The sequence below is a fragment of the Ascaphus truei genome, chromosome 5 (assembly GCF_040206685.1).
Source record: "Ascaphus truei isolate aAscTru1 chromosome 5, aAscTru1.hap1, whole genome shotgun sequence".
In the NCBI taxonomy this organism is placed as follows: domain Eukaryota; kingdom Metazoa; phylum Chordata; class Amphibia; order Anura; family Ascaphidae; genus Ascaphus; species Ascaphus truei.
Window position 1 is genome coordinate 129,238,943 of NC_134487.1, and position 72,089 is coordinate 129,311,031.

General features: G+C 46.5%; 1 protein-coding gene across 2 annotated transcripts; it reads right to left on the reverse strand.

Annotated features, from left to right (window-relative positions):
• Nucleotides 1-24,982: 24,982 nt before the first annotated feature.
• Nucleotides 24,983-54,816, reverse strand: N4BP3 (NEDD4 binding protein 3). Of its 2 annotated transcripts, none has more exons than XM_075600760.1 (5): nt 54,607-54,816; nt 31,381-31,712; nt 30,235-30,813; nt 28,975-29,232; nt 24,983-28,083 (listed from the first exon to the last, which is right to left on the reverse strand). In XM_075600760.1, the coding sequence occupies exons 2-5, from the start codon at nt 31,693-31,695 to the stop codon at nt 27,493-27,495; spliced, it is 1,743 nt and encodes a 580-aa protein (XP_075456875.1). In that variant the 5' UTR covers nt 31,696-31,712; nt 54,607-54,816; the 3' UTR covers nt 24,983-27,492. The 2 variants fall into 2 exon arrangements, with proteins under 2 accessions (XP_075456875.1, XP_075456874.1); XM_075600759.1 differs by having other exon boundaries at nt 31,381-31,817; nt 54,607-54,815.
• Nucleotides 54,817-72,089: the final 17,273 nt, after the last annotated feature.

The window sequence follows — 72,089 nt, forward strand, 5'->3', positions numbered from 1 at the left end:
CCCCCTTTGATCTGGGTGAGAGAGTGGGTAGGTAGGTATAGCCTGGCAACCACAGCGTTGCAGGGGATATGTAGCCCCTAGAAATACTGATACTGGAGATATAGGATTTGCTTATACTATCTTATTTGCTTATACTATCCCTGAGGATTTATCAATATCCCCTATATCTGTCTGACAGCCCAGCCATACATACCATATGTAGCCCCTGTAAGAAATAGTGGGCTACCAATCCTTCTCCTACTGGAGTAAGCCCTGGTAAGGGCAGGCGCCAGTAGTAATCATGGGTTTCCCCCCCCCCCAAGCCCTGCCTTGCTTGATAGAGGTAGGTCCTTGACTCTGTGGCAGGCCTGAGACAGAGGGGAGGTCCTGCTGACATCATAAAGGGCAGGGCTGTATCTATTTAGTGGGCTGCTCCAGTGTGTGTCTGGTTCAGTCTGTTGGAGTGTTCAGTCTGTGTGCAGTCAGTTGTTGGAGAGTCAGTAGCTGGAGTGTGGAGGTCGTGATTCTGATGAGAGAGGAGAATGTGACAGATAGTCCAGTCTGTCCTGGGAGCTGATGAGCGGAGTATGATAGCTGCACAGTTCAGAGAGAGAGAGAGCTGAGTGAATTTGGAGGAGACAGGAGAGAAGAACTCAGGCCCGTCTGAGTAGAGCTGATACAGCTATAGTGGACCAATGCCCCTCACCCTGCTGAGGGGGTGATGGGGCAGATCTAGCCTCACCCAGAGGGCTTACCCTCAGGTGGAGGTAGGGGTATTGAGGCCCCGTTACAGCCATCCTGCAGGGGTACAAATCCTAGAGGAAGAGGAGAGGAGGTCAGATACCTGTGTACTGCCGTGACTAATTCTGCCCATGAACTGCTGCTGTGTGCTGCATCACTGAGAAAAGACAATAAAGACATTGCTGTTTTATATAAGACTGTGTGAGATTGGAATCTCTCGCCCTGAGACCAGGGCTTTCTCTGGGAAGATTCCAACCTATCCCCTAAGTTTCACCAGAGAATGGAGGCGCTGCACCACAACCACTAAAGAAATGAGGCATATACCCCAGAAGCCTGGCCCTGACAGCCCCCACACCAACGCGGGAGACTCAGGCCCTCCTGTTCCAAGCAGGTATACACCACCCTAATACATGTAGCCAGCCCTCAATACACCCTAGAGCAGGCCTGCCCAACTCGTAAAGTGAGAAGGGCCGAACTGCTCCAAGGAAAAAAAATTTGGGCCGCACGGGTTAAATCATCATCATCATCATCATCATCATCATCATCATCATCATCATCATCATCATCATCTCTCCTCCAGCACCTCTCCATCATCATCATCCTCATCTATCTCTCATACCCCCATCTCTCCCCCTCACCCACACAATACCACCCTCCACATCAAAAACACAATACCCCCTCCACATCCCCCCAGCCCATTCCATGTCAGCAGCCCCCCCCAAGTCAGCATCCCCCCCATGTCTCTCTTCCCTCAATATAACACTCTCTCCCCCTCCCCTAAATCACACCCTCTCCCCCTCCTCTCAATGACACTCTCCCCCTCCCCTCAATATGACACACTCTCCCCCTCCCCTCAATATGACACTCTCTCCCCCTCCACTCAATATGACACTCTCTCCCCCTCCCCTCCATATGACACTCTCTCCCCCTCCCCTCAATATGACACTCTCCCCCTCCCCTCAATATGACACACTCTCCCCCTCCCCTAAATCACACCCTCTCCCCTCCCCTCAATATGACACACTCTCCCCCTCCCCTCAATATGACACTCTTCCCCTCCCCTCAATATGGCACTCTCTCCCCCTCCCCTCAATATGACACTCTCTCTCTCTCTCTCTCTCTCTCCCTCCCCTCAATATGACACTCTCTCCCTCCCCTCAATATGACACTCTCTCCCTCCCCTCAATGACACACTCCCCGTCCCCCCTCAATATGTCACACTCTCCCCCTCCCCTCAATATGACACTCTCCCCCTCCCCTCAATATGACACACTCCCCCTCCCCCCTCAATATGACACACTCTCCCCCTCCCCTCAATATAACACACTCTCCCCCTCCCCTCAATATAACACTCTATCCCCCTCCCCTCAATATGACACTCTCTCTCCTCAATATGACACTCTCTCTCTCCCTCTCTTCAATATGACACTCTCCCCCTCCCCTAAATGACACTCTCTCCCCCTCCTCTCAATGACACTCTTTCCCCCTCTCCTCAATATGACACTCTCTCCCCCCCTGCAACACACATCATACACCCCCTGCACCTCACATCACTTCCCCCCCTGCACCTCACATGTCAGCAGCCCCCCCTCACATGCCAGCAGCCCCCCCTCACATGCCAGCAGCCCACCCCTCACATGTCAGCAGCCCACCCCCCTCACATGTCAGCAGCCCACCCCCCTCACATGTCAGCAGCCCACCCCCCCTCACATGTCAGCAGCCCACTCCCCCTCACATGTCAGCAGCCCACCCCCCCTCACATGTCAGCAGCCCACCCCCCCTCACATGTCAGCAGCCCACTCCCCCTCACATGTCAGCACCCCCCCTCACATGTCAGCACCCCCCCCCCTCATGTCAGCAGCCCACCCCCCACCTCTGCACCAGCCCGTTTTTCACACCCACCCCCCACCAGCCCGTTTTTCTCTCACACACACACACGCACGCACGCACACACGCACGCACTAAGCCCCGCCCCCGGCATGCTCTGACCTCCCCGGCATCCTGCATCCTCCTCATGCTGCTTCTGCCCCCGCGCACTGCAAAACCCGGGGGCGGGGAGGGGGGGAGGAGGTGGAGGAGGGGGGGGCGGGGAAGGAGGGGGGGGCGGGGAAGGAGGGGGGGGCGGTGAAGGAGGGGAGGGGAGGGGGATAAATCGCCGCCATTTTTTTAAACTTTAAAAAAAAAATTTTTAATTTTTAAAAAAATGTATTTCATTAATTAACTCGCGCCCGGCCGGAGTCACCGCGTGACACACAGAGAGGCCAGGGGGGCCGCATGCGGCCCGCGGGCCGTATGTTGTGCAGCCCTGCCCTAGAGGCACGATCTGTGTCTGGGGGGGGGGGGGGACGACTGAATTTATATTGAGACTGAACTTCTTCTACATAGTGGTCCCACTACGGCCCCTTTCCTATATCTATAGGCAGCTATAAGTATAGCATTAGATCCCGAATATCTATCAGGGATCTCCTTATGTACTATCAACCTAACTACCTGTAACGTCATATCACCCCACCCAATCGTATATACCGCGTGAGTGCAGGGAACATGCAATGTTACCAAGGGTGTGCGAGGTGCAATACCTGTTGGCTCACAGAAGGCTGAGCTTCCGCTATAGGGAACCTGGGGCAATATACTACGAATACTAATGTACAATGATGCAGCGCCTCCACCTGCGATGGCTCCCACCAGAGGGGGAGTAGTTCCTCGCAGGACAATACACAATGACCACACAGACAGCTCTATATTACTATTGACTTTACTACATGCAACAACGTATTTCATCACATCTCAACACAACCTCCAGGCGCCACGGCGGATGCTACCACCTCTAGGCGTCACGGCAGACGCTACCACCTCTAGGCATCACGGCGGACGCTAACCTCCCACAGAGTGCCCCCACCCTGTGTCCAGTAACCCCCACCCAAATGTCTCGCACTCCCAAAGTCAAATACCAATGTCTGTATATATGTGTGACTGCGCAGCCACTATGTCTGGTGATTAGGCCTTGTTGGTGCACGTGAATGGTAGGTTACCTGCCCGGGGCTCAGCCACGGGTACCGCGATATCACTGGAGATCCGCCCTATCCGACGTTGTCCTCCACACCGCGTTGGGTGAATTCCAGCGCGGATAATATCACCTTAGTCCCAGGGTCGTTGGTGGTGTTCTGAGCCCAGAACCCACCTCGCAGGGCCGCACGGCTTCAGCACTGTGTCACTGACTAAGCAACCAATTAAAGGGGCAGTGTACCTATCTAGGGCCTGTCCCTAAGCTCCACAAACTACTAGGTGGCTCAGGACCTAACTGGGACCTTGGGGCTGCTGGCCTAATGCAGAGGGTCACTGACCCCTGCATCCACCTCTTACCCCTAGCTGGTCCGGATCCTGAATGACTGCGTGGCTGCAAAACCCTGCGAAATGTATCTATCTTCCTACAGGGCCATACTTCAGCCCTATTGGCTCCCTGGAGTCATGTGTCTCTGCCCCTATGCACCCTGGGGGCTGGCAGACTCGTCTCGCGCATGCGCGAGCTATCTGGGGCCTTCCCGCGCTGTCTGTATCACTGCGCATGCGCAACAGACCTAAGCATGGCGGCGCCCTGCTCCTTCAGCCGCCGGGCCGGTGGCAACGCGATCGCGGCCTTAGCGACGGCCCGATCGCGTCCCCGGCAACCGGCCCGCTCACCGCTCGCGTCCCTAGCTACCAGGGATTCTCTCTCCTCGCGCGCCGGCCCCCCCTCACTCCCTCGCACACAGCGTCTGGCAAAAAGGGAGGAGGGGGTCAGCCATGACAGGGGGGACCTGGCTACATACCTATAGTTACGTTACAAATGACACAGTCACGTGCTGTTTGATATATAAATTTTTATTTTTAACACCCTATTTTTTATTCATTGTTCATCAATAAAGTATTTTAATTAAATAACTATACATTCAGTTGTGATAGAGTGCTTACAACTAGGTTTCCTTTTCTCCTGCATACATGGGAGTAGAAGATACATGAGAAATATAAGGCCTCCTGTACATTGCAGGAACATAAAAGAAATGTTTGTTAGACAGTGAGAATTTTTCCTTAATAATACACATATTAAGATTACCAATGAAATCATATATAGAAACCAAGCCGGACTTTCACATTTTGCATGCGTCATGCATATCTCCAGACGGGAAATCTGGATTACCTCTGAAAAGTAAACATAATGAGTGGTTAAGACTTATTTTGAATCTTCTAAGCATCTTCCAAGCCCTGAGAGAGTTCAAGAATAAGATATTAAAAAAAAACAATATTATCACGTAAAGATAATGAAGATGAATAAGTCAAGTAAGCCAAAGAAACAGGGTATGTCCTAGCAGGGACTGTTTAAATAAACGTGTTTTGGTGGTGAAGCAGAAATGAAAAAAAATGTAAATAACTCATGTATAAGTTGTTACGATACATACGCCAGGTTCACCAAGCTGCGGTGTGGGGTATCGCCCCCTGATTTGCCGTTAACGGTTATTGACTTGAATGGTTCTGCGGCTTAGTGAGTCCCAGCCGTAGAATGAAGATTTATAAAAGTGTTTCACGTGCATATTTTCTGGCTGTAATTAGAATCTGTAACCTTGCCTGTGTATGAGGAAGACTCCCTATTATTTTGGCCAAGAATGTCCAACATTGTTTATTATCCAGATTCCTTAGCTACATGGGATGATGTGATAAATAAAACAAAGTTCCAATGAAACCGAAAAGAAAACACACTTTCTAAATAAAGCATGGAAGTAGAATGGACTCATGACTTCTACTCTTCATATCTACAGAGGCACCAACCATGGTAGCCAAGCACTGCCACCCACTGCTCTTACGCCTTCCTCTACTGTCTCTGTAAATCTGCCAAGATGCTACTTATATTGTAGGCTCTGCAGGGCAGGGATTCCTATTGACTAATTTGATGGTGGTTGCACTTATTGGATTACATTTCCTGTACACTATTGTTTATTTTGTAAAGCGCTGCATACATTGTTGGACTTGTATTAATAAAAACATGCATATCCTACTCCACAGTCACCCATCTTTATCTGATGTTGTCCTGCCACCCCTGCGCCCACGGACAGTGTAACACATCTAAAAAGCGGAGAGAGAAAAGAATATATATATTCTAGTGTAGTCATTTGTGACTAGGATCCCAGTGATGTGCAGAAAAGCCCGGGCGCTACCTTTCGACGATGAAGAAATAAAGTGGTACAGGAAGCACACAGGAGCCTTTTCTGACAACATCGCTAATCATCCGTGTGGAGAAGACCAGGAACACTCAACCACACAACAGAGGAGAAGAAAAGTATTAAGCGGAAAGAACACTGGAGAGAAGACATCTAAAGCAAAGACACCTTGATGTGAAAGCATTTACACAAGGCCGTGTAAGTGTTTACGTTATTGCACACCTTACTAAATATCAACTCACAGCTCTATACAGTGCAGTTTTCTAAACGTCTGTATAGTCCCTCAACCTGTGCTCCCCCATTTTTTGTTTGTTTCCCTTTGTGACTAGGATCCCAGCCTGAACTGCAATATGTGGTGTATATGTTAATGCATATGTATACAAGGATGGTCACCTGGTCTATCTAGACCTGGTCTTTACTAAAAACTGTTCCCTTTCAGATTTCACTATCTCCCTCTTTCCGCTCTCTGACCATCACCTCCTACCATTCACCCCAATTCATTCCTCTCACACTCTCTTACCTGTTCTACTCGCTACTCTTCAGACCTTCACGTCATTGACCTCTCTGCCCTGGCATCTACCCTGAACACTATCCTCTCTTCTCTCTCTCCTTCCTCTGAACATGACAATCTTGTCAACTTTTATAACTCTATCCTCTTCTCCTCGCTCGATCTACATGCCCCTTCTCGGCTCCGGCACACCCGTCTCTCTAACCCACGGCCTTGGCTAAATTCACAAACACACTTTCTTCGCACCTGCATTCGCTCCTCTGAATGCCTTTGGAGGAAATCTCACACTCAGGCTGATTTCCTGCACTATAAATGTCTTCTCCTGTTTTAACTCTACTCTCTCAAAGGCCAACCAACACTATTTTACCTTACTCATCAACACTACCAAATCGAATTCATGCCATCTTTTCTCTATATTCTCCTCCCACTTCCCAACCTTCCTTCACTTCTCCTCAAGCCTTTGCCGACCACTTTAAAGACATGGTGGATGCTATGCACAATGAGATTCCTACTGTCCCTTCCTCCTACCCTCTCTGCTTTGACCTAACCCTACTTCTTCCCCTCTTCTGGACTCCTTTTCTCCTGTTACAGTTGTAACTTTCTAAACTGATTTTCTCTTCTCTCTCTACCACAGGCCCCCTCAATCCTATCCCCTCACACCTTATCAAATCTCTTACTCCTGTCTTAGTCGTTGTGGGAATAGTGGGGCAAAATAATGCCCAAATACAGGTTTTATACATTTACCTATCAGACACAAACATGACCAGACAAACAGAAATCTAACACTATACAAAATACATAAAAATAGCTACTATATATCAAAAATAGGGGTATCCATCAGGATCAACACATACTAAATGTATCTAGCAGTAGAATGAATATGCTAATGCAGACCCAACATTGGGGTTGTGATAAGTGACACATAAAATAAACAAGTCAGTGTGTCAACATAACAAGTGAACCAAAAACAACAAGGGACGTGATATTTATGGAAAAAGCATGTAAAACGAGTGAGAAACACTCTGTGTGAAAACTTAAAGATATAATGTTTCGTAAAGACAGTTATGGTAACTAAAAAGATGGCCGCCAAATTAGAGTGAATGCTCCAAAAAACATATGAAGGAAAAGGGGTCATTCTTTCCTCCCCTCGATATCTCCTGTCTTAGTCCCCACACTCAGCCACGTCTTCAATTCCTCCCTGTCCTCTGGCATTTTCCCTTTCTCCTCTAAGCACATGGTGGTCACACCTATTCTCATAAACACCTGAGACCCTACATGCCTTACTAACTTCCGACTCCATGATAAAGTGCGTGTTTGCGCGAAACGCGTAGGAGTGGTTGCACCCTCAGTTTTTTTTAATGCAGCTCAAATAAAGATTTTTATTTTCACGCCCTGACTCTGTTGCTGTGTTGTGCGCTGAAAAATACTTTTTTTTAGATAACTACCGCCCTGTATCCCTCCAGCCTTCTGACCCCAAACTGCGAGAACGTCTCGAGTTCTCCCGTATTCCCGTGCTCTCCTGGACCCTGTACAATGTGACTTACAGACATCGCCCCCAACAGATACTGTGCTCACCAAGGCTACGCCCGAGTGAGCGCATTGCGCGCGCGACCGGGTGCCCCGTCGGTGCTCGTTCCCTGCATCCGAGTGAATTACTTCAGATCACTCGCCACGGGGAGGCGTGGTGGGGGCGCGGCCATGACGTCACTCGGCTGGTTCGCCCTCATTGGCTGAACCGCCACCGTGACGTGGCAAACGCTCGGCTGCCACGCCATAAGACAAAAATCTGGTCTTTTGGGAAAGGTGGTCGTGCAACGCGCTTTCTGCAGGCGCACACAGGTAGTGACTGGGGCCGGCTCCATAGAGGGCCGCATCTTGTTCTCGCCGCGCACGCCATAGCGCGAGCAGCCGCAAGCACTGGGGACAAGGCCTTAAGTAGCCAATGAGCTACATGAAGCCAAATCCCATGGTCATTTTTCTGTACTAATCCTGCGTGATCTCTCTGTTCCCCTTGATACTGTTAATCACTCTCTTCTCCTTCATATTCTAAACTCTCTTGGTATCCGCAACAAAGCTCTCTCCTGGTTCTCATCATACCTCGCCCATCGCACATTTTCAGTCTGTTGCTAACATGTCTTCGTCTTCTGTTGATCTGTCTGCTGTGTACCCCAAGGCTCTGTCCTGGGACATCCCCTTTTTTCTCTCTATACACTATCACTGGGTGACCTCACCAATTCTTTTGGCCTCGGGTATCATGTCTATGCAGATGATACACATATACATCTATCCACCATATAGCTATCACACCTGCACTCCAGTCCCAAGTCTCTGATTGCATCCTGGCTATATCCTCGTGGATGGCACTTCGCCACCTTAAACTTAATATGGCTAAAACTGAGTTCCTAATATTTACCCCTGAATCTGGCTCAATATTGCCCTTTTCCATCACCGTAAACAATTCTACCATCTATCCGGTTACCAAAGCACATTCTTTAGGAGTGACATTTGACTCTTCCCATTCCTTCTCCATTCACATTCACGGTACGGCTAAAACTTGTTGCTTCTTCTCCCTTAATATTGCTTCCTCCACAAATACAATTCCCCCCACCACACACACATACAATTCCCCTCACCACACACACATACAATTCCCCCCCACTTAACTCTGGTTGCCGCCGCCCCGGGTTCTTCTCAGCTGCTGCCTCCTCTTCCCATGCCGTCCTCTCCCGCCGGCGCGCACCAGAAGCTGAGCCACATTTCTGGGTGCACCCAGCTTCCGGCGCACACCGGCGGCAGAGAGAGGACGGCATGGGAAGAGGAGGCAGGAGCTGAGGCCCGGCAGCGAGACACAGACGTAGGCCGGGCCCAACTGCCAGCGCCGGCTGGTCGGGCCCCCCACAGAGAGAGAGAGACCCTTCCCCCGGCTCTTCCCACCCCCCCCATTGGCGGCCCTGCACTCACTTTAAACATGGGTTCATAGGTGGTAAAAATCGCTCTATGGAAATAAAACCTGTGGAATTATTTCTATTCCACCCAGAACCTCCTCTGCCTGTGTCCTTAACTGCTTATATTACGTTGTGCAATTGGATTTATTCTTCTCAAGATAATTTTAGTAGACAAGCAGTAATATAAAGTTCAGCAGGCACATTATAGGTTTATAGTGCTCGCATAGGGGAAATGATCTGTGGCTGAAATAACATGTGCCCTCTAAGTTCCTTGGACAAATGGCTAAGGGCCTGTTTTGGCACTTGGGGCATTTCGAGAAGTAAAAAGTTCTTGCTGTTCATGATATATCGGAATTTCAGTGTAATCTTTTTATTTTTAGTCTCTCTCCCCACATTAAAGCAGCAATCCCCCCAGAAGCCTATAGGAGATTACTTCATATAATGTTAGTATCTTGCCTCCCTGAGCATGTTCTCGTTTTATATATAGTGATAACAAGGATTTTCCTAATCTCTAGCTTCTGAGGTTACCATAGCAACCTCAGGCTGCACCGCGCTCTGGGGAGACCTCCATTTTGACCTCCCCGACACTTAATATTTCAAATGTATTATTTCAAAATATTCTGAACAGAGCTGCAGATGAAAAAAATTATAACAGAGCGGGAAAGGGGGGGAAAAAGCTCTCACTTCCAGTAAAAGAACAGTGCAGACTGCTGCTTTAAATCATTCTTCTGGCTTTTCATTAAATGTTGACGTCATTACAATATTCTCCTGCCCTTCTTTAGGCCCGTGCCCTCATCTGTCTCTACTTATAGCTCTCTCTGCTCAAGGCTGTTTACTTTTGGTGCCACGTCCTCTCTCACACGGTTCACCTTTAACCATTCTCATCCACTTTTTCCCGGTCACTGTTCACCAGCGTTACAACTCTCTCCAGCTTCACGTTATTTTTTTTCAACTTAAATCTTTATTGGTTGCTCACATAGTTTACAAACATAGTGTATACATTCCAGCTTCACGTTATTAAGGAAGTATAGCCTGAAAAACAAATGGCTGCCTCATCCCGACTCTAAACACACTTGTTTCCCTTTCTTCTATGCATACACTCAGATCACTAGTTCAACACAAGCCCAGTTACTGATGACGCCTATGCACTAAAGTAAGGATGCTCAAGCCCCCTCCCCTCCCCCACAGGGCACGTTTTCGGGATATTCCAGCTTCAGCACAGGTGGCTCAGTCGAAGACGGAGCCTCTGATTGAGCCACCTATGCTGAAGCAGGGACTGATTGAATCACTTATGCTGAAGCAGGGATGGGTTGACCCACCTGTGCTGAAGCAGGGACTGATTTAACCACCTGTGCTGAGGCAGAGATATCTGTAAAACCTGACCTGTTTGGGGGGGCTTGAGGACTGGAGTTGAGCCCCCCTGCACTAAAGCAAATAACGTATGGTTATTTAGTTTTCAGACGTTAGCACTAATGACATGCAAAAGTGGCATTTCCCCCCCCCAAAAAAACTCCCACCCCAACATCCCATATGCACTAAAGGCCGCTCAGTTAAACGCAGGAGATATAGTGCTTTTATAGTAAAATCTCTCTCCCTCTCCGTAAGGTAATGCTAAATTAACCTAATGTCAATGCATATATAGCCATGCATAATAATGGTATATTGCTTTCCTCTCTGTTGGCAGTAAGTCCTGGTAAGTACAGGTATGCCAGCAGTAGTTATGGAGGTTTTCCCTCACACCATGGTGAGGTGCCCTATGTATGGAGGGGAGTGGCTGTATGCTCTGAGTCCCTGGATAGTGACATCAGGGATGCGCCTGCCTCCTGAAGTATATAAGGCACAACACAGTTAGTTACAGTGTGTTCTAGCAGCTATGGAAAGCTGTTGGGAAGTTGTATTTTCCTGCATAAGGGATTGTAGGAACACTTTGTGACCCTAGTGACGTAACTAGAGGTCCAGGTTGACCAATCAGCCTGTCTGAGCCACTCTGTGTCCAGGGACCTGGCGCAGAGAGGATCTCCCTAGGAGAAGAGGGAATCCCACTTCAATTTAGGAGGGCGTACCTGGCGAAGGGACAGCACGGAGAGATGTGCGGCTAGAGCCGGCAGCTGCATGGGGCAGTCTGCTACATCACCGTCTACAATAAAGATGACCTTGTTAACGATACCCCCACTGTGTGAGTGTGAAATTACTCAGCAGTGGATGGCACCACCCAGAAGGAGTTCCTCACCAGGACCATCTCCCTGCGGAAGCATAGACCCTGATGAGGTGGAGGCGCTGCACATGATGTAAGTTGAACTCGCACCCACTACCTCAGATACCTGTCCTGCTGGAAATCCCCTACTAACATCAAGCGGGAGACTCAGGAGTTCTGTTGCCTACAGGTGCACCACCAAACACACACGTAATGGGGGGGGTTGGTTATTAGAGTACCCGGGCCAATGTGAGATTGGGGGGGGGAAACCCGTTACAATCAGAGGCGCTGCTGAGATATATATATCTATTAAACAGGACAGGCTTTTGCTAGGCACACGCTAGGAAACAGGGAAAGTGTATGCTGCCACTTTGTGCTGTGTTGGGATGGAACCGCAGGGATAACCTGGGAACCTGAGAGGAGTTAGTGGGTCTGGAAAGGGGCTATAGCTGTTCAAGTCACCTTGAGGTCGCGCTAGGGGTAGGACGCCAGAAGGGAGAGCCTGTTAACTAGGTCAGGAGTCCTGGAGAGGGTCTGCACTAGGCTGACCAAGAGAGGTAGACGCCCAAGTACTGCATGGAAGCCCCAGAGTACTCTAGCCATTCCAGATCACTTACCGAAGGGAGCACAGACTGGGAGGAAGGAGATACAGTAGACACTGAGAGAGTGAGCCTAGCCTGAGGTAGTACAAACACGAGTATGTTAGGTACACAAGGTGGTGCACAAGGCATGTTTATTGTACGGATGTGGTAGCTGCCCCGCAGAGCGGAGCTCCATGTACAATAATCCAGTATACCGTGAGCAAGAAGTGACCGTCAGAATGGAGGATCTGCAAAGAGCAGAAGGTCCAGGATGCCGGGAAGAGGAAGGAGAACAAGCTACAGGAGAGACTCTTGTGTGTTTGTTGTGGCGTGGCGTGAGAGCCGTGGCTGCGCCGTGTTTGTCATGCCTATGTTCTCGGGAGGATACCCCTGAGAATAGTGAGGACGACAGCCTTGCGAGATGGGAGGAACGAAATGGACTTTGTTACACACCAATTAACAAACAGCCAGACGCTACCTCGAATATAAAGAAGGACAGTGCTTACCAAAATGGCGGTTCCCGCGTTCCCGGGACACCGCGTGGGCCAGCTACAGAAAATCTTGCAACTCTGCAGGCTGCAAATTATTGGCCAGGATTGGCGGCAACAAGGAAACTCCACCCAGTTGGGGAGTTTGGCGCGAAAGCTGGAGCCGCGCCCTCCTGGACTATGACTCGCTCTGCTCCTGTGCTGGGTCAGCCTACAAAGCGGCGAGACATCCCCCTAGTTTCAACCAGGGGGAGTGGTCTACCGTTCCACCGGATGCCGATGGAGGAAGTGGGGGGAAGCATTGCTCAACCATCTCCTGCACTTCAGTTGCGAAGAGCCATTGATCAATACAGACCGCTAGGACGAGTGCTTCCGTTGGTGACCATGGCTGAGCAAGCGGAGAAAGTGGAACAGAGTCCTTTGATATCAACCCACCCCTACTCGGTCCCAGGAGGCTTCCTGATTATCCGCGTAGAGGGTGTGGAGACAGTGGTCTGTCTTTGCCTGCAGTGCAGACTGCCTGGCGGAGCTGTGGGAATTAAGGCTCGATGCCCTCATTGTGGACTACAATACATGTGGCCTATGACCACCTTTGTACCGGTGCAAGCCGGGGGGATGAGAAATCCTACCCCGACATCGGCAGCGGATCTTCCGGGTGCACTGTGGAATGTGAGTGCAGGTCCCGCGGAGCCGGAGTCGAGCCGACTTCTCAAGACGGAGAAAACCGGCCATCGGAGAGGTGACCGGAAAGGAGCCCATAGACGGTCCCCTACTGGAATACCCCGCCCGAACTGTAAATTAGAGTCCTCGGACGAGGAGTGTGCCAGATTGGCCGAGACACAGGACTTCTTGGCAGAGTACCATACTACTGGTATTCCGTGGCGAGATGCTATCCCGCGTGGTGTAGAGACACGGAGTCGAGTGTCTCCAGTGCCGCGACAACCCGATCGCCGGAGTCCCACTGCCGTGGTGACTAGCGGGTCGGAAAGAGGTCGATCCACCCCGACGCTGCGGAGCAGTAGGCTAACTCTGTGCTCACCGCAGATCCCGGGGGTGGAGGCGAACGAAGAGCGCATCCAGGGTCAGGCTGAACCGCACAGCAGAAGGGCGTTGCCGGATATCCTCGTGGAGGAAGAGGTCTCGCTTGGGGACCCAACCCAAGATGGCGTCGCAGCACGTGCGGATCCCGAGGCAGTTCCGGACGACCTGAGTGGTGTCGAGTGGGAGGCAATAGCGCCTCTACAGTCGAGCAGTGGGAGTCGATCCCCTACGGACAGCAGGCGGAGTGGGCGCTCGAACCGGAGAACGAGAGGATCCACTACCGAAGGCCAGAACGAACGTTGTGGCGAACGTGAGTCAGGTGTAGCGGAGGAGCAGGTCGTGACCCTGCCGGTACCTACCATTCGGCCCCGTCCCCCAACCCCGTCCATTCCCAAAGTTAGTCCCAAGGCCCTAGTTCAAACCCCTGTCCCTGTCACCTGTTCCTTTGGGTCTACCTCTAGTCTGGGTATGTCAGGGGATTCCCGGGGTCCTATCACAGAACGGACTGGAAGCCTGGACTGGGGAACTTCAGATGATGGATCGGAGGGTGGAGGGAGGATTTCCCGACGAGGGTCGATAGTTAGTGAAAGCAATAGTGCGCTGAGCATTGCGGGAGGACATTGGTCTCAGCGTAAAGAAAGGGTTACGCGATCTGAGGGTACTTCGGGGGTATCCACAGGCGGGCCTGATGATGAGGAGAAACCCCTAGAATCTAACTCTGCGGAGGTACGGGAAACTAGGTGGTGGGCACCATTATATGAGGGATATGTCGCCTGGATAGACCGCACCCGTTTCATTCTAGAAAGGGATGGGGTGGTTGATCATTGGTGGGCCCCTGGGGATTTTGACGATGAGGCCTATCTCAAGGAGTACGGTGGGACCGAATACAAGTAGGTCTTATTACCCCAAAGGGATCTGAAGGGTTAGATGATCCGGTGGAGTCAGATGAGCCCCTGTCATGGGTGTTGCCAGGAAGGGCTGGGCAAACTAAGTTGACCCGAGCTTGCCGAGCTGAACGGGCTATTGCGGCTAAATATAAACGGTCACACGGGCTGGAATACCGCTATGTCCCTGAACCTCTGATGAGGGAAATAGAGGACAATAGAGAAAGGTGGCTTCGTAATAATATTGAGTACTATATCGTTAATAAGGGAGGAGCCATTACAGGAGTTCAGGCTGAGCAGAGGGTCTCCCAACTCATGCGGGTCTGGAAAATAGGGCGCAGCGTGTATATGCACAAGGTGGTGTATTGCAATGAGCGAGGATTGCCCCGAGAATTTAGTGTAACCGTCAATGATGCAGCGGGGCGGGAGGTGAAGAAACCAGACCCTCGACACTACTATTAGGTCCGTCTAGGAGTGGTCTGCCTTTTTCTTTGACGCTCTCTCCTGGTCAATGAGCGTATATTCTGTCATTATTATGTGAAGTGATAATGTTTAAACGCTAAGTTTGTGTGTTCTTTTTCAGTGTTACCTGGAGCATGGTACACCAAATTTAGGCCCAGCCGGGACGGTGGGGATTCACCAGGGGGAGTATATAGCCATGCATAATAATGGTATATTGCTTTCCTCTCTGTTGGCAGTAAGTCCTGGTAAGTACAGGTATGCCAGCAGTAGTTATGGAGGTTTTCCCTCACACCATGGTGAGGTGCCCTATGTATGGAGGGGAGTGGCTGTATGCTCTGAGTCCCTGGATAGTGACATCAGGGATGCGCCTGCCTCCTGAAGTATATAAGGCACAACACAGTTAGTTACAGTGTGTTCTAGCAGCTATGGAAAGCTGTTGGGAAGTTGTATTTTCCTGCATAAGGGATTGTAGGAACACTTTGTGACCCTAGTGACGTAACTAGAGGTCCAGGTTGACCAATCAGCCTGTCTGAGCCACTCTGTGTCCAGGGACCTGGCGCAGAGAGGATCTCCCTAGGAGAAGAGGGAATCCCACTTCAATTTAGGAGGGCGTACCTGGCAAAGGGACAGCATGGAGAGATGTGCGGCTAGAGCCGGCAGCTGCATGGGGCAGTCTGCTACATCACCGTCTACAATAAAGATGACCTTGTTAACGATACCCCCACTGTGTGAGTGTGAAGTTACTCAGCAGTGGATGGCACCAACCAGAAGGAGTTCCTCACCAGGACCATCTCCCTGCGGAAGCATAGACCCTGATGAGGTGGAGGCGCTGCACATGATGTAAGTTGAACTCGCACCCACTACCTCAGATACCTGTCCTGCTGGAAATCCCCTACTAACATCAAGCGGGAGACTCAGGAGTTCTGTTGCCTACAGGTGCACCACCAAACACACACGTAATGGGGGGGTTGGTTATTAGAGTACCCGGGCCAATGTGAGATTGGGGGGGGGGGGAAACCCGTTACACATATAATTAGCTGGATTCAAGTTAAACTCAGGGAAAATAACATCTGCCCTAATTTAACGGAGCTGCCTAATGCATCTGGCCCTACTGTATATCCATCCACAGATCAACACTCGGCATACATTTGTGCTCTTGTCCCTGTATTGCAGCTGTATGCTAGAGGCTGAACTGTAATGATACAGGGGCATTTGAAGTACCACTACTATTTTTATTTACAACTGTTTATACCGCAGAGCCCCATATGCCCAGCGCTAGATCAAAATGAAATAATAACTAGTGGTCGGTGACTTCAAATGGGTGGTGGTACTGTACCTGGCATAACATTTTAAACGTATTTCACATTGTACTCCAACCATGTTTTGGAGAGATGTATACAATATTTATAGAACTAAAACGTGTATGTACATGTTTATCAGTAATAAGTCATCTGGCTACGCATCCCGGGTTGCCACCCCCGCAGGGAGAGGAGGGGGATCTGTCCTACCTGGATCTCCGGCTATGTGGGTACAGATTATTCTGGCGGGCCTCAGCAGACTGCTACCTCCACGCGGGAGCTCAGGTGAGGTGGTTGTCGCACCAGTTCCACATACACTGGGCTGTAGCATATGGACTAACAGCTCGCATTATTTAGATACCGGCATTTTACTTATGAATATATTTCTGCAGTCTCATTATCGTGTTAAGACACCGCAGTGTTTGCAGCATCAAATTGGGGGGGGGGGCCCTCTCTTCTCGCTATGTTTATCAGTAACAAGAAAAAGTAGAGGTACTCAGAGATTGCAAAAAATAATAATAAAAAGTAGTGATACGCAATACCTGCTAGAACCACCCATGGGCATAACTGCACTACTGCAAAACCCCGCAATGCAGGGAGGCCCCCGGCTGGCCGGCACTAGAAGTTAGGCATTGCCAGAGGTCGGGCCCAACCTCCGTGTCGGGCTGGCGGGGCCTTTGTTCTCGCCAAACCCCCTCCCCGCCGGTGTACCTATGTCCCGGTCGGCACCAGAAGTTGGGCCTGCCTAGAAATCAGGCCCAACTTCTGTATCCGCTCGCGTGACCCAGGCTTCCCACCGACGCCGGGACTCGAGTCCTGTCCCTTGTCCCACAAGGCACGGTAAGAGAGGGAAATAAAGTGAAAGAGAGGGGGCTTTGAGGGTGAGGAGGGGAGCGGGATTGAGTGTGACAGAAAGGGGTAATTTAGTGTGAGAGAGGGGGATTGAATGCGAGAGGAAGGGAGAATTGTGAGAGGAATGGGGAATTGAGTGTGAGAGTTGTATTGTATTGTATGTTTTTATTTATATAGCGCCATTAATGTACATAGCGCTTCACAGTAGTAATACATGTGGTAATCAAATAAATAACAGATAATATAAATAACAGATCATGGGAATAAGTGCTTTAGACATAAAAGTAACATTAAGGAAGAGGAGTCCCTGCCCCGAGGAGCTTACAGTCTAATTGGTAGGTAGGGAGAACGTACAGAGACAGTAGGAGGGAGTTCTGGTAAGTGCGTCTGCAGGGGGCCAAGCTTTATGTATCATGTGTTCAGAATATCCACAGTACTATTCATATGCTTCTTTAAGCAAGTGTGTCTTAAGGTGGGTCTTAAAGGAGGGTGCTAGTCGGGTATTGAGGGGAAGGGCATTCCAGAGGTATGGGGTAGTCAGTGAAAAAGGTTTAAGGCGGGAGAGAGCTTTAGATACAAAGGGGGTAGAAAGAAGACATCCTTGAGAAGAACGCAAGAGTCTGGACGGTGCATAACGAGAAATTAGGGCTGAGATGTAAGGAGGGGCAGAAGAGTGTAAAGCTTTAAAAGTGAGGAGAAGAATGGAGTGTGAGATGCGGGATTTGATCGGAAGCCAGGAGAGGGATTTCATGAGGGGAGATGCTGAGACAGATCTAGGAAAGAGTAGAGTGATTCTGGCAGCAGCGTTTAGGATAGATTGTAGGGGAGACAGGTGAGCGGCAGGAAGGCCGGACAGCAGGAGGTTACAGTAATCGAGACGGGAGAGAATGAGGGCCTGAGTCAGAGTTTTAGGAGTAGAGCAACAGAGGAAAGGGCGTATCTTTGTTATATTGCGGAGGAAAAAGCGACAAGTTTTAGAAATGTTTTGAATGTGAGGGGCGAATGTGAGAGAGGAATCGAGTGTGACCCCTAGAGTTAGAGAGGGGGGGGGGGAGAGTGAGAGTTATTTAGTGAGGGAGAGTTAGGCTGAGTCCATAGACATTTCTCCCGTGCAGAGGCGCGCGGAGGCTGAGGGAAAGCGGGTGCTTTCCCTGGCCTTACTACACCATTTGGGGGCGTATCTATAGGCGGGCCAGTGACATCAGGGAGCTGGTTCTCCCTCATTGGCCCTCCACTCCCCTCAGCGCTGAAACAAAATTTTTTTGTCTGCTACGCCTCTGCACGCCTGCGGAAGCGTGCGCGAGACCCTGCTAAAGCCGCTCTAATTGCAGCTGCAGGGGCTCATTGACAAGCGTGAGCGCGGCTCAGCAGCTAAGCACTGACCATGCCCGCGCCTTAGAGAGAAGGGTGGAAGAGTTAGGCTGGGACCATGGTGACCGCCTGCTCGCGTCCGTGCGCGTGACGTCACCCGCGTTTTAGTGGGAGCGTTTTGTTGCCTGGGTAGACGACACAGGGAGGCGTGTCGCGGGGGCATGTCCGTGACGTCACAGAACTGGTTCGCCCTGATTGGGTGAACCGCTCACGTGACCTGGCCGTCGCACCGTGGAATAAAATTTATCCGATTCCTTGCCCCCTCGCGGTCTATAGTCGCAATCATTGCCCTAAGGCATTTTGATCGCGCCGCGCGTGCACTCCTCCGCACGGTCTCGCCAACCGTCGACCCAGCCTTAGAGAGAAGGGCGAGAGTGACAGCGGGGGGCCTTTCAATTTTTTTTGCAGTGGTGCCCAAAAATTGTAGTTACGCCACTGTTACCACCACACTTCAGTTCACTGTAATGCATGTGGCAAAATGCATAAACAAATCCTCCAAGAAAACAACATTTGCGTCCAATGGCCTTCACAAAGGCTAAGCTGACATGCCAAACATTGTTCTTGACTTGCAAATTGGTCTCTGTTTTAAGTCCTTGGGAACTAGTTGTCCAGACACCGTCAACCAGGATGAAAAACGACACCAGCTGCTTTATCCCAATTAACTTTTGCTTTGTTCTATGTTCATTCATCTGAAAGCATCAATTTCCTTATATAGATTTTTCCTAGTTGGACTGCAGTTTTTCCTGTAGCACATCCCCCCCTCCCCCTCCCCCATCACCGAGAGGAAATACACCACAGACAATGACATTGCTGACCAACTATTTAATAATGGGCATGTTCTTACAAATATTCATCCCGCTGCTGCGTCCTAATAAAAATGCAATTATACTCGGCCTACCAGCCACTGGCCATTTAAAAACATAAATATATATACACATACATACATTACGGGGGTGGGGTTGGTTTGGGAGTGGCCAATTGACTTATATACCTCAAAATAGATTTACTTATACTTTACGGGTTGAGATACTTGAGATCTGTTCATTTAAACATTTGAATATATTTTGCATATTTAAATGTGTATTGTCTGGAATAACCTTAAAATCTAAGGAGCGTCAATTACAATTGACTGTGGGAGGCTCACGTTGATACAGTCGAGACGCGCATGCGCACGTCCGTGAGCGGTGGTGCGGCAGACCAGAGAAAGTACAAGAGAATTGTATTTTCGCACTGTCACTGCGCCATGACGCTGTGAACCAAAGTACAGCCTAGCGCTGTGACATCATAGCCATGTCCCCTAGATGTGCGCGTCACTGCTTACCCTCTAGAAACGGCCGCGCCACGTGCACATGCACCAGCACGCACTATATTTCAAGCCTAAGGCTACGGCCCCGCTGTCTGCGCTGCACGCACGCCTGCCAGGCTGGCGGCGCGTTCAGCTCTGATCCCTGGTCTGCAGTGAGCTGCAGGGGGAAAGACAGGGTGGGGGGGCGTGACAGATGCGTGATAGGGAGCGCGGCCATGACATCACCAAGCAGATTCACCCCCATTGGCTGAACTGCCGGGGGGGCGTGGCCACCTTGCTCGTTGCCAGTATTGAGCTCAATTTTCCTGTCTTTAGTGGGGCGGCTCTTGTCCCTGCAGCAGGCATCGGGGACCTGTCCTAACTTGTTGGGGGGGTCTTGAGGACTGGAGTTGAGCACCCCCCTCAATATACATCAACCGACTTTTTCAATCAGTACTACTGAATGTACCTGAAGAGCGCATGCTAAATCGATTGAGCTCATAGACCATTAAGCCCTTCATCAGAGTTCTGCGTTTCTGTGGGACATCATCACCCAGCTACACTATTCCAAACTAAATATTTATTAACAAAGTCATAGCTGGAAGACATGATGATTCAGTTGTTCAATGTCATATAACACCCCCTATTTAGAGAATTGACTCACTGGATAAGTCTTCAACCGTAGTGCGCGCGCGCATAATATATATATATATACACATATACACTGCAGTGTGTGTCTGTGTGTAATATATATATATATATATATATATATATATATATATATACACACACACACACACACACACACACACACACACACACAGTGTGTACATATTATGCACACAACCAGTTGTGTCTATGTAATATATATCCACATTTGTGTGTGTAATATGTACATACATACAGGCAATATGTACGCACGTGTATACGTTTGTATATAATATGTATTATATACGTACGTGTAATAGATCGGTCCGTACGTCTATAGTAGTGTATATAAACTTTATTTTTTTGTTTATCTGCTCCATTTACAGGGACCACTTTATTTAATATTGGCGGGAGGACAACATGAATATATGACATCTCGCACAGCATTAAATACATCTTATCAATTAATCACATTCTAAAAATGTAACCTCTGACATTGAAGTCCTTCCCCCTGGGCATTAATATCCAGGTAATGTCCTGTCTTGAGGGATTACTTAAAAGTCAACTGGTGTTCCCCAACCCTATCCTATTTTATGTGGCTAAGAAAACGTAAGACTAAATGATCAGATGTCCTGTCCTTCTATTCAAACCTCCTTATACGGTGGTGCAGATTATTTGTGGTTAGCTTCAAGCCCCCCTCCTGAATCCTATTTGGTTTTTGTAACACTTGCTTTCACTCAGAGTTGAATATATATGACTTTAAAAACCTATAGAAGGAACAGCTTATTTGTAGAAGAACATGTGATCTCATATAAAGATATCAAGGAACGCTTCAGACTTTCTAGGGTAGAAAACCAGCAGCAGATGCCATGAACATTTGAGAGAATTTGCCTTTGGGATTTAGTCAGGTGGCCTGATTTCCCGCCTCTATCAATTATTGACCCCCATCTTATCCAATTATAAATATACAAGGAGAGGGATCAAGATGGATACCTTTAAAGCTGCAGACCAAGCAATATTCCAAATGTGTATTTTGTATTTAAAAAAAAAAAAAAATTCAGTTCTGTACTGAGAAAATACTTGCATTTAAAAAAAAAAAACTTTATACTACATAAAAAATATATTCTAATGTAACAAGCATCTTTTGTTGCTAAAGCAACCATTTACAAAGTCACATCCCCTTCCCCTTCTGAAACAAGCTCTGGCAAACCCCTTTTTGAGCCTTGCCCTCTCTCTAGCAGTGCACCAATTGTATCTAGTGACTGCCTGGTCACATGATCTTCTCCTCAAAACTTTGCATCTTTGGTCCTCTTCTGCTGCACTGACGGCCATTTAGTGAACCCCCGAGCCGAATCTTCGCCGATCGATCACAGGCGAACGGCAACTTAGCTACTTATTGTGTGGATTGTATTGCTGCACATATTAAAGGGGGGAAAAACATTTTTTGTTTTAAATGGCAGCTTGGACTGCTGCTTTAAAATAGTTGGCAGGCAAAGGGTTAGTTTGCTAGTAGTGAAAAAGAGATATTGATCCCTTTGTAGCCAGTGGTGAGCAGATAGTCATGGGTTACCAATGGCTAAAGGGCCACTTGGGCTACTAAGGGGTTAACCTATTACAAATTAGATACCAGCCCATGGAAACGACTTTCCTATAATACTGTATTAATATCCACCAAGTAATGTCCTACCCAACGCTAGGGTGAGAGATATTTTTAACGGGACGTTATTCTGCCAAGTTAACCTTAGAGGTTAGTGAATAGGGTATGCGTCTAACGGCTAATAAGCATCTCATTTTCACCAGCAGCCATTAATATGAATGTTATGCTTTTAACATAAAGTTAACCTAACTTGGCATTAACGTGATGTAAACTAAGATTAATGACATGTTAAGACTTTGATTCACTAATAGCTGCCAATCATTTGCACTTCTTAACTCATATTCATATGACTACTACAGCGTACCACCCTTTAGTGAATCAGGACTTAAATGCCCCATCAGAGCTTCGTGAATCAGGGTCTCAGCATTTATAGGGGCAGTTCCTCTCAAAGATGAACATTAACAAAGTACAGTGGCATGACAATTGCCACCTTTTAAAAAAAAAAATAACAAAAAAATTGAACACGTATTTTAAAATAATTCTTTACATTTTTAACATTTCCATGAGAATTACTTGTTTTTCCCCCTCTTTTTACAATCTTTTGATGCTAAAATCAGTCAGTATGTTCTTTTTGCTCTGCTCTGTTTTCACAGTAATTATGAGGTTATCAATAGCAGTAGCGGATACGTTTAAAATCAGTGTTCCCAGACAAAACATTTTTCATATGATCTAAATAAACCCGTGACTTTAAATCGTAACTATACTTATAAGCTGTCTAAAAACCAAACAAAAAAAACAAAACACAACAAAAAGAGACCAATTATATATTGAACTGGCGCTTAAAGAGATGACACTTACACTGAACTAAACCATGTCTTCCTGTATTAAGTCAAATAGGAAAAAGTCACCACAGCTCAACCTTAATATTCGTCAATATATGAAGGGTATGGCGGTGCATGGGGAATAATAGATATGTTTATCAAATGATCAAGCGGTGATCACAAAAAGGATTCCCACTCAACTGCACACAGCCTAATAATATTGTAATCTGGACACATTAGAATGTGTCAAAACTTGCATATATTTAATGCAAACACCAGGGGAGGTAAGTACATTTTTTTTGTACTTACCTCCCCTGGTGTTTGCATTAAATATATGCAAGTTTTGACACTTCCTGTATTAAGTTATGAACATCAACATGCCAGGGTGTGATTCAGACATCTCCCAGCTGATCTGGAGCAGAAATCAGAAGGCCATAATTAACAGCAGCCAATCAATGACATTTTTGGGCATGTGATGAAACAGATCCGGTTTCCTTGGTGGGACTCAGCCGCAGCTGGGCTTGGTTTCTGCGTTGTCTGCCAAGTTTTGGTACCACCCACTGCGGTCTTACGCTCTCAGATCTCAGGCCCTTCATCTCCTTGCAGCTGTCGGGGGACAAGTGAGAACTTGCTCCAGGGATTCCGTGCAACTCACAAGGTGAAAGGAAAAATCAAGCCTGTCAGCTTGGGGTTGATAGGAAGACAGGACACGGGCAAATTCTAGAAGAAGCTCAGAGGACAAGAGTTCAGCGAGTCACAAATATTTGAATAGCAGATTTCAGACTCTGCGGTGTGACTATTCACGGCAGCCTCTAACCTGTCTATGACATGTTGGCGCAATTACAGTATCCGGTGTATATTCTTACTTTGCTCCCCCCACCCAGTGGACATACAAGTTTAATATATGCTATACACTTCATGTGGATAATTTGTAATATACACTCCATATGTGAATATGATGGTAAGTTCTTTGAGGCAGGGACTCCCACGCATTATTTCCATTGATGTGTATAGCTCTTACCGTTGTATGGTTTTGTTTTATCGTTTTGTATTACACTGGGTACATGTTTAGTGCTATACAAGAAGAATAATAACATTGATCACACACGCCACATAAAATGTCATGAATATATACACACACACACCCACATTTAGAAGATAAGAGTTATTTTTTTTTTTTTTATATATAGTGTTTTTGACCAACCTGGATCTTAGCAGGCCAGGAAACAGTCCGGTCTTCCAGTGTTATTTCCAGGATTGCAACAAGGTTTGTTTTGGATATTTTATACATGGGAGTCAGAGTGTTTTTGTAATTACTAATCAGTTCCTGATCAGACACGACTCTCTGTACACTGTAGAATGTAAGGCTACATTGTGCACAGGGGTCACACATATTGGGGGGGGGGGGGGGGGGGGGGAGTGTGAGTGTTTTTTTTTTTACCAAGTAGCAATCGTGGCTCAAGTGTGAAAAGTATATGTTGTCATGTAGAACAGCAGGTTTGGTGTGTGTATACAGTTACTGTCGCCATCTTTACGGCTGCTTGTAATGCTGCAAGTTATGAGCTTCTACCAACAAAGGAAATGACTGCAAGGTTATGCCCGGTGACATGTCTTTTGTAAGACAAAGCCTTTGTGTAGCTATATTTTCCAATCAAAGAAGTGCCTGTGCTTTGCTAGAAGACGTTTGTATGTCTCACTATATGAAAAGGGACTATGCCATCAAATTTAAAATCACATCAGGGTGATGTGTGATACATTAAGCACGTTTCATATACTTCTTTCCATAAGAGTGCTAAACATGACCAGTCAGTAATGTACCTTGCCTACTCAAAGGCTGTTAATGTTTAGGTGCAAAGTCGAGGTAATGACATCACAAATTAACTGCACCACCACTTCTGACATCATTGTTACCTGGCCATCAAAGTGGAATGTGTCTGTATGATGACAGCTTTAACACCTTCTGAAAATGGAGCGCAGTGTTTTGTGCTGGCGATAATTATATCTACATCTTTCGTAGCTTCTTTTTCAATACATTAAATACATTGTTTCCGCATGAAAGAAAAAAACACCCATTGCAAAATTACGAAATAAAATATTTTTAAAAAAGTTCACAATTTATTTGTAATAACCATTATTTGGCTCACAATTATAAACTGACATTGGTAACAAAAAAAAATCAAAAATAGCACAAATTGAAACATTTTTACTTCACACAGGGTGGGCTTATAGCTGCCTGGTGCCCAGAAAGAGACCTTCTAGAGCAGCGGTGCGCAAACTGTGGGGCGCGACCCCCAGGGGGGGCGCGACACTGCCGACGGGGGGCGCAGGGTTTACAGAGGCCCCGCGCGCTTCCCGAAGGCACTTAAATTAAGTGCCGGGGGAGCTGCAGGGCCTCTGTAAACCTAACTTACCGTGGCTCCGGCGGCTTCCTCCCTGCGTCGCCATGGCAACGCGGCGTCAAAATGACGCTGCGAGGCCATGTGACGTCACGTTGCTATGGCAACGTGACGTCATTACGCCGGAGCGCGGGTAAGTTGGGGTTGGGGGGGCGCGGGAGTGAGGGGACAGCCGGCAAAGGGGCGCAGGGAAAAAAGTTTGCGCCCCCCTGTTCTAGAGCTCCAGCACAGCCAGAAGCCCTACACACCCCTCCAAATGACCCACAAATACAGGCACAGGGCTGTAATCTCCGAAGACCTGCATTATCACTGCAGAACAGTGTGCAACCTTATACATAGGGAACCTGAGGCACAAGCCTGTAACCTACCAGAAGACCACATAAAGGGTGTAGGATGGACCTATAAACCTTCAGGGACCAGCACAACCACAGGTTGTATCCTGCCATGGATATGCATGACCAAAGCGGAGACATAGACTTACACTCAGAGGCCCTGTAGTAGAGACAGACAAGGTTTCTCAGTCACTAACTTGTTAAGTGAGGTAATTTCACACACCAACCCTTTTTCTTATTGGTCAGCGTCTTGGAACAAAGAACTTTTCCTGTCCTGGTCACCCTTTACAATGAATTGTGCAGCTGGTCCTGTTTAATCCATTCAGTGACACAGGTCTCTGAAACACACTGCAAAGCACTCTGGAAGAGTTAAAGAGAACCTGCTTTGTCACACATGTAGGCTTAACTCAGTCACCACTGAGTGTTAACAATACAATACAGAATATTGGTGACCACCTAAAGCGCCTCAACAGACCTCATTGATATACCAGAGATGCAAAGCAGCAGCAGGCTGCACAATGGGGCTGAATGTGTACGGGCCTGTTGTTCTTTAGCAGTGCAAGTCATATTAAACTCGATGATGTGAAACTCAGCTCGTACACCAAATATCTAGGAGTACTGTTGAGGCTTTTGGTAAAACGTTGTGAACCAGCCCTGAAATGGGAGTTCTATTGGTTACCCAACTCCTGCAGCATCCAATTGACAGAAGACGTGCAGGCGACATGCCCAAAACGCCTAAAAGTTTAGGGTTGTCTTCACAGATCACAAGCACTACAGGTCTCACGGCTGGTGCAAGAACAGACAGTAATAACCTTCCAGATGCCACACAGAACAGGCTATAAAAGTGCTTCAAGAGCTCTGCACTCACGGAGGCTTCATGGATACACCTGCCCTTCAACATTTATCCTTTGCACCCAACCACTTTATGAATGGAGTAATATTTCCAAGTTCCAAGGGCTGGAGTGACAAGGCTGAAAATGGGGAAACATTTAGTATATTCCCCTACTTCTGTATGTGCTTCCCCCTGACGTCTTTTACATGCCTCAATTATTTATCACGGTGCCAGAAAGTTTTAGATCTTAATTTTAGGGATGTAATCAGTAAGTATAGCTGTGTATGTAAAGTGTTGGTTGTATGTCTTTTTTTGTAGACCTAGTCACAGCAGATTAGAGTCCCTGATTATCCCATTTACTAAGTACAAGGCTGCGGACATAGTGCACACGACCACGTGGTACGAACAAATTCACATAAGTGACCAGTCCGGCCATGCTGTGCGCGACAATTTGGAGACAATTTATTTTTTATTTTTCACGCATCGGTTGCGTCACGTGAGCGTTTCTACCAATGCGGGCGAACCAACCTGGTGACGTCACGGCCAGGCCTCCCCGTTGCGCGCATGAACGAAGTCCACAAATCGCTTTGCCGCGCGCACACTATGGCCGCAGCCTAAAGCATTTCCACAAACACTCGATGACCATTGAGTGGAAGGCACCACGACCTGTGAAAGCGCTGGTGTTTTGTGAAGACGGGCAGCCCGATTCTATATTGCCAACTTGGCGCCATATCATGGGAGTCTAATCCAGACATGGAGTCACGCAGGTCTAAGAGGAAATGAAAGTGTATTTCTCCCCCGCCATCCCAACATTCCCACTGATCTAATGATTGCGACCTTGGCCGTACTGCTTACATTGCACCACACACAGAAGACCATATCAAACACAGCTGTAGTTCCGCTTGTTAGGGTATCAAGAGTGAAGCCCACTTCTCAGTGTCTAATCCCATAATAGACAGGTGTCCTGTCCTCGGGGTGGCTCACATGGAAGCCTTTGCGCTGTCACAGAAGCAGCAAGTTCTATACTTAATTCATTCTCCTCAGGTCAAGTCTCTAAAGATTCCACTGCATCCACCCAGACTGAGGTAGTGCCCTGAGTTTGCCCTGGTATCTGCCTCAGCTCTTGGATTTGTCTCTCCAGAGCCTGATTGCGATGATACATTTCCAAGTAACTGGCCTGTATCTCCTTCTGGTACCTCAGCACCTTATCCTTTTCCTCCTTCCAAACGTTCCGCTCCATCTCAAAAGTCAGGATCTGTGCCTCATTCTGACGCCGCTCTAGCATCAACTCAGCCCGCAGGCGATCCAGATCCGCAGTCTCTGAGGTCTCTCCCCCCTTCAGCCCCCGACACTTGGAATCGTCCGTTTCACAGCACAAGTTTCCACATGCTACCTCTGGTGAACCTGGCGGGACTTGGCATAAATTGGACACATGGGTTTGACTGTCGGTGTTCTGGAACGCCTGGAGACGTACAGAGAGATCTACAGCCTCCTTCTCTTTCTCCTTTGCTAGGGTTTTGACCTCTTGAAGTTGCGTCTTCAAGCTAAATACCTCCCCTAATTTCTGGGTGATCTCTGCCTGGGAGTCTTGCAACTGTTGCCTAAGGAGAGAAATTTCACCAGCCTTCTGAGAGACCTGTGTAGGAGAAAGGGAATTATATCAGTTTAGACATACACTGTATGGATTTAAGAGGTTGAACCAACTACAGAATGTCTACAACCACTTTAAGTGCAGAAAACCACCTAAAATAAATGTTTGCAGAAATATTTCCCAATTATTTTTATACTATTACTTAGAAATTACAAAAAAACACAATTTATTCGGTAGTAGACCAAAAAGGACCGTGTTATTTTCTGGTTGAAAAACAAAATGTGGCAAATGCAGAAATCGTCAGGACTACTCTATATTGAATATATAATAAATATCTATATCAGTGATTCCCAACCAGGGTTCTGTGGAACCCTGGGGCTCCTTGAAGCAGTCTCAGGGGTACCTCCTGTTCCTCCTATGGACAACAGATTCCCTGGGGGTGGGGTTTTTCGGTATGTATTGTGTAGGGTGGATTGAGAGAGAGTGGGGTAATTGATGGAAGGTAGGGGCGAGTGAAAGAAGAGAGGGCGGCAGGAGGGAGTGAGGAAAAGAGGGAGTAAGAGTGAGACGCCAGGGATAAATACATGCGAGGCGGGAGGGGGGAGAGTTAGTGAGATGGATGGAAGAGAAATACATGGGTAGAGGGTGGGAAATAGAGGTGGCACGTGAGGTGTGACATTTTGTGACCGACCCCTGTCGAACCTAATATGTGTCAGCCAGATAGGGGTTCCCCGAGATTTTTCGGAATACTTCAAGGGTTCCTCCAAACAAAAAAGGTTGGAAATCACTGATCTATATCAACCAAAAACACAATCTATGATTTTTAAATCTGAATATACCCAATGGGTGTCGGACGGACACACACACACAAACACACACACACACACACTATCCCGTCCTTTCAAGTCTTCATATGGTGCAACACCGTGTTCTTACCTCCCATTTGCTCTCCTCCAGTTTGGGACTCAGGTTTTCTGGCAGAGACTGTTTACTCCGCAGGTCCTCCCACTCCCCTCTTAGTGAGCCGAGCTCCTCCTGCAGACGCTTCTTCTCCTGCTGCACTTTGTACAGCTGCAGCTGCAGGGATCGCTGGCTGCGCAGGGCTTGTTGAGAGATCTGCTGCAGCTTAGCCACGTACATCTGTTTTAGCTCGTCCAGCTCCTCCATCCACAGCCGACGCTTATCCTCACACACCTGTTGGGACCACAAAGAGGTGAGTCTGCGCACAGACCAAAGCCAGAGATACAAGAGACTGCAACATAAAAATTACACGCGGAGCACACGCCTGTTCACATACTGTGCACGTTGGAAGATGCATAATCATGCCTTGGTATATTAAGATCCCTTTAATGCCATAAAAAATACAACTCTGACATTAGGGCCAGAGTGATAGCAGGGCCAAAAGGGTCTCTAGCAGGGGGGAAAAGAGTATGGCCCAGATTTACCATAAATCACATGAATATGGTGGTGGAACCATCACTCACAGCAGTGCTGCAGCTACAAAGGATTATTAGCATCTGTTGTCTAAATTTAGCATAGGTTGAACTTGATGGATGCATGTCTTTTTTCAACCTTATCTACTATGTAACTATGGGGAACAGTGTGATTATATAATGCCCCTCACCAACACCTTACCCTGGATTTGAATATGCCTTTCTATAACCCTACAAACAGTGGCTCCATGCCACATGTATATATCAAAGACAGCACTCACGCATTATGCATGAAGGACTGAAACACAATACACAGTAGATCATGAAACAAAATTGAAATAAAAAAACGCACATTGTACCCATAGGACTCTCAGAACACTTGAAATTCCTTAGCACAATGTAATGAACATACAGTGCTCGCAATTTTCAATTGTTCACTAATTACAGTATTTCAATCAGTTGACCAGGTCACTTACTTTTCTAACTTGCTTGCGTTTTTGTTTGTGCATCTTGATTCCCCAGCGTACACATTAAAAAAAAAACATTGAACATGGACACAGCACACTATACAAATGGGTCATACTTACCAAGAGGTGCAACTTCACAAGACCCTTCCAGCACGGTTGAGTAAATACGGCCCATTCAAGCGACGTGCGAGTCAGGTGTCTCATTAAATAACGACGCTTGGTAAATATGGCCTATTTATTGTAATTGGGCCATGAGGTATCTTATGAAATGAATGTGTCCCTAAATGTGTACTGACCTGAGTAAAGGGATCCTCACTGTCTCCTGGGTTCCTCCTCAGTTGTCTCGGCTCCATCCCCTTCTCATGCAGCTTCTCCTCCAGCTGTCGGGCTACGTCCTCCACAGACTGGGAATACTCGTAAGGAGGGGGTGGCTCGCCCGAGCACTGGAGGCGGCTCAGCGCGGCCATACTCTTGCAGGAGAGCGGAGTCTTCTCACCAGATGTCATATCTCGAGTCCCCCGTGAAGCTCGGTCCAGGGACCCTCCGATGTGGTTGATGTGTCCCATCGAAGCGCTAATCTGACCCCGCGCTACGCTAAATCCAGGGCTGTTCGTGACAAAGCTGTTAATGGAGTTTTGTTTGGAGTCAAACAGGCTGTCGTCCTCCCCTGTATCATTCTCTCTTTCGTGCTGACTGATATGGTGGAGGTTGTTGGGCATCAGGGGCCCGCGGTGGTGGGGGCTGCCCACACTGGCCATTGTGTTCAGGCTGCCGTTACTTTTGGATAACTTATGGCTACTAGATGTGCACAAGCTCTGCGTGGACATGAAGTTCTTCACATTTGATGGCTTGAATGCAGAAGGTCCAAAGCGAGACTGAAAAGAAAGAAATAGGTTCATGGACAAGCTGGTCTCAGACGAACGTAATACTTTTTAAATCACGCATTGTATATATTTTATACAGCTACTTTTAAAGCTCATCAGATTCGTAACTCTCCCTTCTTTTGACCTTGCTTTTAGTGCTAAGAGAAAGTGATCTTCCAGCAGTACAGCTCACAGTGAGCAGAATCTGCTAATCCTCCTACGCGTCCCTCCTCTACACCTCCTTTTTCTACTCCCCAGCCTTCCTTTTAGATTGTAAGCTCATGGGATCATCTCCTTCCTGTTCTAATTTTTCACTACCAAGTGGATGCTCAATAGATGGAACAGAGAGCAACCCTAACCTTTTCTCAAGAGGATATCCAAAATACAGATATAACGCATTGTTGTTTCCCCAGTTAACAGTACATATCCCGTTATAATTAAGACTATCACGAGAGCTTCTATAAAATTAAAATTGCATTATTGGTGCAGAATAGCACAAAATCCCACAATTAGCCAGATGGGACAAGGAAGCCTGCTATCTCACACTCTCCTTGCTGAATGTTATGGGCAAGTGCTGACCTTTTCAAAGCGTCCTCGCTCAGGGAGCGACGTCTTACTGAAATCCGTTCCCCTGCGCTCCTTGTGGTACAAGACCGGGTACTCGTTCTCTCCTCCGTCCACACTGTGCTCCCTTCTAAATCCCAGCCCAGAGGGGAACTTCCTGCTTCTGCCTTCTTTCTTCGTGATGTTGAGGTAGCTCAGTAGCTCCCGCTGGTGCAGCCCCCTCTTCAGGAAGTTTCCTGGGCTGTGAGAGTCCGGGAGAGACCCAAAATCCACCTTTAAGTCATCCGCGGAGAAGTCCTGCTTGTCAATTAAGCTGCTCACGCTGCCCATTTCACACCTGTATGAGACTGAGTCAGAGGTGAAAGGGTTGAGGCCGAGCTGGTTACCAGTGTCACTCGTCACATGAAATGTCTGTGCAGCTGCCATGGGAATTAACAACGGTCTTGGCAACTCTGCATAAAGAAATAAAAACTGTTTAGAATCATTTAGGACCCTACATTGTTCCAAATGTCATTTTTTTTTTTTTTTTTTGCATTAACCCGATTTGTACTACAAATACAGTTTTTGGGGGAGGGGGTCCATTATCAGAACCATCATACAAGATAATAAAAAGCACCTCTATGCCTCCAAACATCCAGGACCTGTAACCCCAAACAATAGGTTTGTGTATTACAGGGCCTGCAAGGTTCAGCTACAACACAAAATCAACATTTCAGGAACAAAGATGCTCCTCAGTACATACAGTTACCTCGATTCAAGGGAAAGAAGTAGTGAGCGTCAACCCTACAGTAATGCTTCATTACATGGAACACCACCTTCATGTTCAAGGACACGGGTTAATACGAGGGTACATTTTTATAGGTGTTTCAATACAGTATTGATGGCACGTTAACCCGGTTCAACAACTGCGACTTTGCAGTCATCTTTCCCACCCCACCCAGAGTATCCTCTAGGGCATCACTATGCTGCATCCTTCTCCCGACCCTCTCGTGTCTATTTATTCTATTTTAGAGCAGATGTTGAATTCTGCGACAATGCTTTGATAATTTACCACCGGCGGAGATGTGAGCCGGCCGTGCTTACAAGAAGCTGCAGTTAGTCACCGGAAGCAGATGTTTGTGTGTGTGTGGAAACTTCAGACAGTATCCCTGCAACCCACAGCTGGGAGGGAAGATACTGTAACAGAGAGAGCAGGTGTGTGGACTAACCCAGACACACACACACACACACACACAGTCACCAATTATGCAGACAGAACATTTTGTTACATGTCCAATTGCTCAAAACAAGTCCATAATACAGGCACTATTTAAAAGGAAATACATGTTTATATTTTGATTAATAATGAATTGGGCTGATCACATACAAAGTACTGAACATCTATGTTTTTATTTATTTTTTTGACTGCTTCATCTTAACAAAAACAAGTCCACAACAGGTAAAATGAAAGACTGACGGACAAGGAAGAATGTTATGAGAAAAGTCGATTCGTACCTTGGTGAAGACTAAATGCACATTAAACCTCAATGAGGGGTGACTAGTGCTTACACAGAAGCGCTGCGCAGTCCCCTCCAGCACCAAGTGTTCAAAACCAGCAGAGACACATGTGCATCATCAGCAGTGTCTAAATACACATTAGACAGGAAAGATCCCGCAGATATACAGCTCACAGAGTCTGGCTCTGTTGCAGAGGCATACAAGAGTAAGGCCCTTAATGTCAGCACTGCTGACAATGCTGAATGGTGCTGCCAGCACGGAGACCAGACATTAAAGTAAATAATACAGACAGAGTCTCGACGTTGCAAAGAGCGTATAATGAGCGAAATGGGTTCTGCCATCTCATCACATCTCCCAACTTAAAGAATACATTGGCCACCAAAATTCTACTCAGAGAGCCCTTACTTAGAAGAGGCAATCCTTCCTAGGTCCCAAGTGAACCAATTCCAGTGACATTAAAGGGGCCTCATCTGGGAACTTGCTACGTTTTTTACTCTGACATCTATAAGTAGTTTACATTTATTTTTTGTATAAAGAATACATTTGATTGACAAACACTTCCCCATTCAGAGGCTCTTAAGTAGTTCAGTTGGCCGGCTATGTGAGACTGCACTCAGGCAAAACATGTGCTTACAGCAAGTAGTCACATATAAAACTTCTGCAGATTTAATGTAAACCCACTGGGCTACACCCTTGTTTCAGCCAGCTGCATTGTATTTTCAGTAATCATTTATTGGATGTATTAGAAAGACGTGTATATACAAATATTTTTAGCCTTGTAGACAGAGCGTATCAAATGGTCACTTCAAAAGTTCACAAAACCCATGAAGCAAATAACCTGCTGCTCGATCTTTTACTGCAGCTTTTGTTTGGCAACTCGGAGTGATAATCAGTAATCACTCTGACTTGATGAATGCTGAAGAGACGTTCCACGTCTTGAAATGCATTAAACAAAATTGCAGTGAAGTTTTTTTTTTTTTTACTTTAATTAAAACAAAAAAGTATTTGAGTCAAAGAGATTCTGGACCAATCCACACCCCAAACCTAAAATGAGATCAGCTGTGCGCCTGGCCCAAACTCCATCCCTCCCACAGGGAGCAGCCACTTTACCTTTTGTTTCAACATTGCACCGTATTCCCTGTAGAGTGTAAGCTCTCAGGAGCAGGGTCCTCATTACCGTCTGTATCTGCTTGTGCTTTTTTGTCTTTATTTTGTACATCATTCTGTTTAGGGAATATACATCAATCTGTACCCCACTGTGGAATATGCTGGTGCTTTATAAAAAAAACTGTAATAATAATAATATTATTATTATTACAATCATCCCACCCACCACCTGAAAAGATGGAGGAAGTGCTCCTCTCGCCAGAGCTGCGATCCCCCCATGAAATGTGCAAGAAAAGGACGAGCGTTCAGTGTACATCACAGGCCCACGCACCGAGTTTGGTGCTAGAGAGGCTCGCAACGCACTGCTTTGATGATATTATATTATTCTGTGACCCCAAAAAATAAATGTGCGGACTATGAGATTGCTAACAAATTTGTACTACATAGACAAGATACTTCCTGTCTCACAGTCACCAGAAAATGACTATGAAAAGTTACATTCAGTCCAACATTTCAGGAGCTCGATACTCTGCTCCTCGGTTACTCTGCAGGTCAGTAACATATTACAAGCGTCCAGAAAACCACATCATGTCCCAAAACCACCACTGTATCAGTAGCCCTCTCCATTGCCAAAGGGACCTACAAAAATGCTGTACACAGCAAAGTACGGTCACAGCGTTGGAGGCTCCGACATTGTTCTTTTATATTCCTTGGGAAAAGGAGCTTGGGAAAGGGTGTTGCAATACTCTGCAGCGCTACACATTTCTGTTTCTCTTCTTTCCAACCTGGACTTTTATATGTATATATATGTGTAACCCCCCCTAGTGAGACTACTGGTGTCCACAGAAGGGTCTGATAGGGAATTAACAGGTTAATGTATAGGAAAGGCCCCAGCTAAATGTAACTACTTTCATGTAGCTAATTCTATGTTGCCAAAGTAGCCCATGTCAGGCGGCTGACCACTCCTTAGGCTGCGGTCCCAGTAACTGCAACTGGCGCGGGGTGCACTGTGCGTGTAAGCACCGCCCCTCAATGGGGCTGGGCCCAGTACGCACCGTCACGCTGAAGGTGCAGACGCGCCGTGCTGCAGGGTTTTTTACAACTCAATGAAATTGAGTTTAAACCTTTGCGAGGGAGGCAAATCCCCGACCACGCCCCCTCCCGTCGCAAGCTCCCTCTCTCCCCCTCAGACCACAGATCGCGGTTAGTCATGACTGGGTCCGCAGCCTTAGTACCAGAACCTGCTAGAATAGTCACCAGGCATGTATACATTCTAATATGCTAAGGCAGGAGTGTGCAAACTTTTCTGTTCGCGTCCCCGTCTGCTCCCCCTCCTTACCGGCTCTCTGCCGTCGCTATGCCATGGCGATGCGTCGCCGAAGAGCCGGCTGAGAGCAGGTAAGAGAAGTTACAGAGGCCTCACGCCTCCGCCGGCATTTCATTTAAATGAGGAAGAGCGTGGGCCTCTGTAACTAAAACCCCCCCCCCATGAAAATCCCAGGGGGGGGGGCTTGCCCCCCCAGTTGGCGAACCCTGCGCTAAGGATGTCTGTATCTTGCCCAGTTACAGGGGTAGGATGACGTCATCACAGGGGTGTAAAAAGGAGCTGTAGAATCTTCCTGGCCCCAGGCTCCTGAAGGACACCGGAGGAGAATAGTGTCACTGTCTCAAGTGTATGGTGTTAATGGTATGTCTTTAATGTGCAACTTTGTGAAAATAAATATGGTCCCCTTTTATTGTTTTACAGTTAGGGAAAAGTGTCCCTTTATGTGGGAGTGGCCACTGCAATAGTCAAGAAGCTGGAGAATGCTATTATTCCATTAAGGGAGGACGTGCGTGCGTAAGTAAAGGGTCCTTACATCAGGGCTCCAGGGAAGTGTCATAGAGCTACTCTAGCTAACGCCATCCCTATGCATATGCACACCAGGTTGCCATAGTATGGACTTCTAGGGCATTGTAAGGATGACAGGTAGATGGGAACCTCAATATAAGTACACCCCTATACAGAGTCTTGGACGGTACCTGGGAGCGACTTGATTTCACTGGATGTCCGAGCTTGCAAGTTTCCCTTTACCACGGGCAAGGGAAGGTGGACAAAGCCACGTGTACCTCCCTGGAGAGCCGAGTTCCCAGGGAAGATGTATGTAGGTATGTAGGCATGTATGAAGTGTGTCTTGTTTCAATAAAGTAACCTGTCTGTCAAATAAAGTCTCTGGTGCCCTTCTTATATCCGCTTACAATACCACCCGGCCCAGACACCAGCACCCCGAGAAAAAAGGTACGAGAGTTTAAGCACCAACACCTGCACAAACCTATTTCACCTCACACCGTTATGACCCTCTTTCAGGGCCGGGCAAAGAGGGATTGATTACATATGTATATATATGTAGACACGCACGCACACACGCATGCACACACAGAAATGTCTCTGCTTTTGAAGGGAAGAACAAGGTACGGTTTGCCGAGATATTTTAGTGACATCTTTGCAGACATTTCTGACAGCAGTGTGTTGAGCAATATTCAGGTATCTTTAATATATAAAATCGAAAGGTTGGTACTAGCTGCGGTGAATCTGATTGGTCCTCAGCCTCTGGCCAAATCAGATTGGTGGGTCTGACGTCACCCAACTGCCACTCTCTTCCCCCTCGGCCACACACACACACACACACGTCCTCTGTCCTCTCCCCCCCTCCCCCATCACACTCACCCTCATGTGTGCCGCCCTGCACCGGCTCCCGGAGGGGAAGCGCGGCGCGGCTCTCCTGGCCAGCCGCCAACGCTCACTTCCCTCCCCCCCCGGCGCTCACTTCCCTCCGGCGGGGGGACAGGCAGTGGGCAGCCTCAGGAAGGACCCCCTTCCACCTGCAGCTCCTGTCCACTGCCCCTCCCCCCTCCTATCCACTGCCCCTCCCCCCTCCTATCCACTGCCCCGTCCCCCTCCTATCCACTGCCCCGTCCCCCTCCTATCCACTGCCCCCGTCCCCCCCTCCTGTCCACTGTCCGTCCCCCCCCCCTCCTGTCCACTGTCCGTCCCCCCCCCCTCCTGTCCACTGCCCCCCCCCTCCTGTCCACTGCCCCCCCCCTCCTGTCCACTGTCCCCCCCCCCTCCTGTCCACTGTGTCTCTCCCCCCCCCCCCCCTAGCGGGGAAATTTAACTCACGGGCAACGCCGGGTCTCTCAGCTAGTCTATAATAAACATAAGGAAAACAGCACATGCCCCATTGGAAGCGCATAGGGTTAAAGGAATCCACAGAAGATTATAGGAGGCAACCTGTGGATAAATCCCCATGTAATTCACTGAAAATAAAGCTGTAATAGGAATTAGCCAGAGAACAGCAGGTCTTCCAAGATGCTGTCCCGGTTTGCACCGCACATGGTACTGGGGAGTGGGGACATTCAGTCAGGCAGCACCAACTTTTTTGTTCTGTACCACCATAACAAAATAGCTTTCGGTACCACAAAGGCATTTGAAAAGCATTTGCACTGTACCTATAACATACCCATATTGCCTTACTTTTCTAGTTATAGTAATTAACCCTACAAATATTGTTAGTGTAATACTCTGCTGGTTTTATCTTTTCTTTCGTTCTCTCCCACCCAGACTCTCAAAGACACAGGAGTAGTACTAGTTTTAATTGTGCAACAGACTAAAGCAGTAACACCCCCCCCCCCCCCATGTAATCTCCCCCCTTTTTATACAGAACAGAAACCAGAGGGCCCCCACTTCCAGAGATACTTACCAGTAACGGTACCAGCGTTCCTGCCTTTTTAACCCTCCAGCATCACACCAGCCAATAGGAAGGGCTTCCTATTGTCCCGCGTTAGATTAAAACCAATATGTTTCCCCTGGAGGAGACGGTCGTAAACGCTGGCACCTTTACCGGTACACTATCTCAAGGACCAGGGGGTCCCCTGAGCTGAAACAAAACAAGCAGCTGGAAGTAAAAAGCTTTAAGAAACCCAGATGTAATGCGCACTCTGCCATTTTACTTAATTCATCATTTTAACGCCTTCGCGTTCAGCGGGGTCTGCAACACATGGCTTTGGAATACACTACAGACCCTGCTGACAGAAAGTGTTATGTTAACTAACTTTGCAAACATCCCAAATATCACTGCATCAATACTGTTTTTATTAACCTTTTTCTGCCAGGCGGGCCTACAACACTTTCGGGCATTTCCAGTACTAAAACACATGCGGGTCGGATCCAGGGGGTACAGCGGGACAGGAAAGAACAATTGTGAAATGGGTGCTTTAAAGAAACGTACAAATTCTCCCCCGTGAGAGAGATATCACGTGACACGGTTTAATGGGAGTGGCGATTGTTTACATCGCCTTATGCTTAGGTCATTAAGCTCTAAAATCTGTACATCCCAAGTTCCTGCTGTTCTCCTGTGATGGACCCGACTGCCACCTGTTATCTTGCAAAGCTTTAACATAGTATGAGCAGCAGATAAGAACCACTTGGTTATAGCTTAAAAAAAAAAAATACGATTTCCTGCAAGTTCCAGTATAAAAGGCGACATGAAATTGAGGATCCACAGAAAATTGAAAGCCATACAAAAATATTCTACCCTCCTTTCCCCCACCCCCAGCTCTCCTTACAAAACATCAACTAATCATTCAACGATGCAGATGTGATTCCTAATATGGCAGCCATCTTTTCCATATGGCTTGTAAAAATTGACAAGAAACGATATTTTAAGAATATCTCAACTGAAGAAGGATGGTAGTAAAGAAAATGAGGTATCACTGTAGAAAGCATATCAATGCATTTTTTTATGGAGATAAGGGGCTATATCTTCACGCACCCTTTCTACCAAAAGGTGCCCATAGTGCAAACAGCTTCCAAGGGGTTGGTTAAATACACCTGTCTCTGTGCGAGTATCCGCAAAATTTCTTCCTATAGTGAAGGCAAGCTTATCACACATTCCTTTTACTGATAGGATTCTGTTTAATGAAACAATGCAAACAGTACAGGTCTAAGCTGCAGGGTCAGGGCTGCTGGCGGCTGGAATGTGTTGGTTTACCTCAATTGTCAGGCACACAATGGCCGGCTTGCGCTGAGTCGGGGAGCAAATTCTTTGCATTCCTCATAGAACGATCATTAATTCACTCTACAGGAGGCGTCAATCCTGCCTTATGCGCCGCTTGTGTTTCCAGGAAGCGCACAGCGGCATGCTCCCACCACCATACATGCCCACCCAACCACACTCTGCATCCAGGGCTCGATGCGCATTACATTCAGATCTATTGACAAAACTAGGATATTGTTGGTCCAAGAAAAAGAATAAATTTTACACATACATTAAGTATTGCTGTTCTACCATACACAGCGACTGACCAGACACTAATCATGCTCCGCCCCCCCCCCCCCTCCTCCTCTCCCAGAAAACTCCATCACAGGCTCACAAATTGTATTTTTCCACTATTATATTATTTTACAGCAAATCAACAATGTGGTGGGCTTGGAAAAAAATAAAAATAAATATATATTATCTATCTATATCTATATATACTCAGATTGCTGTGTACACTAAAAGCAAGCCTAAGGCCGCGGGCATGGTCAGCGGTTAGACGCTGAGCCGCGCTCACGCTTGCCAGTGAGCCCCTGCAGCCGCAATGAGCGGCTTTAGTAGGGGCTCGCGCACGCTTCATGAGGCGTAGCCGACAATTTATTTTTAGTTTAAGCGCTCACGGGAGAGGAGGGCCAGTCACGTGAGTGGTTCGCCCAATGAAGGTGAACCAGCTCTGTGACGTCACTGGCCCGCCCCCCAGACACACCCCTCGGACGGCGCGCCTAGTAAGGCCAGGGAAAGCACCCGCTTTCCCTCAGCCTCCGCACGGCTGGAGTCTCTATGGACTCAGCCTTATATCCACTTTGCATTTTTAGCCCCCATTGTATAGTAAAGAGATTCTTAATTGCGGTTAAGCAGCAATGTATTTGTGATTCCCAGAGTATATACATTCTAGGACATATCCCAGAATACACACGTTTGTATTCTTCGCCCTTCTGAGCTCTGTGATTGCTCCTCACAACTGTCCTGCACACCCTTACTGGGCAGAGTGTCGGAGGGGGGTGTGGGGGGAAGAGAGATATTAAAAAAAAAACAAGTCTGGAGTTATTTAAATTTGTTAAACAAACTTGCTAAACAAATGGTAGTAGGCTTAGGGAGGAAGGTGAGGCTGTTTGAATAGGACACTCCTTACCGCTTGTTAAAAGAGCTAAAGACAACTTGCAGCTTTATTTGCATCACTTTTACAAACTCTCCACTCAAGGCCAAAATCAAGGTCAAATGCAGCCGGACCGTCTCTGCTCAGTCCCATGCAGGTCTTCTTGCACAGCCTGCACACGGCAATATAAAAACGTTCTCTGCCATAGTACTTGTTGCTGTGCGCAGAAGAATGTTGCAGGGGCACCTCAAGAGCCTTTGTTTATTCCAGAAGTAGAGACTGATAATGTGGTTCATCTAACGTGACATAGCATTATAATAAAAAAAGTGTGGTAACGCAGAATAGTCACTATTGTACTTTACAGAATAAAGCCGGGTCTGGAAGCACTACTTCAGTTCAGAGGCTAGTTAGTATTTGCCACTACTCCTGCTAAAAAAAAAAGCCTCCTAGAGCACGAAGAGCTTAAAGGATTGTGGGAAAACACACACACACGACCTTGCAGCTCAGGTTCACATTTACAGCTAAACCGAAGCCACGGTCTTATCACAGAGCAGCAAAACCTGTTCTCATGGTAGAAGAGAGTAGCCCCTTTCAGTCCCAATGCAGAGCCCGGATCTGTCCCTGCAATGAAATTCACTAGACCCTCATCATAACCAGAGATGGGAGAGATTACAGGCAGTTATCAGAATCTTCTGAGAACCGTCTTGTCGATACGGAGCTGGCAGAACAATGAGGTTCTTTCTGCTTGTGCAGCCAGGCATGAGCGCGTCTCCAGAGCTGCAGCTCAAAAGCAAGTGGTAAGATAGTGGGTGCGATGCGACCGGACATAGCTGAAACAGTCCCATGAAAAAAAAAAAAAAACCCTGCTCCCCGAAATTCAGCTTTACCCTGGATTACTGTAATATATACACAGTGCTATTCTAGGTCAATGCTGTGGAACCTGCAGAGACATTCATATTATCGCCATCACTTTAACGTTCATATAATCTTAAGGGCCATGTATGAAGCTGGTGATCTTTCCACCAGGACAGATCCCATTAAGTAATATACAAATTATTGGCAGATCAGGATCCTATTTTCCATCCAGCCAGCTATTCTGCATCTCTTCTACACATCTCTGAAACCACTGGTGTGTACATCAACTTCACATGTCAACTCTCAGCGTGAACATGGAGAGAGAGTGGAGAGATAAGGAGCGTTCCAATGCTAAAGCCACCGCCTGGGAAAGAGGTGAACTTGGTTTGAATCCCAGACTTAAAACTTGATGACCATGAGAAAGACTCTCACATGGTTTCTCACGTACCAAAAACAAAAATTGCAGTCAATACAGGGCTTACACAAATGTCCATGACAGAGCCAGGTAATAAGAACAATGTTATATCATCATTATTAAAATGCCAGTTTGTGACACTTGGTTGCTTTACAGAAGTCCTCTGCTGGGTTCTGCTACTGCCGTATCCCAGTGGTGCTCAACTCCAGTCCTCAAGCGCCCCCCACCTTGCCAATCAGGTCTTCTGGATATCCCCGCTTCAGCACAGGTGGCTCAGAGACTCAATCTTTGACAGAGCTTCTGAGCTGAAGCGGAGATATCCTGAAAACTTAACCTGTTGCGGGGGCCTTGAGGACTGGAGTTGAGCATCCCTGCCATAACCCATTCAATACTGAAGGAGCCTGCAACACAACCCTACAAGTCTCTGCCCATCCAGTACGGAAAGGGTTAAACCGCTCAAAAACAAAACAAAAAGCACCTTTGGGTCTCTGAAGAGATGGACTTGCAGTCTCACTCCCAAGTGCACTAGCTGTGTATTGTGTGCCATGGCAATGACTAGTGCTGGTTGCAACAGTTCAATTAAACATTGCAAGGTGTTTATTATTAGGAAGGGGAATTCCTGAAAATGAAACGATGCTTTATACACAAAAACACACTTCTGCCAGTTCCTCATCTATTTTCATTCATACAAAGGCTTTTATGTCCGGCCCTTTATCGCTATTCTTCCCTTCTTTCCCAGTCCATGCGTAGTTTATCAAAGTCAAATTATTTGGCAACAGGGCCCTTAACCACTTACTGTAAACAGAAACTGCTCCATTTTCCGCCCTCGGCAAAATAAAACATCGGCAGGTCAAGTTTCACCTATTGTGAATGGAATCAGGCTGTCATGTGCGGGAACTGAAACCACAACACCAGGGGAGCCTGCAGAAGCGCAGAAGAATGTCTTGTGACAAGCATTTAGTCTGGTTGTAGGGAGACTGCTTCAAAACCCAGGACTGAAGTGTTCCGTTCACAGCTCTGTGCGTGCGCGTATGTGTGTATGTATGTATGTTATATATATATTTAAATGTGTATAACATAACACACACACACACGGTATTTACAATCAAAACACACACATTCCTTATGAAACTCGGCTATTAGCCAAAGGGTTATCATTTTGTCCAGATAGTACACCCACAAGTTTTGATTTATTTGTGGATCTCAATAGATTTATTAGGAAACTGACCCTAATGAGACACTTTTCTATGCAGGGCCAGAGGGATCAGGGTGAGGCAACATTTAATACTGAAGAACAAAGATGTATCCAAGCTATGACTTCAATGTTGGCTGAACCAGATAGTTTACTGGAGATGGCCTCTAATCTGTTGTAGCACTAGGGTTACAATCCTGTGATTTCAATTGATCAATCGGTAAGTAGACACTCTTTTTCCAGAGTAATACTCCTGAGTTTGTTAATTCAAATTGGTTGCTTAAGATTTTATGGTCATTTTCTAACCTATGTCTCATGTGTTTTTTTTTATTAAGAACTATCTAACCAAATTATATTGCGTGCTATTATAAACAAGCATTGAGATGTATTGTTCAATATTAGTAATATTAAGGTTTTGTTCATTATATATTCATGTTGTGCATTTTTTTAAGGTTGTCATGGTTATCACCCTATCTAATCTGATATTATAGTTTATTCAACAAGATCAGTACAAGTGGTCAAGTGGGTAATTATTATTGAATATACATCAGCTGGATATTCTTTGATATAAATATGGGTGGAGCCAAGACAGCCTTAGCCTCTGACGAAGTTGCATAGGACGCAATGAAACGCGTTAGATGATACTCAGCTCCAACTAAGGCAGAAGCGGTACACGGCAACGAATCAAGGCTCAGTTAAGGACGGTGCGGTTCACCACTTTAGAATCAATCGTAAGAGAAGGGTGAATTTCCAGGCAGACATCTTACCGGAGGACTTAGTTTAGAGCGTACCCGCATTACTTCCAGTTTCCAGCACTTGGGACAAGCATCATACAGCAGACCCCATACGAGGAGAGACCGTGGAGTCCACGCAGCCGAGATGGGGACTGAGTATTGCACTCATAATGCGATTTAAATCTTTGTTTGTGCGTTTAACCATTGTTGTTTTTAGCTTTTTATTAGAGAGTGCGCCTCCCTTTCTTTGTATGCACACATGTACACAGGTGATAAATAGATTACATATTTTACCAGGCATATGGTTTATAAAACTCTAAATTTGTAAGAGATATAGAAGTATATTTAAAAGTAATGACATGTTATACATATGATACAACCACTGGCTACCTAGAGGTTTCCAAGCTTCGACCAATAGGGAGCAGATAATGGAACTCTAAAATGCAAGTGTTCCTGCGCCTTCTGAGTCCAGCTTGAGAACCATCTCAAATAAAGCAGCAGAGGGACTGATGACACTTACTAGAAGTATAAATATTGATGACGTACTGCGTGTAAATAAAAATAATATATACAGTAATATATAGTAGTTGTATAGTTTAATCAGAATCAATGTATCCACACACATGTTTCTATATACCACACACACTTCATGCTCAGCATGTGAGGGGAGCATCTCTTTCAGTCAAGGCTTAAGACTAAATGTTAAGCAATTAGACCAGCTTTATTTCAGCTCCTACTGTGAGAACCAAAGAAGGAACACGCAGACAAAGACTCAGTGTTTTTGTGCTAACACCACCAATTACTGAAATGTAGTCAAAACGCGGAAGTTGTCAAGTCTAGCAGCCCTGTGAGCATATCGTGTTAGCCGTGTCTGCAGCACTGCCACATACATACTGTACCACTGTAAGAGTGCCCAAAGCAGGCCCAACGGCAACCTTCCATGAAATTCCGGCAAAGCTCCATTGAACGTTCCCTGCTTATAGTATAATTATCGCAACCCGCTATTCTACAGTATATAGACTCTGAAAAAGGTTTTCGGAACACTTTCCCCCCCTTTCTTCAGGCTATTCCTCGGTGCTGAACCGGCCAACTTTGGGATTCCATATTGCCTTTGCAGTATAGAAAACCCAAGTACACGACCTGAAGCAGCTCAAAAAAAATAAACCAATATTTTGTTTATTTATCCCTTGGAAGCTATCGAGGCAATCACGGCATGTTTCATGCCCGCTAAGGTAACCAAGGAGTTAAAACACCAAACTACCGCTATGGTATACAAGGGGTTAACACCTCCTCATAACTTTTGAGTCAGCCTAACCCCAAAACTCACACCTAAGTCCCCCCATCTATGTCATGGATAATAGGCATTTGGTCACTAAAAATACAATATATGAAACAACAACTTTCAAAACATACAGTAATATTAACAATATATGCTATATACACACACACTATATATTACCCTTGCATACCATAGCAGTTATAGCGATAAGATATACGATACGCAAGTAGTTACTGTAGGTGTTTTAACACCTTGGCAATCTTAGCAACCACATAGGCCACTATAGCTACCAACGGGTTCAATATTGTTTTAGAATATGCCAGGTATATATTTAACAGAGAAAACAAAAGCGCAATATCCTATGCATTATTTAATATGCAAAAAGTTAAAACCACAAAGCTAGTCAGATAACCCACAAACATCCTTGTAAAACGCGTGTTGCCGAGTATAAACGCAAATGGCTAAATCCTCCAAAAGATGCACTTCCCCATCAATGTTTGAAGCTTCCTCACACTCGCTTCTGGTGTCTGATGTATACAGCAATCCTAGGCTCCAGGCGAGTGCTAGACGCGCCTCTCTGCTGGTGCGTCTCCATGCTCTGCTCACGCTCTGACCGGAGCACCGCGGGGGAAGGTATCCGTTGCCGATTATGCAGTCAGGGTGAAGGAGTCCTTTTTTGTGAACGCAACACATACATACATACATACATACATACATACATCCCGAAGTGCAGCAAAATATAGAATACTAGCTGAGAGACCCGGCGTTGCCCGGGATGTAAATGCGTAATAGGTAGTATTATTTATAAATTGTGGAACAATAGGTGACTGTTTGTTGTAAAGGTTGGATAATAATATTGAAAAGAAAGATGGAAGAAAATGTAATACGATGTTGTATAAAAATGGTTTATTGTAACCACACCACCGTACAATGTATATTTTGGTGCTATAAGGGGGAGAAGGGGGGAGGTGGTGGGAAGGGGGAGAAGGGGGGAGGTGGTGGGAAGGGGGGAGGTGGTGGGAAGGGGGAGAAGGGGGGATGTGGTGGGAAGGGGGAGGAGGGGGTAGGTGGTGGGAAGGGGGAGGAGGGGGGAGGTGGTGGGAAGGGGGAGGAGGTGGTGGGAAGGGGGGGGAGTTGGTGGGAAGGGGGAGGAGGGGTGAGGTGGTGGGAAGGGGGAGGAGGGGTGAGGTGGTGGGAAGGGGGAGGAGGGGGGAGGTGGTGTGAAGGGGGGAGGTGGTGGGAAGGGGGAGGTGGTGGGAAGGGGGAGGAGGTGGTGGGAAGAGGGGGGAGGTGGTGGGAAGGGGGGGAGGGGGGAGGTGGTGGGAAGTTGGGAGGTGGTGGGAAGGGGGGGAGGGGGGAGGTGGTGGGAAGGGGGGTGAGGTGGTGGGAAGGGGGAGGAGGGGTGAGGTGGTGGGAGGAGGGGGGAGGAGCGGTGAGGTGGTGGGAAGGGGGAGGAGGGGGGAGGTGGGGGGAGGCGGTGGGAGGGGGGGGAGGCGGTGGGAAGGGGGGGGAAGGCGGTGGGAAGGGGGGGGAAGGCGGTGGGAAGGGGGGGAGGCGGTGGGAAGGGGGGGGAGGCGGTGGGAAGGAGGGGGGGAGTCGGTGGGAAGGAGGGGGGAGGCGGTGGGAAGGAGGGGGGAGGCGGTGGGAAGGAGGGGGGGAGGCGGTGGGAAGGAGGGGGGAGGCGGTGGGAAGGAGGGGGGAGGCGGTGGGAAGGAGGGGGGAGGCGGTGGGAAGGAGGGGGGAGGCGGTGGGAAGGAGGGGGGAGGCGGTGGGAAGGAGGGGGGAGGCGGTGGGAAGGAGGGGGGAGGAGGTGGGAAGGAGGGGGGGAGGCGGTGGGAAGGAGGGGGGGAGGCGGTGGGAAGGAGGGGGGGAGGCGGTGGGAAGGAGGGGGGGAGGCGGTGGGAAGGAGGGGGGGAGGCGGTGGGAAGGGGTGGGGGAGGCGGTGGGAAGGGGTGGGGGAGGCGGTGGGAAGGGGTGGGGGAGGCGGTGGGAAGGGGTGGGGGAGGCGGTGGGAAGGGGTGGCGGAGGGGAGGCAAAGGTGGGGTGGAGGGGAGGCGAAGGGGGGTGGAGGGGAGGCGAAGGGGGGGGTGGAGGGGAGGCGAGGGGGGGTGGTGGAGGGGAGGCGAAGGGGGGGGGGTGGAGGGGAGGCGAAGGGGGGGGGGGTGGAGGGGAGGCGAAGGGGGGGGGGTGGAGGGGAGGCGAAGGGGGGGGGGGGTGGAAGGGAGGCGAAGGGGGGGGGGAGGGGAGGTGAAGGGGGGGGTGGAGGGGAGGTAAAGGGGAGGTGAAGGGGGGGGGGTGGAGGGGAGGTGAAGGGGGGGGGTGGAGGGGAGGTGAAGGGGGGGGGTGGAAGGGAGGTGAAGGGTGGGGTGGAGGTGAAGGGGAGGTGAAGGGGGGGGTGGAGGGGAGGTGAAGGGGGGGTGGAGGGGAGGTGAAGGGGGGTGGAAGGGAGGAGAAGTGGAGTGAGGGGAGGTGAAAGGGGGTGAGGGGAGGTGAAAGGGGGTGAGGGGAGGTGAAAGGGGTGAGGGGAGGTGAAGGCCGCTCACTCACCCGTCCGGCAGGTCCCACGTGGATCTGAGGCGGGAGGCAGCGTGTTGTGGCCGCTCCCCCGCTGTGTCCCGGGCGCTCACTCGCTCCCCCGCTGACTGTAGCGGCACCGGGGGGGGGGGGGGGGTATCGGGGAGACACTGACACTGGAGGGGAGGGGGGGTGGAGGGGAGGTGAAGGGGGGGTGGAGAGGAGGTGAAGGGGGGGTGGAGGGGAGGTGAAGGGGGGTGGAAGGGAGGTGAAGGCCGCTCACTCACCCATCCGGCAGGTCCCACGTGGATCTGAGGCGGGAGGCAGCGTGTTGTGGCCGCTCCCCCGCTGTGTCCCGGGCGCCGCCATCTTGGGTACTCGGCGCCGCGAGGCAGGCTGCCTGGCCACTGGCTGTTCCCCCGCCGGGGAAGGGGTGAATTGTAGCGCCGGGGAGGGGGGGGCATGTATATGTGTGGGGGGGGGAGAGGTGGGATATAGAAGGGGGGTCTCGCACGGCTGCTGACACTGGGTGGGGGGGGGCGCTGAAGGGGTAATAATAGTGTGTGTGTCCCGCTGACTGTAGCGGCGCCGGGGGAGGGGGGGGGGTCGGGGTGAAAGCGCGGGAGACTCTGGGAGAGGAGGTGCGCACGGGTGCTGCTAACACTGTGAGTCCCGCTAATGTAGGTAACACCCCCCCTACGTGTGTGTGTGTGTGTGTGTGTGTGTCCTTTGGCCCGTCACTCCGCCTCAGGCCAATGAGAGGTGTGCGGGGGCGGGCCAAGGGACCAATGAGATTGCCGCTAGGGACGCAGACATACAGTGCTTTCAGAAATATATAGTAGATGGCCCTTAGTGTATAACCTATGTGGGATAGTTTCACTGTGCTTGCAGTCCTACAGATAAAGCCAGCGGTAGCACCGGCCCATTTTCCCGCTGGTGCATTGTGCATGTCCCGCTGCAGTGCGCGGCACCAGCAGTTGCAATAATGTTGGATACTCTGTAAAGTGCTGCAAAGAACTGCTTCAAGGATCAAACTAGGATGGGGACAAACTCTCCTGTAGATCCAGCATTCATAACGCCGAGTGTTTCATTCTAGGGGAATCGAAGTAAACACACCTCACAAGAAAACTTAGGGCAATCAAAAAGGATTCTGCACCAGTCCAGATATTTATTGGTAATATATGGTAGTCCCTCTGCTCCATTCCAAACACTTTTTTGCGATCACACCACTAATGCCATATTGTCTTTCCATTGCAAATTACTACCATTTTATACTTCAGATGTCTAATCCTACCACTCAGCAACCGGAGAGAAAGCAGCATTGATAGAAATACATCAAGGAGACAAATGGAGTAATAAAGTAATCATACAAGTGTAAGGGGGCCAGAGACTGGACTTAAACCCAAACATGTGTCCATTGAACACCAATACCTCAAGTTGCCAAATGTCTGGAAGGCTCAATTGGAACAGATTTGGGGAACAGTTCTAAAAATAATGTAATGTTTGATTCTTTACATAATAGAAAACATAGTTTGGGTGAATTTAACAAACCATTTATGCAGTCTATAATTATTCTTGACATCATTTGTTTGTTCTTCACATCTATGCAAAGCAGGACTCTCCCAAGTAAACTCACAGATACCCAGTAAACTCATATAACCCTCAAATATTACTACATGTGTGTGTGTGTGTGTGTGTGTGTGTGTGTGTGTGTGTGTGTGTGTGTGTCAAAAGGAGTGCTACTGGGCATGACACTATACTACAAAAAACAAACACTCGTAAAACCAAGACATTTGGTAACTTCACCAATACTTCAGTCTTAATAATATTACTTAATATTCAGTAATTACATCCATCACATTTGGGTGTGTGTAAAGGTCTGCTACACATACCGTACAGTATATCTGTACACCTGCTTCTGCCTTCTCTCTACCCTAGGTCTATATCACAATGATATGGAATAAGTCCCTGAAGATGGTGAGTAGGTGTCTCCCCGTTTTGGGGCTTCTGGAGAAAGAGAAGGATTAGTCAGTGTAAATTAATTTCTGTAATGCGAGACTTTTTATTACTGGTTTCCGGGAATCGGAGCCCGATTGCAACAGCCAAAAGTGTTTCTTAGGCAATGTAAACAACGGAAACCCGGAGACCTAGAAAACAAAAATCTACCTGCAGGCAAACTGGTTCATTTCCAACAGAAACTATGCACGCAGTGACCTCGAGGGGAGAGCAGCCGTGTGGAGAGCTGGGGTTTCAATAATCCTGCCGGGTCTATAAATAACCAGGCAACAGGAAAAAAAGGATTACAAAATCCCCAGACAAGTCAGGCTGGACTTGTAACGAGTTACACCTAAGGGTGACACCCTCCACCCGGCTGCAAACGATGGGAACGCTTACTTGATTAATACTAGTGTAACAAGACTTTCCTTCTGCTATGGGAGAACCCCAAAATGTCAGCATGTACCCCTTAGTTGCCAAAGGATTAAGAAAATTGATTTAGAGTTTGCGAATGCAGTTAGATTTCTGTGGCTAAACATATTTGCAGTGCTATACAGAGCTAGCATGGTAGCGGAGTTAAAGTCAATGTTAAAGGGATAAGAGAACGTCGTACAACATGTAAATATTGAGAGAAGGAATACTTCCCTCCAAAAAGCTTACAATGTAAGGCACCGATTCACTAAAGGGTGCTAAGCTGTTGTAAACCTCAACTCACATTGGCTCCCTTTAATGAATCTGGGCTTATGTTGGTAGACTTATCCCCTACCAATATAGATTATTATTCAGTACGCTGTGACATCGCTTCCCCCTGCAGTAGGAGTTCAGCCTATTGCTTTATTGCTTAATGGAGCGCTTCCCTTCACCGGCACTGGGAAGCCGCTTCACAGCACACTGAATAAGTGAGAGTACAGCATTCAGTGTCAGTCTGCTGAATGGAAGCCACTTTGTAGTTAACCGCGCATTACCTCACTTCTCACTATAATTAAAGGGGTCTTACACAGACCGTAGGAGCACATGTTAAAACATTAGGGTTGAAGAGCATGGCAAGTGTGTTTGGTGCATTCATTAGTTTGCTGACAAAAGTATGCAATGAACAGGGCGCCCCTCAGCAATGACAGGGTAAAGTCCTCCAAGAATAAGGTAATTACCACAATAGAATAACCAACAGCTGTGTGAGAGACAGGGAAACGGGTGCACAAAACACCCGATCATCTCACTCAGGAACAATTGCCAACTAAACAGGCGGAAACATTAGACATGCTCAGATCAAGATCTATTAATGGATTTAACATTCAAGTCACATGTAAAATGTGAGACTTTTGGTGGTGTGTTTGGAATTTTGCCCAGTCAGCTAAGGCCGAATCCCCAGTGGCCATGGCGTGCGCGCCACACACCACAGCACAGCCCTATATGGGGCAGCCCCAGTGGCTGTGTGTGGGAGCGCAAAGCGCTGTGACGTGTACTCTGGCAGGAAAGACAAGAATTTTGTCACGTGGCCACATGCAGCCAATGGCATGGCGGATATGCCCCATCATGGGCACACCCCCGTCATGACCCTGCCCCCTCTACCTACATCTCCTCTACAGACCGCCAATCGCGGCTGTAGTCTCTGCACGTGCTGCCGCCATGCCGCAGGCGCGCATGCAGCCGGGAGGACTGGGGTCGTAGCCTAAACCCTCCATCCCAGAAGCAATTCTTCCCAGATCCATCACTACACGAGAAGTCCTTTACATTTATTGGCAGTCCACCATCACGAGAATTTTAAGGAATGCTAGGGAGCCGGTTTACAGAAGTTATTTAAACTGGGGGTAAGGAAGCAGTGGTGTTTACATCACACAACACAATGACAATTAGCTCTTTTGGTGTTGAGCAATTTATTTGGTGGCTCATGCCAGCACGTCTAGTTATAAGCTGCACAAATCACAATAGCCTTAATAAGTTAAAATAAGTTGGAAATTAATGATTAAACGCGTGTAAAAGTCTGGAGATTCTTCCATTGTTCTCACAGAGACTCAAAAGGGGCCACGGTCAATCTATTTTTTTCTGTTTCAGTGATAAGGCAAAAAAATTATTCACAGCCCCTGGATGTACAACCAACCAACCAGAAAGATATAGGACACCGCAGAAAGAGACACAAGGTAAAGGTATGGGCAGCAAAAAACACCCTAAAATTCAGATTGCAGTGTTCAAACATAATTTAGAAATGCCTATATTGATTTAAAAATGTATCACTCCCCTAGTTTTCACCTATTAACCACATCACTGCTGTTTGTTCAATTTGGTGCTATGTAGGACTGCTCCTTTGAGAGTTTAACAGGTACATGGGTGATAATCACCACAGATCCAATTGCCCATGTCTTCTAGTTACTAAAACAATCCTAGATGATGGGTCACCTTACTCACTTCTAGTAACGGACTGGCCTGATCTTAACCCCTTGCTCCGCAATGCGTTAAACTTAAAGGCTCCTCTGGCAGCCAACGGGTTAAGGTGGGACTCTAGTGACAAATATCAATTTACAATAATCCTTCTGTCACGTTGCCTAGGTGTGCCTCCTCTAACTTCCAGCTCATCCCTGCTTAGCTCACTATAATCACTTTTTGTAACACACACATTCGTAGTTACTGCTCTGTACAAACAGAATACAAAGCTCTCAGAATGTTCTCTGTTCTTTTTCATCAGTAATCATGGACCAGGCAGTTTATTGATATATATATATATATATATATATATATATATATATATATATATATATATATATATAACTGCCTTGTCCATGTTTACTGATGAAAAAGAACAGAGAACATTCTGAGAGCTTTGTATTCTGTTTGTACAGAGCAGTATAGATACATATATACATATATATAATAGTTGAGGAAACAAAAAAACACTTTAGGTTCAGATGCTGTAGCCATCATATGCATTTCAGTGAAGTAATAGTGAGTGAATTATGTTCAAGTTTAGGATTTTTGTTAAGACCCATTACCTCTCATCAATTACACTGCCCACCCAAATGTCTTAAATCACTAGACCGCAACACAAAATCTGCAGCCGAGGAGGAATGGTTAGGACAGTGGGTTACAGCGGGGATCCTCAAACATGGTCATCACAAAAAAGAAGGGATAGACAGCACTCAAATAAATGCTAGAGACTAAATGCAGCGTGCCAAAGGAACAAGGAGGACCCTAATTCCTCCTAATAAGAAACACAATAGGATGTTCCAACACTCACTGACTATATAAAAAATTCCAAAATGTAGGGATATGTCAAATAGAAAATTAGAAATAGAAGCACAAGCTATAACAAATGGGACAATGTCCTACATGTGAGCAGCAAAAAAGCACAAAAATGACCCTAAAAGTAGAAGTGCAGGGGAACAGGGGAAGAACACAGGGAACAAGAGAAAGACAAAGAAAACCACAAGGGGAACGGAGTGAAGGGGAACGAAGGGAGGGGAGGGGGGAGAGAAGGATATCATTATAACCAGTTACTCTAATTGGGGTTTGTTGGGGATGCAGGGTTTACGGAAGTACCTTTGGTCCTATTGGACCTCAGGGTACAGGCCAGAGGAAAGGTTTTTTTACCCCGAAACGGTGCCCCCCTATTGTCGTCGTCCCCACGTTACCCTGTGTTGTTCCCCATCACTTCTACTTTTAGGGTCATTTTGGTGTTTGTTTGCTGCTCATATGTAGGACAATGTCCCATTTGTTATATCTTGTGCTTCTATAATTACATTTTCTATTTGGAATATCCCCACGTTTGGTATTTTTTATAGTCAGTGAGTGCTGGAACATCCTATTGTGTTTCATGGTCACTACATAATGCTATTGAAAACCACTATATACGTATTACATATACATGTTACATATTTTAATGGTGTTAGACTTGGCACTAAAGAGAGTCATCCTTCAGTGCGGATCTGCTGGCAGTGATCGTAAACATACAGACTGCAGAAGGGAATTTTCATGGTATGCGGATTAGCTTGGGAACTTCTAGGACTGGTTATAATACAAGTGTCAGGAACCTCACAAAACCTTAATTTTCTGCACCGTAGTGTGGATAAAATATTGTCGCCGTGTGGTGCTACAAATTATTTTTCCTTAAATTGGAAAAGCCCTTTATTTAATGCTGCAAGTTAATTTTCATGGGGGTCATAGAACGTGCCCCACAAACCCACTGCTCCTTTAATAAGTAAATTAAGATATAAAAACAAAAAAATACAAAAACCAAGAGATTTTTAGAACCAAAACACCAGGCCAAGTACCCATCTCCACAGTAGTTAAAAACAGGTGTTTCTCAACATATATTTTCAAAAAATATTGTTTTTCAGAGATATATATAAAAAAAATATTATTTTTTTCCCCCTTGAAATTTGTATTGAATGTTGAGGAAGAGGGTACAAAAAAAAAAAAAAAAAAAAAAAAAAAAAAAAAAAAGGGTGGGATAAAACATAACATGGGAAGATAAATGGGTTAAAATTTAGATAGTATATGGTAAAATACAATTTGTACAGGACATGTATACATTTAATAATAGAGGTCCTATTTGATACATAAATATAACAGGTTTTGGTCCATAGGCTTGATCCCATACTTAGTTATATTGTTTTAATGTCCTAATCGTTTTTATGATGTTATAGGTATGTGGGCATTTTTTCGTGCTTTAATTTTGATATTTACACATTTTTCAGCTTCATTTCGAGTTTCCATAGTTAGGTAAAAATCCAACCTAAATCAAAATGTTTCCCCCCCATTCAACCAAAGAGTGAAAGTTCCCACTCTTATTAGAAAGTCCAACAGACAACTTTTAAAGTAACTCCAACCTATTACTGCTGTAAATATGAAACCCTCATGGCCCCTCTTCAAAAAATGACTCCAACCCATATCCCAGTCCCTGCATGGCTGCAGCTCTCACATGGAGAACCAAGTAACACCCCCCACTCTCCGGGGAAATGGGCTATTGTCATTGAGAAAGAAAGGCAGAGGGTCAAAGTGAAATAAAACAATTAACCCCTTTGCTGCCTGGGGGCCCAGTAACACAGTGCTCATAGATGGCTAAACAAGGCTGATACTTGCACAACAGGCAGGGACCCTCCATATACCGAGCACACTGTGCAGTGCTCAGTATGCAGTAAACCAAAGGGGGGTCAACACTTACTGTGACCTTTTGTTGTCCAGATCTAAAAATGAATATGTGAATCCAACAACAAAACAAGCATTGCCTCCAAACTCATCACGGATGTTTCCTCTCACTGCACACAGCCAAACTACCCAAGAGGTGAGAGCTGAGATCAGGCAAGAATGGGAGAGATCTCAGCTCCCAGGGGCTGCAGTGAAGAAACACACCCGAATACCCCGCGTTCAGATGAGCATCAGTGTCTGTGGGATAATAATAATAATACTTCCATGTGTCCGCAATGGATCACGTCGCCACAGATCCGCCACTGCTACAAAACACCTGGAGCAGGTGACTGTAACTCACCATATTTGAACTCTCGTTGTCTGCCTTGTGCTCTGATGGTGTGTGTGGATCCCGTGGCTGTACAAAGCGGAGGATCTGCACCCTTCCCTCGCTGAGATTTGAACACACTTGTCTCCTCTTGCAGCCCAGTTGAGGAATGCCAGTGAAACCTGGGACTCCAATCCCCGCAGCACAGAGGCAGGCAAACTGTGGCATGGACTCACATTACTCACTAAGGGATCTGCCCTACATTACACACACACTCAAATCCTGACTGCAGTCTCATTCAATATCTGGGCTGGATCACACAGGCAGGAATTCTGCACGGAATCTGCTGCACAATTATGCTGTATGGGGTAGAGATCGCGTCCAGGGTATGGTAGAGGAGTCTAGTTTAGTGTTTTAAGGTGAAATCAGTGATTACAAAAAACTTATTTTTAAACTGTACCAGTATTTATGTTTTTGGGAATGGGGGGGGGGGGGGGGGGGAGGGGGAGGTGGAGGGATATATCCCCTATATATTGTATGAATATATGGATAATTGTATTTAAATAACGCCAACCATGTATGGAGCACTTTACAGAATTACAATACAAACAGTGGGGCTAGTAAATGAGGCAAAGGGAGATCCTGTGCAAAAGAGCTTACAATCTAAGTGGTATATTAAGAGATTGAAGGGCTTATTCTGTAAAGTGTGATAGCGCAGATACAGCATAAAAAAAGTCCTATTAACTTTAATGGAGCATTTCATGCGATAGCACATCGTCTGCACTATCACACTTTACAGAATAAGGGCTTAATAGAGACAAGAGGGGTAAAAGTGCATTTATTAAAATGGCAGTTCGTGAGGTCACGGCAGCTGGGGTAAGTAGAGAGTTCTGTTAAGAGGTAAATTTTCAGCTGTGCTCCAAAACTAAAAAAGAAGGTGCCAGCCAAATATGGAGTACAAACGGGTATAAGAACGGCATGTAAATGACAACGTAAGGCAAAGAGAGACCCTGCTCCAAACAGCTTACAATCTTCAGTCAAATGGTCTGTGTATGTTTGCTTTATGAAACCTGTAACAACTCGATAAAAAGATATTAAATACATGGTAACAAATTTTTGTCAGTCAGTGTAACTCAGCAGCTACAATGTATTCTTACATTACTAATTTATTTATTTATAAAATATTTTACCAGGAAGTAATACATTGAGAGTTACCTCTCGTTTTCAAGTATGTCCTTGGCACAGAGTTAAGACAAATAATACATGTTTACAAATACAGTTACATAATGAGCAGGGTATACATTATATACAAGACATTGCATGCACAGTTAAAGATCATTTATATTATGGGCGTATGAAACAGTTACAGACCAGATTAAAATGTGTGACAGCCTTAGATTTGAAAGAACGTAGACTGGTGGTGGATGTAAGAGTCTGGTAGGTTGTTCCAGTTTTGGGGTGCACGGTAGGAGAAGGAGGAACGTCCGGATACTTTGTTGAGCCTTGGGACCATGAACAGTCTTTTGGAGTCTGATCTCAGGTAATAAGTGCTGTGTGTGGTAGGGGCGAGGAGCTTGTTCAGGTAGCTAGGTAGCTTGCCCATAAAGAATTTGAAGGCAAGACAGGAAAGGTGAACTTTGCGCCTAGACTCGAGTGATGACCAATCTAGTTCTTTGAGCATTTCGCAGTGATGTGTGTTATAGTTGCATTGAAGAACAAAACAACAAATTGAATTGTAGAGGGTGTCAAGTTTGCTAAGGTGGGTTTGAGGTGCTGAGCCATATACTATGTCTCCATAGTCAATAATTTGCATTAGCATCTGCTGTGCGATACGCTTTCTGACCAGGAGACTTAGGGAGGATTTGTTCCTGTAAAGTACCCCTAGTTTGGCATAGGTCTTGGTTGTCAGGGTATCAATGTGCATCCCGAATGTTAAGTTGGAGTCAACCCATAAGCCCAGGTATTTAAAACTAGTGACAGGGGTTAGGGTGGTGTTAGCGTTGGTTCTAATCAGGAGCTCAGTCGCTGGAAGCTTTAAAAATGTAGTCTTGGTCCCAAACACCATTGTTACAGTCTTGTCAGTGTTTAAAAACAGTTTGTTTTGGGAAATCCAGTTTTCCAGTCTGAAAAAGTCAGACTGAAGTATATAAGGTAACATTATCTGTTGCAGGGGTGCGCAAACTGGGGGCGTGGTGTTTACAGAGGCCCTGCACTTCCCCGAAGGCATTTCAATTAAATGCTGGGGGAATACGCAAGGCCTTTGTAAATTCCCTTACCTTGGCTTGGCTTCCAGCGATGCGTCTCCATGGCAACCAGGTGCCAAATGATGCCGTGGGGGTCATTTGACGTCGAGTTGCCATGGCAACGTGATGTTACCTGACCCCGCTGCATCACTTGACGCCGGAGCCGAGCAGGGGGGGTGGGGGGGGAGATCAGGCAGGGGGGTGCAGGGAGAAGGGTTTGCGCACTCCTGATCTATTGTTACAGTTTGCAGCTCAAACTGCTGGGAATCTTGGCACCAAATGATCAGAAACAGGAAAGTATTACAATGATCTTGCACTGCTGGGGAGGTGCGCTCAACCTGCTATAGAAATCAAAGGATGCTCAGAGTATTAAAACTCATTACAAATGGCATTAAGAGTTGAATTTTAAAATAAAAAAAGGTAGTAAGTATTATCTAATACTACAGAACTGGATTATGTAAAAAAAAAAAACACACACGTAGGATATTGCTTGGATTGCTCCTCTTAACAGGATTTGGCTTGTCTTCATTTTATAATGCATAGTTGCTCCACAAAGTATCATTATTATAAATTGGTGTGTGATGCATTTGCTGTACTAAGCACTTTATAAAGTAAGAAACAACAATATTTTAGACAAAGTGAATACAATAATAACTATTATTAGTTTGCGTTATGTGATGACTAATAGAGGAGAGAGCCTGCCCTGCAGATCTTAAACCTGATTGCAGGTATGCAGGCTCATGGGCAATGAAAGGGTTACAACAATATGCTTCTGAGAATTTTTTTGTGTTTAAACAGAACATCATGGGAACTTCACACCTGCCAACAAACTGCAGGTCAAGTGTGACAATGAATGATGGATGACCCAGCCCTTGTTTTGTACTGTACTCCCATTTGCTGGTCTGTATAATGTTGTATTTATAACATGTGTTACCAGGAAGTAATACATTGAGAGTTACCTCTTGTTTTCATGGATGTCCTGGGCACAGAGTTACGATGACAGATACATGGTTACTAATAGAGAAAGATGTGCCAGAAAGACTGGCCTCGTCACATTATTAGACTAAATAGCTGTGGAACTATTTGAGTAGTTTAAATAATTATTGTTTATAAATAATTACACACGATAAGAATTCCCTGTGTCTGCTGGGAGAGGGATAGGCTACTACAATACAGTGAGAGAGGAGAAATACAACTTACAAACACTCGAGGAGCGCATGACATGCTTCCAGCGGTGCGAGTACAAGTACAATAAATCTTACACTGTCTCTTGTAATTGCAGATACTAGGTGCACTAGACATGCATGCAATTTCCCAGAATCCCTGGCTGCAGGGGAAGCACTCTATGCTAAGGCTGGGGCCATAGAGGGGTGAGGAGTTCCGAGCCGCGCTGACGCTCGCCTGCTGAAATCTGGGCAATTTCATGCCCATGCAGGCGAGCCAGCGGGCGCGATCAGAGGCGGGGGGAGACTGAGGGAGGCGGGGCAGTGACGTCGCTGGGCCAATCGCCCGCGACGCACCAACGTCGACACGTTGACGCTGCTCCGCGCTCATTGGATGTTTTCAACCGACAGCGCGCTGAAAAACAGCTTGGCTGTCGGCTGAAAAATCCAGCGCCTCCGCACGCTCGCGTGAGCCCCCTCTCAAGGCATCCTCATTGAGGATGCAGGGGCTCAGCGCAGAGCGTCCGCACGGCTCAGCGCGGCCTGTCCTTCTATGGACTCGGCCAGAGAGATAATGGAGAAAAGCAGCATTGCAGACCTGTATGCTCACAACTTGTATTTTCATTTGCTGTACACAGTATGGTGGAGGATTTTTGTCACTTTTTTACCCACCACAACTAATTTAATGTCTGGCTGAGACACTATAATGAAATATGCATTCTTATGCTATATGTTCAAGGTTTTTTGATTCTAGATTTTATGGATAGTTATTAAGCCCAGACACAAATTGTGTTTGTTTAAGACTCCCTTCTGCAGAAACAACAAGGCAATGTAATGTACTTAGCTCTTTCGCTGCAACATGTTGTAGGCTCTTGTGTCAGCAAGAGAATCTTCCACCTTGTGTCCCCTTAACCCTGACTCACCCGCTTTTTCCTTGAGTCTTGCAGCCTTTGTACTCTGTGGAGCTGATTCTACTGTATATGTGACGCAGAGGCCGATTCGCTTCGGCACATATAGTATCCACCCTTGTGTATGTAACGTTCCCAGATTCTAATCATAGGTTTTACACCTTTAATTACCAAGTGTAGTTTTTCATAAAGATGTATCATCTACTGGCCTTTCTGTCCCACACGTATACTTACAGTAGGGTTCCCAAATTCCCATGTAACGTTATACTATGTTAAAAGCTACACTTGCTGGTTAGGGCTTATGCTGTAAGCTGCGAGATTGCCGTTTTGGCGATCTCGTACAGAAAGCCCCATTGATTCGCATTTTGCAGAATAAGATAACTACATTCTTGCATTATAAAGTGAATTGGGACAGAGCTGATAATCTGGTATTAAGAACAAGCCAATCTTTGTTACATTTGTACTTACACTTAGGGTTGTAAGGTGTCCAGTATTGAACCGGACTTTCCTGTATTTGGACACTCTGTCCAGTAAAGAATGAGCGTTAATACTGGATATGTATGTGCATTACCTCTCTGGACATAGTGACCTGTCACAGTCGGGGGCCGCAGAATTTCCCTGAGCAGGGAGAAAGCAGGGCTGTTGCTGGGGGGGCTGGGCAGTTTCCTCCATCCTGATTGGCTGCTACTGGGTAATGCAGCCAATCAGGAGAGGGTGTTAGAAGCCTGGGGGTAGGGCCAAGGAAAGGAGGAAACAGCATAGAGTGGAGAGGTGTGTATGTGTGTGTGTATTTTCTGTGGCTGTCCTATGTGAATTTGTTCCGTTTTGTCCTGTTGTGTGTGTGTGTGCTTTCTGTGGCTGTCCTGTGGGGGTGAGAATTGGAGGGGGGTGAGAATAACAGGCAGGGGTGAGAGGATGAGTGCGGGGGGGGGGGGAAGAGGATGATGGGAGGGTGGGGGGATGATGCATGCACACTATATAAGAGGTAAGTAGGTGGGGTACCTTACCTTGTAAAAGGCTGTACTGCACAGCCGAAACGTTGGATCACTTGGGACAATAAAGCATTTTGCTTAAGTCCGTGTGCTGGCTTTTTCTTCCAGCGCAAATTTGTCAGAGAGGAGCATTAAGATAAGTATTGCTCGCCATGGGCCTGTATGATTGCAGGTATGTTATTTATAAATGATCTGACCGTTACGTCAGTTTTTCAAAATTTTACTCCAAGTATACACCGATGTAAACCATTTCATATTCTATTTCATGAAAAAAAAGAAATATGAAATGGTGCAAATTTAGAAAAAGCAACTTAACAGTCAGATCATTTATAAATAACATACCTCCCCACCGACTTTTCTTGCGCGCGTCGCACCTGGCATTTTTGGAGAAGTCACCTGGCAACCCTACGTACACATACTTCACTAGTCATAACCGCACAGAGAGATAACCACAGGGGATGCATGGGACCTCACGGGAATGTTTGATTGTAAACACTGCAGTGCTTTTGCTTTCTATAAGATAATATTGCAACTGTGAGCCCAATGCAAACCGTGAAAGCGTGCTGAAATGTCACACTTCTGTGACACGCTTTTGAGTGGCTGCATGGACAGACGGACTTGATATGGCAGAGGCCAAGGGACATAAGTTCAATCACCGGGTTTTCCATCAACATTACAAGATATGCTATGTATAACTTGAGAGAACTGCTACTCCCACCCATTGAACCTATGGCCAATACAGTATGCAGAAGGATTTTATTCTGTAGCAGAAAATGGAAGCTCAGGTTTCTGGAACATTAGTCTGAAATGAATGATATCTCCAAATGGTAGAACATTATCACTACCCAATTGCAAGTTTGTACACACTGAGGCATGAATTGGATGTCCAATGTGTATTTATTACACTCTGCTTCTAGGAAGTAGAGGCAAAGTGTCATGTGAGCCAGCAGAACATTATATTTGTTAAGGGAAAACTAACTGACAGTTGGACAAACACGGTGGTACTATTATTACCAAACTGATGGTTTTAGATGATGTGGTCAGGTACTGAATCCTGTTTGAGCTTCCTCCTGCAAATCATGGTTCATTGTGGTTAATGTAATATTTTTCAAATGCTTTTTAACTATTGACTCAATTTGTTGGTGTGAATACTTGCAGTATTAGTGACAGTCTAAATTTCGCTAAATGTATTTGTGTGTGTATATATGATTGACATAAATAAAAAAAATAACTGCAGTATGTTCATGGAATATTATGGATCATTGTAACATGGCAGATAAAAAGAAATTCAGAGTTATCTGCATTTCACCCATTTGTAATGAATCATTAAATCACAAATCATAAAATAACAATGTAGCCCCCCTATTAGCTATAACTATTACGGTTAAAGGGTTAATGGCCTTAGTGGGTTAACTGTGTGGGATCACTTAGGTTACTCCCCTTCCCATCATGTGCTGTAGGATGACTATTCAGAAGGGATGCCACTCCCTTGTATGACTTGTGACCTGTGATGTCACTATAAGGAGTATAGAGGGTATATATAGCTGCACCCAATGTTCTAGAAACAGGTTCTTCAGAGTTCTGACTGGGATCCTCACTGTGAGTCCTGTAAATAGGTGTGTGTATAGCTAAGTGTATTAAAATGTGTCCTGTCACTGTTTATTGTTTTTTAATCATTTACTCACCTGATACACCAGTGTGCAAATCGACAGAGACTTTTTCTTCAAGTACTTGTTTTCAGTTAGGAACATTCCCAGTAAGTAAGCACTAGTACTAAGGATGCAAGAGCCTTCTCACTATTGAAAAGGAGGAAGCATGCTCTTGATAGGAGTTCCCGGCATAGTATTGTATTGTATTGTAGGTCTTTATTTATATAGCGCCATTAATGTACATAGCGCTTCACAGTAGTAATACACGGGGTAATCAAATAAATAACAGATAATATAAATAACAGGTCATGGGACTAAGTGCTTCAGACATAAAACTAACATTAAGGAAGAGGAGTCCCTGCTCCGAGGAGCTTACAATCTAATTGGTAGGTAGAAAGAACGTACAGAGACAGTAGGAGGGCATTCTTGTAAGTGCGTCTCTAGGGGGCCAAGCTTTATGTATCACGTGTCTAGTATTATCCACAGTGCTATTCATATGCTTCTTTAAGCAAGTGTGTCTTAAGGTGGGTCTTAAAGGTGGATAGAGAGGGTGCTATTCGGGTATTGAGGGGAGGACATTCCAGAGGTACGGGGCAGTCAGCGAAAAAGGTTTAAGGCGGGAGAGGGCTTTAGATACAAAGGGGGTAGAAAGAAGACATCCTTGAGAAGAACGCAAGAGTCGGGATGGTGCATAACGAGAAATTAGGGCTGAGATGTAAGGAGGGGCAGAAGAGTGTAAAGCTTTAAAAGTGAGGAGGAGAATGGAGTGTGAGATGCAGGATTTGATCGGAAGCCAGGAGAGTGATTTCAGTAGGAGAGACGCGGAGACAGATTTAGAAAAGAGCAGAGCAGAGCAATTCTGGCAGCAGCGTTAGGATAGATTGTAAGGGAGGTTACAGTAATCAAGACGGGAGAGAATGAGGGCCTGAGTCAGAGTTTTAGCAGTCGAGCAACAGAGGAAAGGGCGTATCTTTGTGATATTGCGGAGGAAAAAGCGACAGGTTTTAGAAACGTTTTGAATGTGTGAGGAGAATGTGAGAGAGGAGTCAAGTGTGACCCCTAGGCAGCGTGCTTGGGCTACCGGGTGAATGATCGTACTTCCAACAGTGATGTGGAAGGTGGTAGTAGGGCCAGGTTTGGGAGGAAGTATAAGTAAGGAGGAAGGATAGTAACTCCGGAGTGTGTTTGGACCGACCCAACCGGAAGGTTCCTAGTGCAAACCTGATGAAATCGGTCTGGAAGAAGCATGCAGTGCATAGTAGCAGGTTACTAATCCAGGAGCCCGACATGTATTCCAGAGAGGCCCATTTGTCATGGGGCATTACTGACTTTATGCAAGAGACTTTCATTTTATCCTTTACTAAGTCTAGCTACCTCCGCAGTATAGAAGTGAGAGATACCAGGGGATGAAGTCCAGAATATTATTGTTTGCAACAAGTTTCTGTCAAGTAACCAGTATGTCAGTGTCTGTGAGCATTATTGATGGATGTCCAAAAAGAAACTTTTTGTTTATAAAAGTTCCTAGTGCCCATCCTTGTTATATTTAAGCATCGACGCCCAGCCTACACTAACCCAGCACTCTGCTAAGGCCTGAGAGACTGAGCACTGCCATGTATATAGTAGAACTGATGTGACCACCATTAGAGCCAGCTAAAGAGGGTTACAGTAACATTGCAAATAGTGAATATTCCATGATACAATATTATGTGGAATCCATAAACCTTCAATAATCTCTGAATGTAATGACAATGATTACATAGTGATATGTTATACAGTACTATATTTTCACCCCTTTCCTCGTACACATGCACTGCTGTAATTAGTGCTGTTGGGTTCAGGTCATATTGATGAGAATGCAACTGATGGCAAAAGCTGTGACTTGGTTAAATAACTGTTGCAAGCTTTGGTGAAGCTATTTTTAAACTGTACTCCTCACAGACCCATAACATTACTGGAGAATACACACACACACACACACACACACACACACACACACACACACACACACACACACACACACACACACACACACACACACACACACACACACACACACACACACACACACACACACACACACACACACACACACACTTCCTGTCTTTATCCCTTACTCTAACAGGGGTTTATGTATCGAGGCAGACAGGGTACAATTCAGTGCAAAATTAATCCTGATGTATCAAAGGAAAATTATGTTTTCAATATCAATTTTTCATTGAATACATACTGTACAGTGCAGATTTTTGTTGCCAATGAATTGCACCACATGTGCTTGATACATGGACCTCATAGTATGTGTCTAATGGGACACTGTTCACCAGCTTCCAGCTTCCACCTGAACTGCAGAGGATGCAGAGAGAATAGGAGGCTCTGGAGAATGACCTATATTTCCTGCCTCTCAGACCCCTGTGCTCACCCTTTGTTATATAGCAGATTATGGCTATTGTTTAATAGCCTATACTTGCTCCTGTGTTCTAACCCTCCCAGCCCCCCATGGCTCCATTTACTGGGTACTTTAAATAACAAGTGAGTCAGTTACTTTGGTTTCCACTGCCAGTTCCCCAAAATAACTACTCTGGCATCTGGAAGTAGGAAATGTTAAATAGGTGTCAAGAGAGATCTCCTCTACAACTGCTCAAGTCCTGACTATTGATTCCACATTGAAGACTGTCTCCCCCCCCCCCCCCACCCAGATGCAGACACACTTACCATTGGGATTGGCTAAAGGGGAACGTAACAGGGACCTATCATAGGCAAACAAATAGAAATAACCCTCTAAAAAGCGCTGACCTACAGTGCTAGTGAAATTCAATTAAGTGCAAATTCAATTAATTAAGTGCAAATAAATAGTGATATCAATGTGATGATAAGTGAATGAGCGACTACAGGTACAATATACTACAGACTATTCCAAATCTGGTAACAAACATATATACATACAAAATAAAGTTCCTAGCGCTAATAAGTCCAAGATACCATGATCTTAAAGGCAGTCTCTGATCTTTTAGATGGAAGATGGGCTTGGTGAAGATGTTTTAGATGGGAAGATGTCTTTTTGGTGTGAATTTTCACAGCATCTGGAATAACAGATAATGGACACACTTGATTGCGTAGCGTGTTTTCACATTCAGTCCCTATCTCTAGCTATGAAGAATCTTACTCACATAATGGACGCCTGCATATTCAGTGGAGAGAATCTGTGCTTGATCCACTTCACATCAGCTCTTCTCACGGACCCCACGTGGGATGATTGGCTGGAGTACACCTCGTTCAGTGGCGGCGTCGGTGGTGGTGACAATGCACCCCCACGAATATGGAATAAGGGATAGATACAATATAGTGTAATACGAATACACGCTTTAATATAGGCTCTGGAAGAGATATATCGATGATGTGCTGTGTGTCTGGAGGGGGTCATTAGATGAACTTGAGAAATTCAAGGTGCACCTTAACACCAACATGCGAAATCTGAGATTCACGTTCTGTCAAAATAAGACTTCCATCAACTTCCTTGACCTTTCCCTATATGTTGCGAATGGCACTATCCACACTAAAACTTTCCACAAGGAAGTAGATGCTAATACGTATCTATTAGCATCAAGTCACCATCACCCCAATTGGTTGCGTAACATTCCTAAAGGTCAGGCACTTAGAATAAAGAGGAATTGCTCAGAAAATTCTGTATATCAACATCAAGTCAAAGAATTGAAAACTAGGTTTTTAGAGCGAGAATATAAAAAAAAGGAAGTAGATCTGGCTATTTCAGAGGTCAATAAGATTGAAAGAGCATCCTTGCTTTGTGGTAAAAAACAGGCAGCCGAAACGAAACAGACCAAGTTTCCATTTTTTATCACTCAGTATAGTGGTATAGCTCCAATCATATCTAAGACACTGAACAAACACTGGAGTATTCTCCAAAGAGATCCGATATTAAAGAGCATTCTTCCCAAAAAACCCACAATTGTTTACAGAAGGGCAAGAAATTTAAAAACCTCCCTATCCCCTAGCTGTCCGATAGATGGTCTGAGAGATCGCCATGTCGCGTGGCTGAATGATCTCAAAGGCTACTACACATGCATGAACTGTATTGGGTGCAAACACAGCAGAAAAACAAAAAAGTTCAAATCAAATGTGACAGGGAAAAGTTTTGATATAAAAACCTTTATCAACTGCAAGACAGATTTCTGCGTCTATTTACTGGAATGCCCGTGCGGCCTGCAATATGTGGGCCGCACAGGGAGACCCCTCAAAAGACGGTTCGCAGAACATGTTTACAATATAAGGAGGGGCCTCGAGACGCACAGCGTCTCAAATCATTTCAGACTGCACCATGGCCAAAACCCTGAAGGCCTAGTTTGTGTAGGGATTGACAATCCAAAAAAGAGCTGGCGGGGGGGGGGGACAGGCTCAATATGGTTTCCAAACGGGAAAGCTATTGGATATATACACTCAAAACCCTGTCCCCCCTGGGACTTAATATTGAGTTTGACCTTGCAGCTTTTTTAAAGGACAACTAGCATTCCCTACCAGTTTATAATTCCAAGTCATTTGTATTTTATTGTAATGCTCTCCATTGTATGGATCCTTCCAAGTTTGTTACTATATATTTTTCCACAGTTATTCATTCCACTGTCAGTTTTATATTCATGTCATATGTATCAGGTGTATTTCACCATCTATATGAATCACATTGTAATTATCATGTATTTTTATTGTTTTAATAATACTCCTCTTTTTACATTATCCTATATGCAGCAGTATGGGTGATCATGTCATGGGGTTAACCCCGTTCACGTTTGCAATATAAATGCTGATCCTCCATGCCATATCCAATTACATGTCCCGCCCCCAGTAGGAGGTTCACTCAATTTGGGTTCTGCTACATAAGGGATACATTGACTAGGCTCCTACATCCCCTGACGAAGTGACCACGTGTCACGAAACGCGTAGGGAGGAGGAGCCTAGCCTTGTGAGCCGTCCCAGCACTCGTACTCCACACGCGAAGAGAGTTCCCTGCATCACTGACGTCACACGCGCAGTCGACAGCGGGTCTGTGTGCAGTGATCCTCTCTGTCGCGCAACGAGGAGATTTCAAGTTGCGGACGGCATTGTGTATGTCTCTACACACTCATGGAGCATGTGAGTGTGGTTTTTACTGTTTTTAACCTATATTAAAGCGTGTATTCGTATTACACTATATTGTATCTATCCCTTATTCCATATTCGTGGGGGTGCATTGTCACCACCACCGACGCCGCCACTGAACGAGGTGTACTCCAGCCAATCATCCCACGTGGGGTCCGTGAGAAGAGCTGATGTGAAGTGGATCAAGCACAGATTCTCTCCACTGAATATGCAGGCGTCCATTATGTGAGTAAGATTCTTCATAGCTAGAGATAGGGACTGAATGTGAAAACACGCTACGCAATCAAGTGTGTCCATTATCTGTTATTCCAGATGCTGTGAAAATTCACACCAAAAAGACATCTTCCCATCTAAAACATCTTCACCAAGCCCATCTTCCATCTAAAAGATCAGAGACTGCCTTTAAGATCATGGTATCTTGGACTTATTAGCGCTAGGGACCTATCATGGTTTGAGATAAACTGCCTCAAAATCCAGCAGTGTGCTGGTTAATTGCACACAGGCAATCAACCAGACTCCACCTGACTGATTAGGACTGTTAGAAAAAGCCTGATGTGAGAAACAGGAGAGATTCCTTAGCTCACATTTGGGCTGGCATAAGGAGAAGGAGGACGGCATAGATTTCCTTAGCCCACAACTGGGCTGACCTGAGGAAAAGATATTGTCTTAATGCACACAAAAGGACTGTATGCTGACAGCAAGACAAGGGGACAAGACCTCTATACCTGGAAACAGAGAGTGCCATAGCACACAAGGATGCTGATCCAGGAGAACAGAGAGGCCTTCCCCTACAGCTACAACAACAAAAACTGATAAGAGACTTTCGTGTGTATGTGTGTCAAAAAACATCCACCGTTAGTATATAGCCCATAAAGAATATCACTTGTGAGCACATTCACCTCTTAGGCCTCGGCCATGTTTACCGCTTGCTGGCGGAAGCGTGCCGAGGCGCACTCCCGCTCAGCACTGAGCCCCTACAGCCGCAATTAGAGCGGCTTTAGTAGGGGCTCACCTGCGCTTCCGCGCGCTTGCGGAAGCACAGGTCTTAGGGGAATTTTAAATTCCCCCGCTTGCCGGCGCGACAGGCCGGTCACGTGAGCGGTTCGCCCAATGAGGGCGGACCAGCTCCGTGACGTCACTGGCCCGCCCCCGGCCAGTGACGCGCCCGCCCCTGACGGCCCGCTGACAGCGCGTGCGGTAAGCAACCGCAAGGCCAGGGAAAGCACCCGCTTTCCCTGCGCCTCAGCACGCCAGCAGGGAGCATGGCCGAGGCCTTAGACAGGTCTGAAACCCTGCCTTTCAACCATTATTACCTAGCATACAGAGCTTCCACTGCAGCAAGGGATTCTGGGAAATGACATACAAATTAGCACACAATCTGTCACCTTTTGCCTGAAATCCATTTACATGGATATATGTTTAGGGTGGTAAAAACTGCCTGTGAAATTTGTTGTGCTTTTGCCTGCATACAGTTCCTGCAAACAGCCTGAGCAACGAAACAAAGAATCAAGTGCAAAAGTGACCAGATTTAAAGGGCTACACATCCAGGCAGGAAAGCTTCAACTGCACTGGAGAAAGCCACAACATCACAGTTTGACTGGGAGGACTGCGATAGACGTTGACCCACACAAGGGACTTATGCTGTGACCAGAGTCAACCCCGCCAATTGTGGGGAGAAAAGAAACCATGGCATTTTAAAATGGCCAACCACCTGAAGTCAAATACAGACTGCAAGAATGGGGAAGAAAATATGTTCCTGGTGTAACAAGCCCTGCCACACAGAGCAGTGTCTCTTCAGGCCTTATTCGGATGATCCCTATGTGGCCCCAGAAAAAGGGCTGCAGCCAGATGAATATTTTTTTCAACGTTCCAAGGAACTGCAGCAGCAAGCAATGCGCTGTGGTCACAAGGAAGATACAGAAGTTTTACTTGGCAAGGACACATCCAGTATCACTGATGAGAAAGAATGTGTGCACAGCACTGCTGATGTTTCAGAACCTACCAAAGTAAAGAAAAAGTCTACGGAGACGCCTGTGAGAGCTACAAACTCTGGAAGCAAAGTCTGCCCGCCTGTAGGACTAGCAGCTGGGGTTCTAGCGACTACAGTCAAAACAGCTGCCATAGCGCCTCCTGAGGTCAGGAAGAAAAATACACCTGATACCACCAAAATGGAGGACAAGATATGGAGTTCCTGTAATGAACCCTACCCCATGGAAGAGTGGCCCTTCCGGTCCTATGAGGATATGGATAAGGATGAAGATCTTTTATGGGGAACCCGAACCGAGTCACACCCACAAAACACCCCAAGAATGGTTGAGGTGCCTAAACTCGGTACTCACCGAACAAACAGGTCTCAATGACCCTTAATATTCCTGCCAGCTAACGCTACTGCAAGAAAAGCCTGGCGGATACAGTGAAGCTGCTGAAGTTTCAAATAAAGACGGACACCCCAGTATCCCTGATGGGACGGAGTCGTCCAAAACAAAAAGGCGGAAAAAGAAAAGCGGTTCTTTACTTACCGTGGAAGGAACAGACATGTCCACAGATCCTGGAAAAAGGGGGTCCGAGATGCCCTGCAGCCTAGAGAAAATGGAGGATTCGTCATGCGGATGACAGAATATCCAGAGGGCCAAAGGCAGAAGTCATGTAACCCAAAGAAGCGTTTGTCAGGTGCCAGCAGTGAGGAACTCTCAACCAACCATACCAGGGAAGTGACGATCCCTTGACCAGCCCTGAAGATTCACCGCAAGCTGCCAGGCGGGACTGTGATCAATTACTCTGCAGCCAAGACCGAATTGGAGGATCTAAGGACGGATCTAGATACTGCGAACACTACTATTACCGCCATGGATGAAAAATAGTGCAAGTCTGACAAAATGATTGCTAACTTGAAACAGAAATATAAGGATGCACTGAAAGAGACTACAGTCTCTAAGAATGAGGTTCATACTCTCCGCATGGAACTGAATGCCTCACACCAGGAGGTCAACAGTATCCGGACAGAGGTGGACATATCGCAGAACGAGGTTCATGCTCTCTGCATAGAGCTGGATGCCACATGGTTTTAGATGAATCACAGCTTTATATAAAGGAGCAATCCAAGCCGTTTTTATTTTTTTAACACAGGTCTGAAGCAGGGGGTTTCCGGAGCTGAATCCCATTAATGTCAGCTCCGAGGACCCCCTGCTTGCAGATATACTTATCTCTGAAGGAGGTGCCGGTATCTCCTGCAGTTTTCTGCGTTTAATGCCCTTGGTCACATGGGCCAATAGGAAGCCGCACCAGATGATGTCACGGCTTCATATTGGCCAACAGGGCCAGGAGCTTTGAAAAGCAGCCGTATAGGGAACACTGGAGTGGCTACTGGCATCCACTATGGACTGAAGGGGGCCCTCTGCTTCAACCCTGTTTTAAAAAACATGAAAGGAAAAAAACGGCTTGGATTGCCTCTTTAACCGTTAACACAATATAAAAAAAAGGGCTCTGCTGGGTCTATCTAGCTCACTACCAAACCTATGGCACCGGTTGCATGGACCTCGGTGCCCTCTCCCTCTGGGGGTACTTATGTTTATCCCACCCAGGCTGACATTTACAATCCCTTTAGCTGCATGGATACTGGGGATCCGGCATCCTTATTCTACCTATGCCAGTTTACCAACAATTGCAAATTATTCCCTGGCAAAGCAACCCTGCATAGGTGAGAAAACACATTACCACTTCACCAACTCAGCTTGACTACAACCATCTCCCTCCGTCAGACTCCTCTTCAATGCTGGCTCCAGCACCATGTAACACCATAAAGGCCCTCCTACTAGTCTCATTGATCCTTTACTACTCAATCGGACCTAATTCACTATTGCCCTACCTTATCACCTCCTCAGTCTAACACTATAATCCTTCCTACAAGACAAATGTCCCTCTTTTACTTGTTTGAAGTTGGTATTCATGTACTATGTAATCATTATACCCTACCCCGTTATTCATGCTTTGGCAATACAGAAATCTTCTATCGTCATGCCAATAAAGCTTATTTGATTTGGTAATTGTAACAGTGGGAGCCAGCGAAGCTTCTCCATAAAGTTTTCGCGCAGCATGCTGCAATTTCTACTGCCAGCCTGTATCCCATTCCCCTTACAGTGTATCGCACTTTTTCGCCTTATTTTCCAATTTGTTTCATTATACTGAATCACTATAATTGTATTTGGTCCTTGCTGTAGTGCAGGGGTGCGCAAACTGGGATGCGCGCCCCACAAGGGGTGCAAGATTTTCCATTGGGGGCGTGGCGGTTGCATAAGCCCCACGCTCTTCCACAAGGCATTTAAATTAAAGAGTTGCCTCTGCAACTTCCCTTAACTTTGTGTTCGGCGACGCAGCATCAAATGAAATCAAATCAGCTTCATTTGACGCCAAAGACAAGGTAAGGACGGGGGCGCAGACTGAAAAGTTTGCACACCCCTGTTGTAGTGTATGGTGTTATGTGTAATCCAGGGACAGGAAACAGCCGGGAGAGCAAACAAAGATTTAGCTGTCCGCCACACTTCCCTGCTTCCAGCTTGGTCATTGTTTTTGTCTTCCAGTCATTTGTTGCTTGTATTCTGCCACTTTATCTGTTGCCATTGAACCATATATAAAAAATAACTGATCTGACCGCTGTTTCCTGCACACTCCTTCTGTAGCCAAAGAGCTGGCAACGCTATATCTGGGAAGGTAGTTCTGCTTCAGCCCTGATTCCCGCTTCTTTTTGGCCCCCGCTTTGTCTAGGGGCCTATACACATAAGCTAACATGATTGTTTAAATCCCTGTATGCCCCAGGTGGTTGATGGTTTTATTCCCTGTGTTAACCTGATTAGCCGGTTATTTAAAGCCCTGGGTTCCAGGAGCAGGATGGCAAATTTAGCTGGGGGGCACGTACAGTCTACCAGCCCAGTTTGGGGCTTGTGTATGTTTCAGCTGTGTTTATGTATGCCTATCATTTTATATATAATACCTGCACCATAAACGCATAATGCCCAAACTGACTTGCATTCACTTTTAGATACCCAAACTGACCTGCACACACTCACATAAACTGACCTGCACCCACACTCAGTAGCCCAAACAAAACTGCAGCCAAACTCACATAAACAGACTGACCTGTTTCCACACTCAGACATCCACATGATTCGCAACCACACACCCAGACTGACCGGTTTCCATAGTCAGACATCCAAATTACCTGCAACCACACACACCTAGATTGACCTGTTTTGATAGTCACACATCCAAATTATCTGCAACCACACACCTAGAGTGACCTGTTTCCATAGTCAGACTTACAAATTATCTGCAACCACACACCTAGATTGAACTGTTTCCACACCGAGACAACCAAAGGATGTGCAACCACATACTCAGACATTCATATGATCTGCAACCA

Bases quoted from the DNA above. Each gene is read 5' to 3' on its own strand.
- N4BP3 (XM_075600759.1), bottom strand. From the start codon at position 31,791: ATGGCAGCTGCACAGACATTTCATGTGACGAGTGACACTGGTAACCAG. The intron at 29,233-30,234 runs GTCAGTACACAT...TGGTCCCAACAG, and splicing joins GTGAGGATCCCTTTACTCAG to GTGTGTGAGGATAAGCGTCG. The intron at 28,084-28,974 runs GTAAGAACACGG...TCTCCTACACAG, and splicing joins TGGAGGAGAGCAAATGGGAG to GTCTCTCAGAAGGCTGGTGA.